Below are 72,089 nucleotides of genomic sequence, written 5' to 3'. Positions count from 1 at the left end.
CTATTCTTATTCTATTAGAAAGACAACATACTCCTTACACTATCAGATCAGAAATTTTTCACTCTATGTTGGCATGTACACATTTTATGACACTTTGGACTTTGGTTTATGCCGACCCGGATACGAGTATGAGGTGTCACATTGACTTTTCAAACTTTGACTCTTGACAAAATTCAACGAAAATTTAAAACTTTCATTAAAGTAAAAGTGGTTTAGTTACATAAACTGACCACGATAACCAAAATCAATCAGAGCATATTTAATTTAACCAATTAGTACATGCCAACTATACTCAAAATAACCAAAAACATTTAAATCCTCTATTTTCTGATCTGAAATTTTGTAAGGGAGGTGTTGACCTGTCTTACTCTTCTTCTCTTCTCTTCTTGCTTATGTACCCTACGTGTGAAACAATCACACGCTAAGTCGAAGACTTAGTGAGGCATAAAAACTTATAATGCACTTTATAACATATATCAATCCATGCATGTTCTGTTCTATCATGTTATACCAAATTACATGATTTCCTCGTATCATATAAAATCATATCAGATTAATTACAATAAATACATACATACACATAACTCATCATTAAAAGTTTATCATGTAATCACATACTTTTATGCTTAACCTTTTCAATCAAACACTATACACACACAACATCATATCATTTCTATAACAATTATCATATCACTAACATATATTTGTTTATATCTCTTGATTAGCCCATGTACATATGTGAGAACTATAGATATATGAGTTTATGGAGGTTGTGCACTAATGCTGTAACCACAGCTCATATAAATGCACCGAAGTGCCACATAGAATTGCACCGTAGTGCCGCGTAGAATTGTACCGTAGTGCCATATAATAATGTCCATAAGGACCACATATCATTCCTTAAGAATCATATACATATACTAGGGATCAAGTATGTGTCTCACCAGACTTCACACATATTCCAAAGAATACATATATGTCCCGAAGGACCACATATCATTCCTTAAGAATCATATACATATACTAGGGATCAAGTATGTGTCTCACCAGACTTCACACATGTTCCAAAGAATACATATATGTCCCGAAGGACCACATAGACCCTCGACTCTTGGCATGCCAACTATACCCCTAGCTCTCATGACACATAACATGGGCATTGTCATTTATATCATTTCATATTCACACATGCATATTAATTATCTTTTATCACATGTCTGATCTCTTATAATCATATAATCACATAGCTCATGTCATTTCTTGTAAAATCATGTATATCATGTAATACATATAACTTATACACTTTCTCATATGTTCACATGGTTCACATCACATGAATCATATCTTTTCATATAGTTTATGCTTTATTCTCTTATATTCCCATACATGTAATACATATCAAGCATGGTTACACAACTCCTTTCGATATAACTTGCATGTACCTATATTCTTTTTCATATACTCACATAGTCATTTAGTATAATATTTCATAACCTCATGAAACAACTCAGATGGATACATACTCAAATACTCGTAGTTACATATCACTTAAATTATTCATATTTACCTAATCCATGGTCATATAGATTTTATCACCAAGTCACTTATCTAATCTCTTATTCTCATATGCTCATATTTATCATATAACACATAAGTTTTATTGCATATTTATATCGCATTCCTACATCACTAATTCATAATATAATTTACATCATATCATCTACCTTATTCTGTATTTCTTAGTATACACTTACATTATCTAACCTACATTATACTTATAAACCTGAATATATTACTTCTATTATTTCTTTTATGTACAATTTAATCTATTTACTTAATTCAATTCCGTACAACTCCTATAATCATTTCATATCACTCCATAGCTTCCATTATACAACTAATGTATCATAATTTTTTTAAGCATAGGAATCTTTCTCCTCTATCTTATCTTATATGCTCATAGTATCACTGAAGTTCAAGTCTCCTAGTTAATATATTATTTATGTAACCTTTGCTTACTTAGTTCATATCCTTTCTCATAAACTCACTTTTACCATATTCTCATATTATTACTTAAATTATCTCATAACATGTATTCACATAGTAATATTTCATTTATATATATGTATATATCAAAGATCTTATCACATAACTTATCTTTTATATTCATATAATTTATTATCATATCATATGGTTTATATCATCATAATATATCACATATTCACATCAACCATATAATACATATATACAATAACATGTCAACACATATAAATCATACACTTATATACTTCTATTTATGAATTCATGCATTTTACTATGGAAATAGACTTGTCGCAAGTCTTATTTCCATTTAACATCATATAATACTAATATGCAATCACCTGGCCTCACTAGTCTATTCCAATCTCTTATCTTCCCTTTTTATCGATCTTACTTGTCAATGATTCTGGAACTCGTTTAGGCTCTGAATCTACATAATTATACATTTTAAGACAATTATTAGATACATACACCTTGTAATTTGATACTAACAACTTAAACGAACTTATTAAACCAATATTTACAATTTTCCTTTAGGGGGAATCGGTTCCCTCCTGTGGGGGTATCGGTTCCCCTTGACATTCTGTAAATTCTGGTTCGTTTAAGGGGGTATCGGTTCCCCTTGAATGGGTACAGATTCCCCTTGCCCAGAAATCACATTTTTGAGCTCAAAATTTACTTCATTTCAGTTTAAACCTTCATATTTTACTTCCTTTAATATTCCTAACTTCCATACACATATTTAAACTCATTTCTATTCCATAATCACTTCTTTAAACCCAAAATTCCATCATTTACATGGCATTCAAGAATCACACTAAATTTTAAATGTGTTCTAATTCCAATTCTAACACTTCATACTTCTTAATTAGATTGATGACAAGTCAAATTCATCCATAAAACTTCAACAACCATACCATATCAAAATTTCATCTTAAAACTCATATTACAAATTCCTTCTTAATTCTTTTATCTTATTGTTTAAATCCCATATAAGCTTTCCTTAAGCTTATTTAATACCCAAAGAATCAAAACTAAGCTTAAATCTCAAGAATTAACCAACTGAAATTAAACTTACCTTTGCCATGTAGCTTACGGGAAGAGAGGAGGAATGAGAAGACCCAGCTCCAGATCTTTCTTTTCTTCTCACCCTTTCCACGTTTTTATCACCTTAAAAGAAAGATAAAAATCTTTCTGGTCAAATGACCATTTTACCCTTAATTTCCTTTAATAATTACTAAATAACCTTCATCATATATTTCCAATAATCATTAAATTATTTCATTCTTCTACGTTAGTCACCAAATTCTGAAACTTTTCAATTTAGTCACTAACCCGGTATTGCGGATGTTACACATAATGTGCGACTGCAGGTTTTTTCAAGCTCTGATGTATCCATGCTCTCATGTGATAGCAATTTGCTCACATACACGTCAAGACTATAACCATTTTGTGGATCCCGTATACTTACTATCTAAAGTTTTTAAGGTATACGAATTTGAGTTTCCCCCCATAGGTAATGACAGAGACCCTGATGAGGTTCAAGAATGATTTCCGATTGTATCAAATCCGAGTTTATTGAGGGAGTGTGGTCGTCTAAAATCCAATCGAATTCATTGCGATATGGATATTCGAGAAAGATCTAGACAAGACAGAAGATGTGGGCATTGTAGAAACCCAGGACACACTAGAAAAACATGTCCACTTCTGTTGCCATCAAGTAACAATTGATAAGGAAATGATGTATTTGTTTATCAAATAATAATTCTTGTACTTTAATTTGTATTTACTTCAAGTTAATGGCATTCGATAATCGCTGATAAAGATTAAAAAATGATACAATAATACGAGATTTGACGTTTGCGTTATATGCGATTATAATAAAAGAGATAATAAGTGACAAACTTAAGAAAGTTATCGAACACAATCATTAAATTTTATCAAACTGATAATAATTTGGTATTTCAAAATAATTTTAAATACAACAAACTTACAATAAGTATTAAATGGTAAATGATAACCAAATTATAATAACTGATATTAAATGATAATAAACAAAATTAACTAAAATACATTAAAAAAAGTCCAACAAATTTAACAAAATAAAGTAAGTATTAAATGAGAAATAATAAAAAATTACAATTAAAAAGTCCAATAAACTAAATACAAATATAATAAAAAATAAAATCTATCGATGCCTGTGACGCGAATGTGTTCCGCAGGGCGGTGGCTGTCAGTCTCGAGGAGGATTTCTTCGTATCACTGGTTGTGACTCCTCGCTGTCATCATCATCACCATCATCGTCGTAGTCATCGTCGTCATCCTGAGTAGGTACATTAGGTTGATGAGGAGCTGATGACAATAAAGCACCTCCATAGAATAAGGACCCTGGAGGTGTATGACTGACTACCCCACCGACTTGCAAAAACTGGGAAAACTCATAAAACCCAAACATCGCTGAGTGTGAAAACTGTACAGGAGGTGTCTGTGCTGCGGCCATGGGTGATGAGGCTGAACCCGCAAAATATCCAGTATATGAACCCTAAGTCGAATCTGTAAACATAGACCCATAATAGCCTCCAGGAGGGGTCATTTGTGACGGTGACGGCGGCAGAGTCATAAAACCAGGTGAAGGCGACGGCGGCGGCATCTGGTAATAGAAAGACGGTGGCGGCATCATATATGGTTGTGGTGGCTGCTGTGAATGTCTTGCTAGTGCAGCTGAGGATGAACCGGAAGTACCTGTTCTCCGTCCACGAGTCGGGGGACGATGGTGTTGTGTCGATGAACGTCTCTGTCGATGTCGCGAATAGGTCTGCCCTCATGCATCCTCGGGAAGCAGAAACGGTTTCCCGTTACTGTTGAACCACTCATAATAACCGTCAGCAGCCATAAAGAGGTCAAGTAAAATCGGCTCTCTACAGGGAAGGCTCCGATGTCGATCCTCCCACAACACGACCCACTCATGATGCCTCACCAGCCAATCTGTATCTGTCTTGCCGCGTCTATCTGTGCTATGCAACTCATCCATATTGCGAGGTGCTTCCGAAATTGGTTGAAAACAACCAAATTGCTGGAGCACGCGATCAGTGGAGTGCCACTCGACGGTCGCATAACAGATCAAGGGGACCATCGCCATCAAAACATCTGATGGTCCTCTCAACTCAGGTGGGATCACCGCCCTCACATCATCGGTAGAATATGACACTCATTCAAACTAAAACAAATATATATAATTTTTATCAAAATAATAATCTAATTATATAACCATAATCTAAAATTGATTTTTAAACATTAAAATTCATACTTGTATGTCAGCCTTCTGATCGATGAGCACCCTAATTTTTTTTAAATCATCAGGTAGCTCCTGATGATTTTTCCTATCAGTAGACCACCTATTCGAGGAAAAAAATTATTATACGTTGTATAAAATGATTAATATACGAAATCAGTTTTACAATTACCTCAATAGTAGTGAAAATACGAATGGGTTCTTGACAACAGGACATAAAAAGTGCAATCAATACCATGCCCAAGACTACAGCAGCAGAAGACATCCGCCGATAGCATTACGCCTGTAGTTAGTGGCTCGACACATCTCTCTGTACATGAAAGCCAAAACTGTCGAGCCCCAACTGAGTGATCCGACTAGATGAAAGTCGCCAAAGTGTCACAACCACATGCAGTGAACTTGGTTCTGCGATTTGTCCGGCATCAACAACCCTCCTATCAGCTGCAGTATGCATGCCGGTGCATACATTTTAACTTCATCCTCATACGCGTCCTTGCTCAAATCACGAAAATTGGCATCTAACCAATTTAACGGTATCCGACCACCGTTAAAATTTTCCGGGACACGTCCTAGTTATCCCGACACAAAACAGTCTAGGAATCATGCGCGATCCCCGATATCACATCTTCATCCACCGGAAGCCCCAGGTGCATAGAAACATCCTCAAGTGTAATCGTGCACTCTCCGCACGGAAAATGGAATATGTGGGTCTCCGGCCTCCACCGCTCTACTAAGGCAGAAATCAGGTCTGGCTCTATCTTACAGTGACCCTAATATCTACCTATGTAATCGAATCCAGCATCTACTAAATACGACAAGACATGGTTATGTATCAATAACTTAAGATTCCTAATAAAATGATCTAATACACGGTCCTTCTCCTAAAATTAAATAATTACAAAAATTAATTCTTAATCTAATAATCATGTATTAAATAAATCAACAAATTATTACTAATAATTTAAATTAAATTAAAACGTTAAAATGTTACCGCATCAGCAAAGTGTCGAGATATATGATTTGCATCCAAGCGAAGTAGACCGTCTGCCATTTTATATTTGCAAAAAAATTAAATAAGTAAAATATTAAATAAATTAAATACTTAAATAAATTAAATACAAAATATTTAAAATATAATAAAATATACCTTATAAGAGATTATAAGAGAATTTGAAAGAATTTGAGAGAATTTGGTGTGATGAAAGTGATTAATGATAGGGGTATTTATAGGGAGGATTGGGGTGTGAAGCGTCGGGGGTATGGGGGTAATTATGGGTATGCCCCGCGCCTTATGTGTAATTATACACCTACCCCGCGCTTTACACACGTGTGCCCATGTCAGCATAAGGCGCGCTTCAGGGGGCACGCCTTACCCCACGTGACGCCAAATCAGCATATAACGCGGTGCATGGGGCGTACTTTACTGCTAAGGGTGTTAGATCGGAAAATATAGTCTGACCGGTGTTAGATTGGTAAATATATCAGTCACCGGTGATTTTTCGGAAAAAACGCTACTAAATTGATATTCATTTTTTTAATAGAAAGGGAAATCAAAATAGACGGCCATAGCCATATCATTCATCAGCAGTGAGTTAACAGCGGGAGGAGAATGGTTGTATCGATTCATTCCAAACGGAAGCGACCAAGCAATCTTTGGCAATGCATCTGTTGTTATATTTCCTTCACGCATAACATGAGCGACTTGAACTCAATCAGATGAGGGACGAAATGTGAGACCCGCTCCATGGCTGCACACCTTGCTTCAGAAGAGTAAAAGCCTCTTTACAGTCGGTTTCCACAACAACATTCCTCAAGCCTAAGTCCCAAACTGCTGTCATACTTTCATGAATGCCCCATAACTCCGCATCCAACACAAAACAACGACCAAGGGCTTTAGAAAAACCCATCAACCAGCTGCCATGTGAGTCACGTATAACCCCTCCACAAGCTGATAAACCAAAGGATGGGTTACGGGCTCCATCCGCATTAATCTTCGCCCAACCATCCAATGGAGGTCTCCAGTAAACATCAGAATGAGGAACTTGTGAAGTTACCTTGTTAGAGTTTTGTTGAGAGGCCGGATGAACAGCTTCAGCACACATCCGATTACCACTATAAAGAACACTCTCATCGTCTATAAAATCTGGCTCAAAGATGAGTTAGTTTCTTGGAGTCCATAGACACCACAGGATCTAACCAAATAGGAGGCCCCAATTATCAATCTTCATAGGGAAATACCTTGGATGGAGAAGATTAGTACGAATCCAAGCTTCCATATCCATGTGTAGAAATTCATCGAACAGTTCTGGCTTAATAAGGGTAGACCATGTAGAGACAGCCACTGCATATCCACACAAAATGTGGGAGATTGACTCCACAGCAGTCCCACAATAACCGCATCCAGCATTATCCGTCATATGGCGACGGACTCTTTCCTCATTTGTCATAAGTCTATTCTTGCATATTAACCATAAACGCATTCTAACTCGAGGGAGACCTCTATAGCGTGAAATGCTTCGCCATAAATCAGAATCCACATCAGTAAAGTCTCCAATTCTTCGATAATATGCACTGGACGTGGTGAACCTTCTCTTCTTGTCCAACTTCCATCCTGGATGATCATCCCCTCCTAATAATGGAGGTTTAATCGCAGCAACAGCTAAAAGAATAGAATCTGGCAGAAAACTTCGAAATTCACTCCACCGCCAATCACCATCAAGGCCAACCATGGAGCTAACCGAAATTATGGGAGCTAAAGGTGGAAATGGTCAAATACAATGATCAATTAAAGGACTCGTGTCACCTACCCAATTATCCTTCCAAAAATAAACTTTTGATCCCGAGCCAAGTGTCCAGACAATACATTGGCGAACTTCAGACCAAACTTCATCGAGTCCCTGCCAAATACGAGAATAGCCATGCCGAAACAAGTGGTCTGGCAGAGCATCAGTCATCCTGTATTTTGCTCGCAGCACCCTCACCCAAAGCTGGTCTTTGTTAGACAGAAGGGGAAAGGCAAGCTTCATAACGAAAGCCTCATTTTGAGGCACCGTTTTTCTTAACCCGAGCGCTCGGTTTGCAGGTTGGCAAACCTGATCCCAACACACAAGGTTCACTCCTCTCTTAGCATCAGTATGGCCCCAAATGAAATTTCTAGTAAGTCTTTCGATTTCCGAGCAGACTCCCTTAGGAAGCTGGTTTGTTTGCATCACATACGAGGGAATGGTATTCAACACTGACTTAGCAAGTGTTACTCGCCCCGCCGGAGATATGATCGTCGCTTTTCACCCCGCAAGTTGGTCACGAACTCTTTGGACAATATAATCATAAGTAGCACGTGTAAAGCGCTTGTGAATGAGCGAAACCCCCAAATACTTAACGAGATCTTCAACTTGTGTAAATTGAAAACCACTGCTGATCTCACTACAAAGACGTTGATCAACATTTCCAGAGTAGCAAATATTCGTTTTTGCATGGCTCATCCGATGGCCAGAACTATAGCAAAAATCTTGGAGCACACGTTGAATCACATTTAACTGTTTCATAGAGGCCTCAGCAAACAAAATTAAATCATCCGCGAAAAATAGATGAGTCAACGGAGGTCCTCCACGAGAGAGGATGATTGGGATCCAATTACCCTCCATAACTTAGTTCTGAATAGCTTGCGCTAAGCGTTCCATGCACAAAACAAAGAGGTAGGGCGACAACGGGTCTCTCTGACGAATACCACGGGAAGGTCTGAACTCCTCCAACAAGCCCCATTCCATTGAACTTAGGTGGAAACTGTCAAAACACAATTCATTATAAGTTGCCGGAGACTATTGGGGCAGCCTATGTCATGAAAGGTATCGTAAATGAACAGCCACTCTAATCGATCATACACCTTTTCCAAATTGATTTTGATAGCCATCCAACCCTTCCTCCCTTTATTTCGACGCATCGAATGAATAACCTCTTGTGCAATAATGATATTGTCAATTATACTTCGGCTTGGAACAAGGCGGATTTGGTTTTTCCGAGATCGACATTAGAAGCAAAGGCTTCAGACGATTGACAATCATCATAGTATCCACCTTATAAGGGACTGTACAAAGGCTGATCAGCCTAAACCGAGATATGGATTCCGGAGCTCCATTATTAGGAACAAGAACAATGTTTTATTCATTTCGGCTGGCAATGAGTTGTTTGCAAAACAATCATGGACTAGGCGACACACCCCACTACCAACTACATCCCAATTTTTTTGAAAAAAATAAGCATGAAATCCATCGATCCCAGGAGCTTTGGCAAGATCCATGCTAAAAACAGTTTGGCGGATCTCCTCATCAGAAACAAAATCGGACAACATAGAGCTAGAGCTGCTCAGTAACCTAGGGAAGCAACCACGAATAGCGTAGGTGGAGGCAAAATCACCATCACTTGCAAACAAATTTTTGAAGAACCCAGTTGCAATTTGGCACAATTCCTCTTGGTCAGAACACCAAGTACCATCTATTCTTTTAAGCCAAAGAATAGTATTTTTTTCCTCGTCGGATTTTAGCAATCGAGTGATAGTATTTCGTGTTGCGGTCCCCATTGATAATCCAATTGCATCGGGATTTTTGCATCCACATGCACTCCTCGTGCTCAAGCTCTAAATTGTTATTCATTTAACACAAAGATGAGAAGTGGTCCCGCTCTCATATTTGACAAACACTTTTTAACCTTTGCCTCCCTTCCATGACAGAGAATCAATAGGCCCCTTGTCCATGGCACCAAAGTTTTCAAAGGTGAAATTAATCAAATCTTTTTTCCTTCTTGAAGATTAAACTTGAGGGCAGTGTTAAATTTAACTTATTTGCCATGCATATTCCTATATTGGACTTAGGACTAAACATTATGTTCTTTTCAGCATCTGATTGTTCATCACTAAAACAAATAGTTCATCACTTTACCGTATCCACGGTTAACAGCCCATCATCGTTCTCCCAAACATGAACAAAGAAAACAAGCTCATCGTTGTTGGATTACAGGAATATTAACAAACTTCATTTTTTTAAAGACAAATCACACTACCAGCACTGCAGATTACAAATATCAACTGCAAAACACAATGAAAGAAAACCAAACTACCTATACAACCAAACATAACCACTGGCCACTCCAAGGACAAAAGGTTAGCCCACAGTCAATAGCACTCTATATCAGACAGTCACATACCGATTCGGCAATTTCTTCCTCTGATTTACGCTTTTTTTCAGATTTCTTCTCAAATCAATATCAGTGAAAATAGGTTCATCGGCAAGTTATATAATCTTATAATCAATCACCAAAGTAGAGGTAATATATATAAAGAAAAATAAAACAAAGGACCCAAGAGACCTATGCAAATTTTGCTCCCACAGCTGCAACTAAAAATTGTTGTCATTGGGTGCTGCGTGTTAACCCACTTCGAGATACATTTCTGCATAAATTTGAGTTGTCAGTTACGTTGAACTAGATAGGATTATAATCTTTTAAAGTTTTAATTAGACAGTTTCCTTTAAAATGATTATGTAACACTGCAGTGAATTATACTCTCTAATTATATTGTTCAGATACTTTCTTCTTAGCCATCTACACCTATAGGTTATTAAGTTCTCAAAGACGCTGACAACAAAACAGAGAAAAAGACAATTTCATCAGCTGACTCCCATGTGAATAAATTCCAGACTTGATTATGGAAATGTGTATTGTCATGAAATCAAGGGAACCGAAAGATGCGCCTAGTTTTAGGTATCAAAAGATTTTGAAGAAGCTTGATAAAGTAATTAGGATGTTCGGCAAGATGACAGTGTATATGATTACTTCAATGCAGTCGTAAGCAAACAACGGAATGAGCACCTGGCTAACAAGGCTAACTCCATTATCTTTAACTAAAACGGGATTCAGACATGGATAATAACTTTGTCTATTAGAAGCCCAAGTCATTTAATCCCATACAAAGTTTGAGTTACCATGACGGTATAAATAAAAACATAAAAAAGAACAAACTTTCAAAACTCAAACCAAAAAGAAAATGCAAACACCATTGCTGCTTACCCTACAAAATAATGGGAAATGCAACAAAAGTGGTAAGAGTTTTGTGATCTGAATTCCATTTGATCCGACCCAAAAGTTCACAGATGCAACTCGCTTGGTGACAAATAAAATAGAGGGAAAATTGTGGATTTGTGGTGGCAGACATCCTTGTGCTGAATCATACACATTGAATCCGTACAGGCTATAATTCTACTATTAGCCGTTGATTAGTACTAAACCTAGTTTGAGTAGAATTTTGCTGGCCTATTTCCTTCCTTTGTAATCAATTACTTTTATAGATTTAAAATTTCTCTCCTTTGCTCGTGGTTTTTACCATTTAGGGTTTTCCACCTCGATCCTTTCTACTGTCATTATCTACCTATCGTATAACAAAAAGTAATATAGAGAATGAAGACATTTAACTCTAAACAAGTACATTAAAAAGGCACCTTCCAGTAAGCAGCTGAGCAGCAGATCCCTTAGAATTAGAGTTACCAAACCGCTTGGCCCTATTCTCGTGTTCTTTCTCCACACGCATGGCAGCAACCTCTTTCTCCATTGCAGCTACTTCTCTTCTCATCTTTTTAGCCTCAACTTCCATTGCCTTTGTCAATGTTTCCACCTTCTTAGAAAGCAACTGAAATACAAGAATTACTTGAGCATATATCCAGAACGATAAATTTAAATGGTATTGTGCTTAAAGAACAAAGCATCAACCTCAATCGCATCATCCTTATCCTTGAGGCTTTGATCTTTCTCCTGACCAGCTTTCCTCAAAGCTATAACTTCTTTCTGCAGCAAATCGTACAATACTCCTGGAACATTATCTTCTGTGTCCACGGGCTGGAAATCAGTGGGTTTTTCATCATTTGGTGCCTCACAGTCCTTGGTTCCATCAAAAGGCTGGTTGAATGAACTATTTGAGACTGATCCGTTTAAAAGCACTTTAGCCCTCTCTAATGATCTCGTGCCTCCGTCAAATGACTTGGATGTTCCTTTAGCATGCTTCAAAACTGTACTAGAAGACAAAGAGGATCTCAATTGAGAGCTTGGTGATTTCTTGGATAAAAACCCATTGGATGTAAGTTTTGAGAAGTTATCAGCTCCACCCAGAGATTGACGCCTAGAAGGCCCGTTCCTCATGCTTCTTACATCAGATGTACTGCGACCAAGACTGCTGGGAGTTCCTCTCAAGCTCTCTTCAAGAACTTTAAGCCGCAATTGATATTTCTCCTGGAAAATCAAAATAAAAGCCCTTATTTCAGAAGCAGCAGCATCAACATAGAGAACAGAATGGTAAGTGTCACGATCATATTATTACTTTCAACTGTGCTTCAGATTTTGCAGTTCGTTCAGTTATAGCAAGCTTGTCGCAAAGTTGCAGCATTTCTCCCTACAAGTAATAAAATCCACAACGAATAGAGTTAAAGTTAAGGACCTATATTTGTATTGAATGGGAGAAACCATCCACAAAAACCTGCAAGATTCTCCGCTCTTCGAGCCATTGTTTTACAGGCATCACTTTGTCATTGGCATCTTTCCACTCATTTGCTACAACTGTGGCCACTCTATTTGCTATTACTTTTGCACGTGCCAACTCTCGGTCAAGAGTTTTTCTTTCCTCCTAAGGAACAAAAACAATCATTTATTCAAGAAGAGTTCCAAGAGTATGTCAAAATATAAGAATATGGAAAACTTGGACACTTAAATGCCAGGCAGATTACATTCATCTCCTGAACTTTCCGCTGGTAATCCCTAACTGCATTTGCAGCAGCAGCACCAGAAAGAACAGCCTCCTCCAGCTCCCTTACTGTTTGTGTAAGCTTTTCAACCTCTGCAACTTTTTGGCGATGCATTTTGTCCAAAATTTTGTTTTCTTCCTACATAGACAAGTCATAAACATGCGACTTTCTCCATTATATAAAATGTAGACTAAGCACAAAATATTTGGCATCACTCTTAAGTCCTAAATTTGATGCACCTGACAAAAGGAAACACCAAGAACAGCTACCATACCTGGCAAATTTCTATCTGCTTCATCAACTCCTGGTTTTTATTTTGTAGATCATCCACCATGGACGCTTTTGCCAATGCAACCTGTACAGTCCTTTCAGCTTCAAGGAAAGCTGCTTCTTTTGATTTAGTTAGCCGATCAAGGGCTTTATTGTCGTCTTGAAGCTTTGCAATCTGCAAGGAACAAACAGAACTAATCAGTGAGAGAATAATTGATCATATAATTTATATAACATTCCCAATTATTTTAGTGAGACAAAAGCAATAGTTCAAAAGTCGCAACAAAACCTCCTGCCGAGCAATCTTCAGCTCAGCCTCCAAGGGTGCAAGAATTGCTTCAATAGGAGGCATATCATCGTCCTTTTGAGCAGCATGAACCCTCCTCAGAGTGGCCTCAGCTGCAAACTGAGCAGCCATCGATGCCTTCTTCTCGTCATTTATTTTCTTGATTTCAAGGTTCTGCAGAACATGTTCGTTAACTAATTACAGCAACACAATATGACGTAATAAGCTTGAAAAAATTTCCCACAGCAATACCTTGCTTTCCAGAAGAGATTCAGTCAACTTAAGCTTCTCTTCCATTCTCGAGAGCTCATCCGTAAGCTATTGTTAAAAAGAAAAACAAAGTCAGTATCCATCTCAATCACAAAATATTACAAGAATGCCAAGTCAGACAATGTTAACCCACATTTCAGATGTGTCCAGCAATGCAAACTGTCATACTTATATGGTATATTCAATTACTACAAAAATGTTGATAAACAAGAGTCTTTGATGAAAAAGCATTGGCAAGTATGTAGAAGAGCAACAAATTATATAATGATGATAAGTTTTCCTGAACAAGACAAGGGACCATACATAATCCATAAATAGTAAGTAAGAAGATAAAGAGGACAATTAATCCACTCAATCATGAGATTCAAATCATTAAACCCCATTACAGAATTAAATATAGGATGTAGAAAATATAAATGGAAGAATGGCATTTCATCTGATAGGCAACTACAAAAAAATGTTCTAGACTACAAATAGGAAAGAAATCCTATGGACAACTTTGACAGTGCCAAACAACATTAACAGACAGGGCCAAAGCAACTTTTTTTTTTTATAAGAATTTCAGGCCTCGTTAAAAACCCCCTTCTTGATTAATGGAGCTTATAAGTAATCTCCTTAATCAGCGGAAGGGGGAAAACAGTGCCTTAGGATTTTATTGAACCATACAATTACATAAGATACAGTCATTAATACACCCCTACAAAACCAAATAAGCTCGAAACAGCATAAAACATCCAAACAAAAAAAACACAGAACCAGCCAATTCCTGATTTAGCTAAGGCATCAGCCTCTAAGTTTGTTGTCCTATTAACCCATCTAACAACACCTTCTAAAACGTTAAGCCTATGAACAATATCTCTAATCAAAAAAGCATAAACATCAGGAACTAAATCCACTTCCTTAATCCAGTCTACAGCCACCTTGTTGTCGCTTTCGATAATGAGACGACCCTTCCTCTCTCGTAAATTCGCATAGAACATTAAACCCTTCTGAATAGCTTTTAATTCCATATAAGTTGGAGGACCCGGACCAACAGATTCCTTGAAAGAACTTACAGTCAAACCCGAGGAGTCCTTTAACACACCACCTATCCCACTCTTCTTCCAATCTCTTGTAGTAGCAGCATCAACATTTAACTTTACAAAACCTTTAGGAGGAGACCAAGGCAATATAGTTACAAGCTGATTTGAGAGAGCACAAATCCCCTAAAGAGGGATCTGAAATCATAGAATCCTTAGGAATAGAAACCTCTTTGTACTTAGCAAAGAACCAAGAAGCTAGTCTAAACTTTACTAAGAAAAAATACTCAGCCAAATCTAACTTCCCCCCTTCAAACACAATATAATTCCTAACTTTCCAAGTAGTCCACAGAACTGCCCTAGGAATAAAAGACCAAATTGTAGAGGTAGACTTCAAATCAGCCCAAGCTAGTAGGAAGTTTTTAGCATTAACATGAAAAACAGACTTAATCTTCCAGAAATTCAGAAATTTGTTCCAAATAGACCACACCACCGAACAAGTGAAAAACAAGTGCGAGGGAGACTCATCCTCCCTCTTGCAAAGAGGGCACATAATGTCTACAATTCCTTGAATTCCCCTTTTAACAAGTTTTGTCCTAACAGCCAGCTTCCCTAACACCACCTGCCACATAAAGGACTCCACTCTAAGTGGAATCTAACCCCTCCAAATAATCTTCTTCTAAAAATATACTTCTTCCGAATCCGAATTGATTGATGAACAAATCTTAGTGCCAGATTTAACAGTGTACACCCCATCTCCAGAACCTTTCCAAATCACCCCATCAGCAAACTCCATAGATAGAGAAACAAAGGAAATAGCATTCATCAAATTCACCCCCTGCTCTACTTCCCAGTCATTTAAATTTCTTCTAAACTGCACATCCCAATTCCATCCCGATGAGCTATAATTCCCAAATTCAAACAGTTTGCCCATTCTATTTGTGGAAATAGAAAATAATCGCGGGAAAATAATTAGAAGAGGATAATCCAAAGCCCAACTATCCTGCCATAACCTAATCACCTTGCCATCTCCAACTCGAAAAGCATTCAAACTTCTAAACTTAGAGCCAATACTGTCTTCTTTAAAGTGATTCTTAACCACCGATCTTCAAATCCAAGATACTCTTTGTGGGACTTTACTGTCAAACATTAACCAAGATGGATCCATATTGTATTTAGAACAAATGAATTCCCTCCAAACAGACCCCCTTTCATTAGCATACCTCCAAGGCCATTTTGCTAAAAGAGCTCTATTCATGAAAATAAGATTTCAAACACCTAAACCCCCCTCGAATTTTGACTTGCTCACAATCAGCCAGTTAACCCAATGTATCTTATTTTTACCTATCCCCCCTCCCCATAAGAAATTCGACATAATGGAGTTAAGAGATTTAAGTATCGAAGCTAGTATCTTAAATAAAGATAAAAAATACGTAGGGAGCGAACATAAAACCGACTTTATTAAAACCAACCTTCCTGCTAATGACAGTGAAGAAGCCTTCCACCCAGCTAATTTATTTGTAAAATTATTCACCACCGGACTCCAAAGTGTTGTAGAGTTTCTACTAGCTCCCAAAGGCAATCCTAAATATTCAGAGGGAAAACAACCCACAGAACATCCGATAGAATTAGCCCACTGATGAACATCTTCTTCATTCAAATTCACACCAAACAGTTTACTTTTCTTCAAGTTGAGCTGTAAACCAGAAACTACTTGAAACACTCTAAGCACCCTCTTAACATTTAAAATCTGCGTCTTAGACGCCTCACAAAATATAATGAGATCATCCGCGAACTGTAGATGAGATAATTTGAAAGCACCCGAATCCCTACCTATAACCAGTCCAGAAAACAGTCCCCGTGCCACAACCTTTAAAATTAGCAAATTGAGAAGTTCTCCAATAAAATTAAACAACAAAGGTGATAGTGAACACCCCTGCCTAAGTCCTTTAGCCATTGGAAATTCCTTAATAGGAACTCCATTCACTAAAACAGAAACTGAGGCAGTGGTTACACATTTTCTGATCCAACCTATCCACCTGGAACCAAATCCCATTTTCTCCATTACTAGAAACAAAATGTCTCAATCAACCGAATCATAAGCTTTCTTGAAATCTGCCTTGAAAACACAACCTTTAAGACCATTTTTCCTCCAGTAATCCACTCCTTCATTCACAATTAAAGAACAGTCCAATATTTGTCTCCCTTGGGTGAAGGCAAATTGTGTTGGGCTAATTAAGTTTGAAATACAACTCCTCGATAGGCACTTAGAGAGGATCTTATATAGTCCACCAACTAAGCTTATAGGCCTATAATCATCAAGATCAACACTGTTAGAGACCTTAAGAATAAGAGTAATAAATGTATGGTTGATGCCATGATCTCAATCTTTCCCCGAATAGAAGTTAGGAAGAACTTCATAATCTCTCCTTTAAGTACATGCCAATATCTCTTGAAAAAACCCAAATTAAAACCATCTGGCCCTGGGCTTTATTGCTATTACAAGACTTTAAAGTATCCCATATTTCCTCAGTAAATTCTTTCTCCAAACTTAACCTCTGCTGACTTGAAATACTGGAAAAATCCAACCCAAAATCTTTCACTTCTAAGGTCGATTTGTCATTAAACGCCTTAAAGAAGTGTTCTTTGACAGTGGCCTTTATAACATTTGGGTCTTGAATAACATTACCCCTGCTACTAATAACATTCAAAGCATTTTGTTTCCTCCTAACTGAAGAACATGTATGGAAGAATCTGGTATTTCTGTCCCCATCTTCTACCCACTTGGATCTAGAATTCTGGAACCAAATCTGCTCCTCTATCTTGTGCAACTTCCATAATTCTGACCTTAAGTCGTTTAACTCAGCTGCTTTCTCATCATGAGTACCATCTTGCTGTTGTTAAACCTCCACTTCTAATTTTTGAATCTTCAATTCTAATTCTGAAATTAAAGCTCCAGGAAACTTATCTCTCTTCCTTGCACAATTTTTAATGGCAGTTTTGGTTTTTTTCAGAATGTTAAAAATTCCAGCATTCCTCTGTAACTCTTTACATTCTTGAATTGAAGAACTGACCAAATCCTCGAATCCAGCCTCATCCATCAAGTAATTAAACAGTTTAAACGGTTTTTTCCCCCAATTTACACCTCCATTCTCAATTGTTACTGCATTATGATCTGACAATGATCTTGACAGCAGGGCCAAAGCAATTTAAGTGCTGAAAAACAAGGAAGTTATGTACAATTTTAAAATCAGATCATATTGGTACTACAAGGCAACCTGAAAATGAAGTTGGATAGCATCACAGAGGATTGATGCTGTTAGATGACACAGCCCATCCATAACTTTCTAAAACTACTGAGCAACAAAAATAATGAAGCTTCCATCCAACATGACTGACAGAACAGTTATGTATCATGTGTTTCACAGCAAATTACATCCCCACAGACCAAGAAACCAACTTTCCAACCATCAGGACCTTGGCATAGATTTGCCATCAGCAACGGAGACACAAGCATGCACAAAAAGTTTACTCATAAAATTTGCAGGATATACTTTTTCTTCAGTAAATAAGAATATGCACTGAAATACAAACAGCCTCATCTTTTATATATTTTTTTCAGTTATTATCATTTCTAAATCATAATTTCAAAATAGATTACTACGTAAATGACCACTTTTATTAAAGTGCTTCCACCAATCAGTTAAAACTAATTTCTTAAATAAAAATAAATAATACCAATAATTTTATTTTTTTTCAAAAAAAAAAAATCAACCTCTTCGACAGCCTTCTCTCTAAGCCTTTCAGACATCCTTAATGCCTTAATTTCCGCTTGTGCTTCTCCCAAATCTCTATCTTTATCTGAAACCCAATCAAATAATAATAATCAAGACTACAATAAATTAATAAATAAATAAAAAGGGTTAATGTTAAGTAAAACGCAACTAATTGAACCGAATCAAGGAGAAAAACAACTAGATCGATCTACATTCCTCACCTCTAACTTCATTCTCCAACCGATTTAGCTCTACTTTCACCGGATCCGACCCGTGAAGCAACGTAATGAACTCATTATCTGCATCGAAGCTAGGTCTAACAGGTCTCCTCCTCGATGAACCTTTCCCTCCGCTCTCCTTAAACGACGCCGACCCCATCGACGGCGGAGGAACTCCCCCCGAGGTCGACGTCACCCTCACCGGCGACTCACTCCTCGCGTTTCTCCCTACCTCCACCTCTTCGCCGGCAATCTCCGACATCTCCGGTTCAAACACTCCCTCTCACCACTCACGCCCAAAATGCAACCAAAACCAAAAAAAAAAAGAAAACTATTTCCAAACAGAGAAGCTTGCTTCACATCTAAAACTTCAAGTGGATCCAAATGCTAGGGTTTCAAATCAGTTGAAATACAGCTGTTATACAGATTCTCAGATATAGAATTGAGAGAGAGAGAGAATGAAGATGACTGAAAATAATGTTTTGCTCCTTTTTTTTATTTCTTTCTCTCTCTAGATTGTGGATTTAAATCTGGTAGCAGTGACTGGCAGAGTGGAGAGAGAGAGAGTAATTAGCAATGGAGTTTTAAATAATTGGATTACATTAATTAATCATGGATTAATTTAATAAGTATGTTTGTGTTGAGATAAAAGGCTTTTACTGTTTTCATCAGACAAAAAGCGGGAAAGCTGGGAAACTGTGTATCATCGGACAGCTAAACTTCAACTTCTAGTCGGCTTTATTGTGGGACAAGTAAAGCAAATGTCAATGTGTCCTTAATTTGTGTATATATATATATATATATATATATTATCTTCATATATGTGGCCAAACATTGCAATGGCAGCAAAGGCCATTTTGTCAATAATTGTAGCTTTAAAGGAAAAATTGGACTCATAACTTAGTTAGATGGAGGGATGTTTACAACTCGAAGTTCATTGTTGTTGGACCTAAGAGAAAACCAGAGTTCAATTGAAGGATAAAATTATATGCAAATAAGATGAATCGAAAAGTATTAATTATTATTATATTTTTTTAAATCTAAATTCTTGTCTAATTTCAATATTTTTTATATATTTTATTGATTGTATAATTTTATACTTGTTAAATTTTTAATACGACTTTTTAACAAATTTGTATCGTTGGTATGAAATTACATGCAAAGACAACAACACTAACTTTATTTGCTTGAAGTTAATTTAATTAACTAATTAATTGAACCACAGCTTTAATTGAAGTTGTATTTTGTCATTTCAACTAAAATCATGATTTTTTTGTTGTCTTTACACTTCCACTACTGTGATGGGCCCTTTTTTAATCCAAATATCCCTACCATTTTCCCTTGATAGTAATCTAATAATATCTATTTAGTGTCTAGATATTGCTATTTATTTGAGTATAATAGTTTTTATTTAATTTAATTTTATAAAATTAAAGTTTCTTTTTTAAAAAATTGAATTTGGGTTGAGCTTTTTAAAGTATAGGATTTGATTAGATACGGATAAAAAATACTTGACCTTATTTGATCCGACAATAATAATATTATTCAATGTTTGATCCATATAAATCCAATATAGAAACGATCATTCAAACCTAATTTATTTTATTCATAAACATCAAAATTTAAATTAATTACATTCATTTTATATATGATTCAATATTAAATATCATCCTAAAGGCTAAACTTCCACGTTAATGCATGGGAAAACTTTATTTCCCAATATAATGATGTAATGCAATTATTTCCCCAAATGGGGCGATTTAAACAGGAAACATGGATCTATTGGCGTCTTTAGTAGAAAACACGGATCTATCGGTGTTTTTAGCAGAATTTGCATGCAAATCGATCTCTAGGCGTCTTCAAAACAATTTGCATTCTAATATGGAGGTCTCGGCATCTTCAAATTCCAACTTGGAGGGCTCGGCGTCTTCAACACAGCTTCCATTCTCATTGGATCTCTCGGCGTCTTCCATTGTGGAGCAAAACGATGAAATGATTTGTAACAATGAGGAAGATCATGAGTGTTAATGATTTTAGTGCAGGTTGGCCCGCACAAAATAAAGAAAAAGTAAAAGAAATTGTAATAATGCATGTGATAATAGACAATCTATCTAAAACATAACACAAAACAACATAAAATAAAGCAAAAGTAAAAGAAAGGGTAATAATGCATGTGATAATGGGCAATTATCCATCGAAAATTGAACACAAAATAGCATAAAACAAAGTAAAAGCAAAAATAAAAACAAAAATATATTTTAGAAAAGTTAATCAATAATGCATCGATAATGGGAACTAATGCAGATAAAATTTTGCATGGGGTAGGGATGTAGCTCACTGCATGCATGTGAAGCAATTATGGTGTCGTAATAATGCACCGAAGATGATTTATAAATAGAGGATAGTGGGAGGGAGAGTGTGAGTTCGGTGAGAAGTTAGAAAATAAGAGAAGAAGAGTTTGCAAGTTCGAGAGTTATTTCGGGAAAAAAGGGGGAAAAAGTTCAAAGAAATGAATAAATAAATCAAATATTTAGTAAGTTTTATGTAATTTTTATAATTGTTCCATTATGTTAATTTTAAATAGAAAATAATTAGATAATTTTTTTGAATTTAAAAAATGAACTATATTTTTTTATTTTGTTAATGAGTAGGCTAGTGGTTAGTGGTTATTAATTATTCATTAATATCTCGGTAGGTTGGTGGTTGCAGGTTAGTAATTATCCATTATAATTATGAATGTAATTTATTATGAATAGCTTTATTTTAACGTGTAGAGAAAATGAGCAATGATTTTTTCATGATTGTCCATTATAATAGACATATAATGAAAAATGAGGTCGGTGTTATTTTTCAGTCTGAAGTACCTATAAATATGATGTTTAAAAGGGATATTACATTTGTAGAGATGAAGTCGAGGATAGAAAGAAAAATCCGTGCTAAAGTTGATGGTTTGAGGTACAAATTTATGGTATGTCATAATCAGGTCAGGTATGCTGCAGTACCAGTTGAAGAAGATGATGATATTATAACTATGGTTGAATTACATGACTCAACAAATATTCCAATTATTGAGTTATTTGTTGAGTTCTGTAATATTTCTAATGTGCCTGAGTCATCGAGAATGTGGTTGGAACTTCATCTCAAATGGGTTTAGAGAGACATTTCGATAACCCGATATATAGGTCGATGAATAGCTTTGTGGCGATGTTGAAAAGTGCAAATGAAGTTGGTGAAACATCTGGAGCCGTACAGTATGACGCTGAAAACTGATGGGAAGAAATACTTGAAGATTCCAGTGAAGATGAAGAAACTGAGGAACCTCATTTGGCTGAGGATGACGTCATGTTCGATAGTGATGAAGCTGATATCAATATTGGTGAGTATCTGACACCGTATCAACCTACCCCTCACATGCAGGAGATTGATTATGAAGCAATGAGGGCACCTGAATTCCCGGAGATGCCACATTTAACTTCAGGCTACATGATTGAATCGTCCGATAACTCTGGTGAATTATCAGTTGGGAAGCAATATAGAGGAAAAAAAAGCTACACTGGCGATTAAAGAGTATTGCATTAGAGGCCATGTAGATTGCAAGGTTGTAGAGTCCAACCAGAAAACGTTGTACGTGTGTTAAATATGGGTATGAGTGTAAGAGGATGATCAGAGTGTCCAAAATACAGAGGCAAGATGCTTTGGTTATCATAAGGTACAATGGTCCACACACATGTTTGCAAAAATCTATCGAACAAGACCACCGACTACTGGACTCCGATGTAATTTGTTAATATGTGAAGGTTTTGGTTGAACAAAATCCAAGGATCCCTTGCTCGGTGTTAGCTACATCTATTCGAGACCAGTTCAGATACAATGTAAAATACAAACCCGTTTGGCATGCGAAGGAGAAGGCAAGAAGATTGATATATGGTGATTGGGATACATCATACAATGAGTTACCTGATTTGTTACGAGCTATGAAACAATTCATACTGGAACCATCGTGAAGTCTCAGACCATGCCTGCATACAACCGAGAAGGCCAACTTGTTATAGGGAAGAGAATATTCCATAGACTCTTTTGGGCATTCAAGTTATGCATAAAAGGTTTTCCATTTTGCAAACGTACGGTCCAAGTAGATGCCACATGGTTATACGGTCAATACATACATATATTATTGATAGCAATTGCGCAAGATGGTCAACGAAATATATTCCCAATTGCATTTGCCATCGTTGAAAAAAAGACGACAGAGGATTGGGACTTCTTTATGACTAATCTATGTAAGTATGTCGTCCGAGAAGAAGGAGTTTCCTTGATATCCGATCGAGGAACAGGCCTTTTGGCAACAATTGAACGACCGGGTAGTCGTTGGACACCTCCGCACGCATATCCCGCATATTGTATCCGTCATATTGGTAAGAATTGTATTGAGAAGTTTCATAACGGCCGTATTCGTAGGGAGATAGTCAGCATGGGTAAGATTTATTTTCAGCATTTGTACCCATTTATGTATTTATTTATAAATTGACTTTAACACGATATTTATTTTGAAACAGGATATGAACTATGCCAACCAAATTTTGACAATAGATTGGAGGATTTGAAGGCTATAGATGAGCGCGTTTGGAAATGGGCATCGAAAATCGATGGTGGTCGGAGATACGGACACATGACTACAAACCTTGTTGAGGCCATTAATTCAGTACTAAAAGGTACACACCATCTCCCAATAGCGAGTGTGGTGAAAGAGACATACTTTAGGTTGGCTAAAGTTTGGTATGATAAAGGGAAAGAGATCGAGTGTCTTATAAATCGAGGTAAAATCTGGGCTCCGATGGTGGTAGAAGCAAGGGAAGCAAATGAGAGTATGGCAACCTCAATGTTTGTTCATGACTTCGATTGAATTGGACATACTTTTGTTGTCATCGCATGCATACGTCGAAATGAAAGAGCAGATCGAGAATCATTTACTGTTAATTTACGACAAATATGGTGTGATTGTGGTCACTTTCAGGCGTGGAGATATCCGTATACTCATACAGTCGCTGCATGTATGCATACTGGAATCAATTCATACGCTTATGTTGATGAGTGCTTTCACCTACAGAGGATATTAAATATATACAACCATGAGTTCAGACCGATCTCAAATGAATCTTATTGGGAGAATCGAAATCATGATGAATGGTTGTCAAATCCACTACTTCGTAGAAGTCTGACAGGTCGACCGGAATCTACTAGTATTCATACCAGTATGGATATCCATATTAGAAAGAAATGCCAACCGAAGAGGTGTGGATTATGTAGAGGTGAAGGTCATTCAAAAAGAAATTGTCCAAACCTTCCACAGTACAGACATCAACAGTAATCTTATTATTTTATAAATTTGTATATTATATTCGATTTAATTACTCGAGTACATATTTAATAATAATTATTTAAATTTAATGATTTAAATTTAATAATTTAATAATATTTACTTAACTTTAATGATTTTACTTTAATGATTTAATAATAATTACTTAACTATAATGATTTAACTTTAATGATATAATAATAATTATTTAACTTTAATGATTTAATAATAATTATTTAACTTTAATGATTTAAATTAAATAATTTAATAATAATTACTTAACTTTAATAATTTAACTTTAATGATTTAATAATAATTACTTGACTTTAATGATGTAACTTTAATGATTTAATAATAATTATTTAACTTTAATGATTTAACTTTAATAATTTAATAATAGTAATTATATTCAATTACTTAAATTTGATACAAATAATTTAAATAAGGATTATAACTCTTGACAGTGTTGGGGTGTTGTTGAGTAATAATGTCAATGCGCACGTCGGTTTCGTTGTGGTCGTTGAACTTGTTCAGGAGTTTGTTCATCATAACCATCCTGTTCATTTATAGAGGGCATGGGTTCCGGTGTTGTAAATATATGTCCACCAACACTATGCTCTCCCATCTAAGGAGTGTAGGGCGTAACACCAGAATCACCAACCACTTGACTAAATGATATTGTGTGATCAAAAGATTCTGGTAGGATATTATTCATTGCCTATTGTTCTGCTACACGATGAGAATAACTCCCACTACCACTCCCACTCCAATGTCTTCTTGGTTTCTCGGGTTTACCACATTTTTTTGTATACTCTATAAATTGCCGTCTTTCTCTGATCGTTGTCAAAAACGACTTTCCATGTTTCCAAAAATAATTCAGGTAATCTGAACTCTTGAAGTCAAAGTCATCCGCTTGTATGGGAGTGAGCGTTGGCAAGTATGAACCCCCGTTGTTCCAATGATTGATATGGTTGGCATGCCTCACCGACCAATCCTCACCGACCCTACCCCGCCCATCTAATTGATGGAGAGCATCATGATTCTCTGGAATTACTGTAATAGGTTGGTGGAAGGCGAACTGCCTCAACACTCTATCGGCAAATTGGAACTCCACAAACATGAAATGGATCAATGGTGTAACAACACACCAATATTGACAACCCTCCCAGACATGTTGTGGTACGCACGACATAATTTCTTGATCATTGTATGACCTCCAAATAAACTATAAAACAAAATTATATAGTTATTATTTAATTAAATAATTATAAAAATCTACAAAATAAATAAACAACAATATTATAATATAAACATAATAAAAAATAAATTCGCTAATTAATTTTATATATACCTCAACTTTGCATTTGATGTCAATCTTAAACCTAAACTCTTTCACGTTATTGTGCGCCAACCCTGTTCTTTCTATTTTATGTCTCTATCTGTATACCAATTAAAATAAAATTCTGTAATTATTTTTCATTTACAAAATATTCTTTGTTTAATTTAAGATAAAATATTTTAAATCAATAAAATTACTTTCCGACAAGAGGAAAGTCAACTGCAGTTCGACTAATTGGTGTTAACCATGGAATTATGTACCACACCCACGATTGTAATAACATCGTGCATCCACCGATTTCAGTCGTATACGCATCATTTACAAGTAATGACGCCTTGCACATCTCGCGATACAAGAACGCCAATATTGATGATCATCAGCTATACTGACGGGTCATAAAGAAGTTCTCCAAAAACGGAAGATATTGTATATGGACAAGATTACTGGATTTATTCGGCATCAAGATTCCGCCGATCAACTGTAATATATATGCTCGAGTTGCATATATAATGTATTGCTCACTACAATCAGAATCGAGCTTAAACTCATTTGCCAACCAGGATAATCTCAGTCGTGACCCTTTTGCTATATCTTTGTCTGGTACCTTCCCAAGGTAACGCTCACATATTGCAAACACGTCAATATCGGTATTTCCCACCACTGCCATTCCATTTGTAGGAACCCTGAGTTGTAAAGCCACATCATCCAAAGTGATCGTATATTCACCACATGGAAGATGAAAAATATGAGTTTATGGTCTCCACCGTTCAATTAATGCACTTATCAAACCGGGGATCAACCGAAATTCTCTTATAAAAGCAATATCATAAAAACCAACTATTTTCAAATTATCAACAATACGTTGATCTGGCATCTCACAGTTGATAAGTCGAGGACGAAGGACTCGTTGTTCGTTATCCTGCAATTTGTTAATCCATGTAATTATAATTAATTCACTGTTCTCAAATAAAAAAAATAAGTCGATCATATTGCCAATTCTCCCAAATGACTCGAAATGTGTCGATCATCTAGCCTCAAAAGAACATTTTCTTATGTCATGATTCAACAAATCTAGACAAAAAAATTAAATATTACTATCAAATATTAAGTTGTTTTATTCAAATAATCAACAACATGTTATATAATTTAATAAAAAATAAAAATAAACTTCAAATAATTAACTATTTGGTTCTCAATATTTTCAAACTTTGCAATATAATCCCTAAATTTATAAATTCTTTCAAATTGAACCAATTATGCATATTAATACTAAATTCCAGCATAGTATACCAACTTTTAATAATTTACATCTTATTCCTTAAATTCCTCAAAGTTTGCAAAACGGTCACTATAACTTGACAATGTTCCAAAATGATCTAAAGCTTATTTCAAATTATGTAACAACATATAAATCATTATTTCAAACTATGTAATGTAATAACATATAATCACAAAATTAATAAATAATGAAATGAAAATTATGAGATCTATATATATGAAACACTAAACCTTTAAAACAATAAGAAAATTATATCTAGGGCTTGAGTTTAAATTACCTCAATTTGTTTGACTACGATGATGATACTCTCGTTCTTTTTGCTTCTAATGATCGATATTCTTCCTCTCACTCTCTTTGCTTGTGTTAATGAAATCTCACAATGAAGAAAGACGCCGAGCCAAACACTCTTATAAAGATGTTTCGAACTCTTGTGCATGTATTATTATGAAGAAGACGCCGAGACATCCCCCTCCCATGTGAAGAAAGCGTCGAGTATTCCACCCTCAATGTGCAGAAGAAGTCGAGTAATCCACCCAAAGTGAAGAAAACGCCGAGACATCCTCTACTTAATCACATGCATGCTGCTAATCCCGACATCCAGGCCCCATGCATCTTTATCTGCTCACCCCGTGAATTCCCTGCTCACCACGTCAATTTCCTGCTCCAGCCCTACATGCACTGCTCACCCCGTGATTTCTCACGTCCAGCCCTACATGTAGAGCTACCACTCCCATCCAGGCCCACATGAAGATGAATAACTCCCAACAGCATGCACTGTAGCTCGGAGGGGAAGTAGAAGACGCCGAGACCTCCATGAATGTTGTTAAAAACGCCTAGACATCCATTTTGCATTTTGAAATCTGCTAAAGACGCCTAGAGATCCATGTTTCATGTGTAAATTGCCCCCATTTGGGAAAATAATAGCATGACTTAATTATTTTGAGAAATAATATATTCCCAATGCATTATCGTGACAGTTTTGCCCATCCTAAACTTATACATTAATATTTTTAATCATTATCTTAATTTTGTGCACTTTTCAAAGGATAAACAGAGAGTATTTTAAAGAGAAAAAAAGTGGAAATAAAAGCTGCAGCGTCAGCTTTATCGAAAACTTTGCTATCCCTTAAAAAAGTGGAAATATTATGTTCAATTAATTTGTTATTATTTTTATATTTAAAAAATGGCGGTCAAAAAGTAATTTAAAATAAATATAATATTATTTTTTAGGTATTAATTTAAAAATTAATTAAAATTAAATATTGGATAATAAAACTATAATTATATTTCAAAAGTGGGTTTTCTACCATAAAAATTAAAATTTTAAACTTTTAAGGTTAGATTTTCGAATATAAATTTCAACTAAATTTTTGGTGTTTGGCAACTCCAAAACAACCATACCTTTGTGCCTATTTGGGAATGCTTCTAGCAATTAAAAAAGTGATTTTCTATTTCATAAGCAATATTAAACATCTAAGAATAAATTTAAAATCATGATTGGAAAAATGATTTTTAACCTAATCTCATAAGTTCAGATTTATAGTTTTGATTTATGAAAAATCACTTTTAAGTGAAATTATTTTCAAATATTATATTTTCAATTTACAATATAATGTTTAAAATCGATATTTTATCTTTTTAAAATTATTTTTAACATCAATCTCAAATAATTAAATTTTAAATATACTTTTTTAAAAATACTTTTAAAAGTATTTTTTACAACACTTACAAAGTAATCTTTTAAAAGTAATGTCAAATTGGAGCGGTTTAAAATTTGAGGATGGTAGAATTCTAAAAAGTAAAAACAAACCGATATTTAAAAATTATTTTATATAATTTTATAATTAAATTTAAATTATAGACTTTTATTTAAACGGTAAACAACAATTTTACTGAGTTGGAACTTGGATCGAATTGCATTTTGTAGTAGTTTCGGCGTTTTAAAGCCCGCCAAAACTAGACCATAGTTGTAATTTAACTTCGTACCCTCCACTGTAGAAAATGTCTCTCTCCGCCGCCTTTAACTCCCTCAAGTCCTCCAATCTCATCTCATGGAAAACGGTGGGTTCCGTCACTCTCCGAACGTCCCAAACATAATCCATATTTTCGTTAACTTCTATTGTGATTACAGACAGGTAAGTTTCAACAAACCCTAGCGGGATGCATCGAACTGGCGGGGAAAACACTTCACACGGGGAAGGTTTCGAAGGTAAAGGTATGCCCGGGGTTCGCCGGCGAAGGAAGGTACTTTGAATTTCAGTCGAAATTGATTCCCGCGTCAATCGATTTTGCTCGAGAATCGCCGTTGTGTACCACTCTTTGCAAAGATGGATACAAGATTCGGACCGTCGAGCATTTGCTTTCGGCTTTGGAAGCTAAAGGCATCGACAATTGTATTATTCAGATTCAAAGTCTCGATTCTGAGGATTCTGAGGTTGAGGTTGGTGCCATTATAGTTTTGTTTGGCTATCAAAATTGATTACTTTTGCTTGAATTTGCAGCTTTATTATTCATTTTTTTTTGTGTGCAAGAAAAGTGAGTTTGCCTATGTCAAAAATTGAAAATTACAAGTTTTTTATATTAAATAATAATAATAATAGAATGCATGATTTTACTTTTACAAGGAACAAATATATTCAAATTGCTGTTACATTTTTTTTTTCATTTGTTCGTTCACTTCAAAACAACTTTTGAGCAAGCTAAAAGCATTCATATCAAAAAAAAAAAAAGCAAGCTAAAAGCAAGAAGCAACAAGCGAACAGCTGAAAATAACCTTTGGAGACCATATTGTTGGTCATACTGTTTAATGTAACATATATTGTTGAAACACTATAATGATTATCATAAATTCTTTTGATGGCGATGACGAGGATTTTAACTAACACAGGTTCCTATTTTTGATGGGTCAGCAAGTGCATGGGTTGAGGCAATTGAACAAGTTGGCCAAAAAGAGGCCTTGGATCGATGTGGCAACAATTTGGAGAAATTGGCGCCTTATTTGAATGAACCATTGCATGTTTTGAGGAATGATTCTTTTATAGTTGGACTCCCTTCTTCAGAGGTTCGCATAACTTGTGGAATCGATTTCCCGAAGGTAAATTCTTTTGGAATTCTTGTTCTTTCTTGCTTTATCTTATTTTCCCCTTTTTTCAGGGGAAAAGAGAACATTATTTCCTTTATTTCTACTTTAGTTTCGGAGTATACTGTCTTAAGATAAGGCACCGACTCCTTTGTGCTTGCCCTTTTGCTAATGAACAAAGAAAAGTTTCTATAGCTGGGAGTTTTTCAAGTTCATCAAGTGCTTTCTATTAAGTTGTTAAAATGAAGTACTATTGTGAAGATTATCAAGTAATTGAGTGCCTAAATTTCTGGCTACAGTTAGAGAAACAATATTGCTTTCAAGCATATATTTGATATCTCCTTGCCCTAATGTGTGATGGTGAAAAAGAAATATTCATCAGCCAGCTGGACCCATCCATGGACCATGGTTGGACATATCTCTGCACAAACCTAAGGTTCTTAGGAGATTTTTCACCTGCTAAGCAAATCAAACCTACCTTTGCACAAATTTGGCTCATTTATTGAAGGAACTTAGAATGAATGGGCCTAAAAGTCTTGTTCAAGAATCATCCATTAAGCTTAATAAATAAACATGAGTTTTCTTGGTGCTTGTATATGAGCTTTTCAACGAGCACACTGGTTCATTTACTGTTATAGACCCATCTAGTAGTTTGGATCAACAGGTTTGCTTGATTGAATTGTTTTTACCTTGATTCTCTGTTTAACCTGTCTTTGTTGGGCATTGACTTTACACATAATTTACTTGGATTGCTTTTGCTTTATGTGGAAAATTGAATTTACATATGATTTGTTATTGGTGCATGCTAAAATACCTTTTTTATGGCTGCAGATGCCTGCAATTGGATGCCAATGGTTTTCTTCATCTTTTTCAGATGACTTCTATGAAAAGCACATAGCTTGTTCTAGAACTTTCTGCATCTATGAGGAGGTTGATTCAAACTTCTTCCAATGTGAATTCTTATTGTCATATTGGTTTATCTTTTCTTATATAATCTAATTCCCCACAAAAGTTTACCTATATTACATGTTGCATATTTTTCTCAATTTTTCCTTGTTTTATCTCTAACATATTTCTCTATCATATATATTTTTATTGCTGAAGTATAAAAATTAGTGTTCAAATTGATGCATTTTAAAATGCCTTCTTTTCAAAATTCCTCATCCCAAATACACCATAAGGGTATCCAAATATGGCCATATTTAAAAAAATGGTACATCAATGTTGTTCTGCTGCTCTCACTGAACAGAAGAAATCTATCTATATTTCTATTGGGTTATAGTTTTATGCAAGTCGTGTCAGGCAGTTGATTTCTCAGCTAGCTATTTCACGTAGAAATAATTGCCATTGTTTCTATGCTTCTGTAGCTAAAATCCATGTAAAATCCATTCAGGTGGAACATATGCGTAGTGCGGGACTCATTAAAGGGGGATCACTAGAAAACGCAATTGTATGCAGGTGAGATCCTAATGCAAAACTTATGTCAAGTTGGCTGATTACCCGGTTCTTGTATGTAGTGTCATTTATTCAAACATAATCGCACAGGTATGAAGACAATTTTTACTACACTTACAGCAAACTTAGAGGCTGATGCCTTAGCTAAGGCTGGAATAGACTGAGTTTTGTGTTGATGTTAGGGGCTGTTATTTTTGGGTTTCAAGTTATTCTGTAAGGGGTCATTCTAGGTGTTGTAATCGTTATGTATCTTTATTGTTATTAATGAAAATTCAAGGCACTCTTTTCCTCCTTCCGCTGATTAAGGAGCTTCTTTACGAGCTCCATTAATCATGAAGGGGGTTTTTAACGAGGCCTTCAACTCTTATAAAAAAAATGAAATATGGATTAAGCTGTAATTTTCATGCTGAGCCTCCTATAGTCTTTGCTAAACAAAGAATGTTTTGACTTGGTAATTTTTATTGAGCTTTCTATTTTGTAATAGTTGCACCTTGTAATTGTGAAAAGCAAGTAGTTTTTGTGGGTGGCCAATTAATTAAATTATTAGCCTATGAAAGAATATAACAGAATGCCGCATGCTGTTAGTTCTAGAATGAGTAAATTAGATTTACGATAAGGAACATGGATGCAATTTGGTTTTTATTTTCCATAAGATCTCTACTCAACCCGAAGCAGACACTTGATTCACTTTTAGGTAAATTTACTAATGAATGGTTTCTTGACAAACATTGTGGCGTCTTAGATATTTTCTGAGGTTTACATTTGAAATCCAAACATTAGCAGGTCTTGTAAAATTGTTCGAACATCAACAAGTCTTTACAAGGCTTGCATGCGGCGGAATAATAGTATCCCAAGATCAGTTGGTTTTCTTTCTGTTGAATGTAATATTTTCTTTTTCTGTAGTGCTACTAAAGGATGGCTGAATCCACCACTTCGTTTCCATGACGAACCTTGTCGCCATAAGATCTTAGATCTTATGGGTGACCTTTCCCTTTTTGCACGACCGGGTAGACAAGGATTTCCTGCAGCACATATAGTATCTTTCAAGGTAAGTATTTTCACTCACTCTTCTCTCGCTTGTGTTCTACTTTCGTTGACCTGTTTATTATGGGTAAATATTCTTCCAAGTAAATTGTGGTTAAAGATCATCTTTTCCATGCACAAAGACAATCTGTTTTCGGTGGTCTATACTTGTAAAATTAATATAATATCAAAGCATTAAGTAAAATTTCGTGGTAAGGCCGGTGGGGGTGCTAAAGGCTAAAATAATATTGGGCTCAGTTAGTTCAGGCATGGAAGTCGGTCAAAGTCAGGACGAGCAATGACCACCCCCTGTTGCCAATCCTACTATCGTTTCATTTTAATGAAGATTGACCATTATCCATCATATATGTGAAGCACTTAGGGTTTCTGGGGAAATAAGCAACTTTGCATCTGTGTCCGAAAGGGTTCTTAATTTTTCTCTCCATTTTCAGGGTGAAAGTCACTATAGGAGATTAATGGTTTGGTTGACCGAGTTGTGCTGAATAACTAGTTAGATGGTTTAGTATACACTAGATAAATGTTGTCAAAGTCCTGAATGGTGATGGTAAATATTATGTGAAATATTTGTTGTAAGCCGGTCTGACTTCTGGCCTCAAGGTTTGCATGCCAGCATGATGAAGTGGATATGGTCATGGTTTGATGTTGGTATTCCGCTTTCATAACTGAAGACATTTAGCTCGAATCCCTTAATGTCTGAACTAAATGTTGAGTTATTTAGAGGGAGATTCAGGATATGTCTTTATAGTATTTATCTTGTGTTCACATCCTCATTAGTTCTTAACCAAAACTAAATTCTACTAAAAATCTTTGGAAGCCAGTGAAATCTTCTTATATAGATGGTATCGGTAAAACTATTCTGTTTTAAGTTATTGTCTGTCATCATCCTGAATCTACACCAATGGTTGTACCTTGGGTGTGGTGATCTTGACATCATCGTCATTAAAAGTTCTGTTCTGAATCTACACGGTACAGGGTGGCCATTCACTTAATGCTAATTTTGTTCGCCGACTATCGGGAATCAACGTTGAAGGAAGTCAGTAGTCTTTCTCTTCAAAATTCCTCTAGCTGCATATCAAAGGTTAGAAATGTCCGGATCAGGGCTCTGCAACACTCGATGTTGATGCCTGGAAATGCCAAGGTAAGGTTAAGAAATGCTGCAGTTTCTTGCAAGTTCGACTAGTCCTTGCTTTGGAAATTTTGGTCTGAAACTAAGCTCCCCCAACCCAAGTTTTGATTCCTTTATTTAAACACGTTTTTTTTGGGGGGAGCTTTTGTGCAGCTACCGACCATTCTTTTCGTAAACAGGCTATTCAAACACTTCAAAACTGTTGGACGAAATTTCCATTATCATTTGGTCTTTTGTTATTATCATTATTCCTTGTCATTGACTTCTAGGTAACGTCAACTTCAAAATTATGCAGCTTCAGTTTCTCGAGTTTATGAATGTGATAAAGCAAATTTAATTAGACATGGATATTAATATATTATAATTTTATACAATATTAAATTGTCATAATATGCAAAATAAAGTATTTCATATTAACTAACAATCAGTTGGTCTAGTGGGATGAGATATTAGATTTTATAAATAAGGTTAAGGGTTTAAATCTTGACGTTTTTGAATGGAGCAAAGTGTGTTTGGAGGGTTGTTCTTCTCTCTACAGTACCTTATCTTGATTAGTCTATCAAAAGATCGAATATCAATAATTAATTCAAAAGAAAATATTTCATGTTAAAAAATATTTTTATACTTTTATTCAATAAATTATCATAAATGAAGTAAAAAATTAGATTGTATATAAATATTTTAAAAACAATATTTATTATTCATTCAATAAAACAGTTTTTTGTTTGTTATTAAATGAAATGGCATTTTTTAGAAGGTAAATTACATTAAATGGTCACTAAACTTTTAAGATGCTTGTATTTTGGTCACCAAACATTTTAAAACTTGCAATATAATTGTCAAACTTTTAGTTTGTTTTCAATAAGGTCATTGACGTTACTTTCTGTTAGTTTCATCTGACGTGGCACACTACTATTATTTTTTAGTTCAATAAAATAATCATTTTAACTCATTTCAACACCCTAAAAAATTTTCTCACTCAAAATTGACTGAAAACTCTAAAAATCTAATTTCTCTCTTATTCTCTTTGTTTGGTAATTTATGTTCATAAACACTTCAATTTACATGTTGAACCTTAAATTTCAGCTTATCAAAATGAACTTGAAACAACAAACATAAGCAACAAAACAAAATTCCTAAATTACTCATTTCTTAGCTCAACATAATCAAGTGCAACAAAATTCTCAAACAAACCACTCAAATCACTCGCTCAAAACTTTTTCCCCTCTTCATGGCTCATATTTCTTAACAAACCAACGATAATAGTATGTGAACGTGGATTCAATGGGGGATCATACCAAATAAAAAATTACAATTTTTTCTAAATACACACTCATAGTTAGCGCACCCAAAGAACCTCATTCCAATATTATTATTCGTCCAAGATGTGTGTAAGGTAGCTAACATTCTACAAAAACATGTTGGGATTACAGTTGGTTTTTCCACTACTAGCTTCGATTGTTGGTCAAACAAAGAGAATAAGAGAAAGGGAAATTTGATTTTTAGGGTTTTCAGTTAATTTTAGGTGAGAATTTTTTTAGGGTGCTGAAATGGGTTAAAAGGATTATCTTAATTAAGATGAAACTAACGAGAGGTAGCGTCAGGGACCTTACTAAAAACAAACTAAAAGTTTGGTGGTTGTATTGCAAGTTTTAAAAGTTGGGTGACCAAAATGCAAGTGCTCTAAAAGTTTGGTAACCATTTATGTAGTTTACTATATTTTTAATTCGTTAAATCAATTTAGTTAATAATTTAAAATTAAAATAAAAGAATTATAATTGACAATGTCTTTATTCTTATCAAATAGTATATATATTTATATAATCACAATACAAATTATAACTATAAATCGTTAGATTTCACCAAAGAAAGTATAGTGGTCATTTTGAGCTGTAATTTATTTGATTATTTATTTTAATTTTCTCCAACGGTGTGTGTATGTATATATATATATATATATATATATATAAATTTGTTAAATATTTAAAAAATGTTTTTAAAACATTAAAAACATATTTATTTGTTGATACAAAAAAATTAGGAAATGAGTGACTTCCCTGCCCATGGCATACCTAAGACCTAATTAAGATTTACATATAAATTTATAAATTAAACCAAAAAATAACGATGGTACGATTCAAACCTAATATTAAAAATTTAAAATTTAAAATTTCAACCACTTTTTTTAATACTCATTTTTGTTTAACATTTAACTTTCACGTATATTTTTTTAGATGATGTCATCTATCCAGTGTAATTTTTAATCTATTTATATTTGTAATATTTTAAAAATTAAATACTAAAATATAAAACGATATGATAATTCGGAAAAAGAAAGAATACAGACCATGAGATTGGAAGAACATGAAAAGTTCTACTGTGACACCATTAATATACAATTAAAAAAATATTATTGATTTTGTTATTATTTAAATAATAGAATCAATAAAAAATTATCTAAAATATTATCATTTTTACTTAAAACATTAACTTTTTTATATTTTCGGTAAATTTTTTAACAATAATAAAAATAATAATATTTATGTTAATTTTTTTATCAATTTTATTATTTAAATAATAACAAAATTAATAACGTCCCGAATAACCTGTTTCAAGTTTCAACGAACAAAAACAAAACAAAAGAACGGTTTTAGCATCTAACACTCAACAGCTAAAGTCCAAAGTCCAAATACTAAACTCGAAGCTCTCTCTTCACCCGCAAACATTACTCTATAGTTTTCCATTTCCATTCAAAATTACCTCTCCCTCTCCCTCTCCCTCTCCCTCTCCCTCTCCCTTTCCCTTTCCCTTTCTCTTTCTCTTTCTCTTTCTCTTTCCCTTTCCCTTTCCTTTCTTTCAACAAAAGAAGAGAAAAAGAAATAGTTAAATTATGTTCAATTTCTCCATCTAAAGACCCCAGAGATTTTCAAAATTAGAGAGAGAAAAAAAGCCATATCGAAATTCCCACATGTCTTCTCCATATTTATCTGGAACGAGTACTACTGCGTCGGCAACTGACCCTCATGCGCCTCTCCTCCGCTCCCGCCAGCCCGATGCACCCGCGGCTCGTCCCGCCACGCTGGCGCTTATGTTGGGGCGGGTCACGGGACGTCGTGGCGCCTCCATATTGGTCAGGGAGACGGCGGAACGTGAGCTGGAGGAGAGGCGAGCGGACTGGGGGTACTCTAAGCCTGTGGTGGCTTTGGATATGTTGTGGAACACGGCGTTCGTGGTGGTGTCGATTGTGATGCTGATCTGTACGATGGATGAGAGGCCTAACACGCCTATTAGACTGTGGATATGTGGGTATGCTTTGCAGTGCTTGGTGCATGTTGTTTTGGTTTGGTTGGAGTACAGGAGAAGGAACACTACAAGAACATCTGCTAGGGATGAGGAGAGAGGAGATACGGCTGCTGCTGGAGATGCTAATGATAGTGAAGATGAATTAGATGAGATTGGTTCAGATCGACCAAGGTCAGTTATTTTACTATAGTTTGACTTAAATTTCATGTGCGTCTTATTCTTTTAAGCTAAAGTCAATCTGGGGTTTTTGTGTGTGTTTAATTTGATGCTTTTGAGTGGTTATTTATTGGTTTAGTTGAATTCGGAAATGGATTCAGGCCTTTCTTTTTAACCAAATTTGTATCGGAGCATGATTTTTATGCTTTTTAAGTAATAGAATATTGGTGAAAGCATTGTTTCTTTTGGTACTAAATTGGACGAGGATTCAAGCTCAATTGGGATTTTATTGGTTTTTGAGCTGAATTAGACGAGGGCGAGTTTGATCTTTATAGTTATTCTCAGGGAATTTGAAGGGTTTTTTGGTTTGGTCATTTGTTCCAGTAATGGTATTTTTTGAGTGTTCGCGGGAAAATAGTTGGTTGGATTACAACTATCCTTTTAGTGTTGCTTTCAAGGTGAGCAGAATTTCCGAAACTTATGGAATATATCTGAGTGGGTCAAATCGGTCCACTTTAGGTACTCGAATACTTCCCGACTCAAATACAAGAACCGTAATCTATTTCCTTTTATGTGAGATGCTGAGCATCAAGAAAATGATTTGCGGCATTCATTTGGGTTAATGATCGAATGGTTGAACATGACTTTTGAAGCAGGTAATGGATTGATGGAAATCAATGACCTATATGTAGAATTCCCTTTCAAGATATGAGTGTCAAGTCCGGATTGTACGAATTGAGTTGATGTGTAACTCGTCATACCAACTGATTTACTGACACTATATAGTAGTGTTTGGTAGTTATTTATTTTGATTATTGTATAATCCAATTGATCGAGATGTAAAAATTGTTACCATGCTGTCATTTGAGTGAAACTTTTCTTGTATTTCCATCTTGATTTTGCATTTCTTATCTGTTCTAGAGACCATGATGTAAGATATTTGAATTATTATTCTCGTACTGAATTGATGGTTAATGGGCAGTGTAACCAAACGATGTGAATCAGTGAATACCATGGCATCATTTATTTGGTGGATAGTGGGCTTCTATTGGGTAGTTTCTGGCGGTGACATCCTTCTGCAAAGTGCTCCACGTTTATACTGGTATGCCTTTAACCAATCTTTTTATTTGACAAGCAACTTATTTGTCAGTTTTGATATATTCATTATCATTAGTAGCATATATCGACTTTGATATGATGGAGACCAGAAATTTATACAAGGAGATTTCAGTGTTCTGAATTCGTTTACCAATTTACTGAAAAAGGCAGCCATTCCAGATTTTCAATATAGTTTCTATGTTTTGGTTTTTCTTGTCTTTTATTATTTGTGACATGTATTGTACTACGGTGTAATCAAGAACGACTTCAGGATCTCTATCTCTGATATATGCAGGTTGGCTGTGGTTTTTCTGGCATTTGACGTGTTATTTGCCATCTTTTGTGTTGTTTTGGCATGTTTGATTGGGATTGCTTTATGTTGCTGCTTGCCATGCATCATTGCAATTCTTTATGCTGTTGTGGGGCAGGTATAAAAACAATACTTAATAGTTACACTGACTCAGAAATTTTAAACAAATTGGTCAGAGCATGATGGCATCTTCATTTCTTTTGCTATTGACTAGGAAGGTGCATCAGAAGCAGATCTTAGTATACTTCCAAAATATAAATATCAGATTATAAACAATGCTGAGAAGTCTTGCGTAGGGGCAGGAAAAATGGTTCCCACAGAAACAAGCAGTGGATATTTGGCAAATGAGCGAATACTCTTACCCGAGGATGCCGTAAGTTACAACTTTATCATGGAATTACTGTATTTTTTCGCAATTATGTTGATCCATCAGAATATTGTTGCCTCATTCCCTTCCTGTCTTGCACATTCAATCTTTAAAGGCTATTCCACAGCAAACAATCGTGCCTCGTAATAATTTGATGAGTGATCAGATGGACTTACTATATTATTGTTTTCTTTTGATGAATAAAAAACCTCTGTCTGAGTTCACATTGAATATTTTACAACCTACGTAATTTTTCAGTCAGATAAAGGTGGTCATTTGTTCGGGTGGTTTAAGTGCCTGCAAAATAGAGAGAGGAGTTCAAGGGTGCTGGAGTTTGGTCTCTGGAAAGAGGATAAAATAACAGAGTAAGGGTAAGAAGTAGAGAAAATAGCCTATCTGGATAGCCCTTTGAGGGCCATTTGTACTAGTCAGATGAGCTTTTAGATTTCGTCGTGTCGAGCTTTGATTCAGGTTTCATAGCAGAATTGTGGATGTCCTTGTTTTGAGGGGTTGAACATCCACTTGGTTGCTGGTGCCATTTGGGTTTGACTATGAGCATCCAATGCGAGTTATGACCTGAAGGTGAAGGGTAGGGTTTTGGTAGGCAGCCATGTGTCCCTCTAGTTGATCAGTCGAGCCAATGAGTCTAATGCAATTGGTCGAGTTTTGTGCTTTTGTTTTGGATTTCCTTGTTGTTGATGTCCATTGTGTCAATACATATTTTAGAAAGAACACTCCTTTGGTTGATTAACGTACTATCATTGTCCATTTTCTATCTCTTTTGTAGGAATGCTGTATATGTCTATGCTCATACGACGACGGGGAGAACCTCCATGCTCTCCCATGCAGCCACCATTTTCATTCAACATGCATCGTGAAGTGGCTGAAGATGAATGCAATTTGCCCTCTCTGCAAGTACAATATTTTGAAGGAAACCGAACAAGTATGAAAGGACAAAACAGATTGTCAGATACTCGATCCCCATATGTCGGAATCCAATCCAGTTGTTTATACTTTCTGCATATGTACAGTAGAAAACCAAAATCATGGAGAGCAGCACCTCTGGTTAATATCTTTAGCCTTTCTTTTCATTTAAGAATGGATTGATTTTCATGCTTCAAATGTTGCGCCTGTTGTTGTACTTTGCTTCATTATTGGTAGAATGAAAATTTAATGGCTTAACTCACACACACACACATATATTCTGTATTGTTCACCTAATACTTTTTTTCATTGTTAATCATGTTATTTTTGGTGAATAGAATCAGTGAATCTTCGACAATGAATTTCACCATATCCAGCTTCTCCTCCTCTAATGCGTCTGGGCAGCTATTAGTTTTTAGGTCTATTCTTAAATAAATCCCTCTACTTTACGAAAATCGAGAATTTTGTACCTCTAATTTGTGAAAAATTGATCTTTGTAACTTATGATCACTGAAAATTTAGTTCAATTAGATAATATTATTAAACCTTATATCATCATATGAATTATCAAAACTCAGTAGTTCAACAAAACTATTAAAAATTATATGGCAGTATTTATATAATTTTTTTTCTTAGTTATCGATAATGTGAACACATCTTGTAGATACAATTGTTTAAATTTAAGACATTAAAGGATAATAATATTCTATTTTACCACTAAGGTCACTTAATAGATTTATTTTAAATATTTTTAGGATCATTATGAATAGAAGAAAGAGTTAACGACCAAATAAAAAAATCCGAATTCAAAGTCAAAGGTTACTTTCATCTAAACTTAATACACTGTGATAAGGAAATTATTATACTTTTCTATTAAAAAGTAAAAATCCTCAAAAACCATCATACATTTATTAAATCCACTTGAATTCCTCATCGAAAACGTTAATAGTGGATTAATCCACCAATTAAGACAAAGTGGATTTAATCAAATCCAAAAATAAGTATTATGGGTAAGAATTAGGTGGAAAAGTACCACTTTTTCTATCATTATGTAATTTCAGTTTTACCATTTTGCCCACACCTTATCAAACTATGAGACGCTTGGATTGCAAACAGTAAAAGCGTTATCGAAAGACTGAAGAGTAATTTCGTCATTTTACTTTAACCACGTCACTTCGGACACCCTTTATCTAAACTAAAAACGACATAATCCAAACTCTCAAAAATTGATTAATTATTTTTTAAAAATCAAATATTAAAAATAATTTCAGAAGAAAAAAAATTGAAAATCCCGTTCTCATTTATTTTCTTTAAAATAACAGAGTATATCTTCGTTGCTGCAAATTTCACCAGATCTGAATTTGCCCTTAATTTCCATTTGTCGATCCAAACAGGAAACCTTCAAGGACGAAAAGAAGTGAAAAAAAGGAAACTCAAAGAGAGCTATGTTCAGATTCGAAGTTGAAAAGATTAGGAAACGGATTTGATTTTATCGAAAGATATTTTTCCTTCTTTCTTTAATTTTCTGCTATGGCTGACGCAATCTCCGTGATTCCCGCGTCAGTTCTCCGTAATCTCTCAGACAAGCTTTACGAGAAGCGCAAAAATGCTGCTCTTGAGGTTTTCTTCCCTTTTCTTGTTGTATTTCAGTGGAATTCAATTTCTAGTCCTCTTTTTTTTTCCTTGCAATGATTGAGTTGCTTAACCTTTTTGTTATGATGACTTCGTAGATTGAAGGAATCGTGAAACAGCTGGCATCGGCGGGAGATCATGATAAGATATCGGCGGTGATCAATCTGTTGGCCAAGGAATTTACCTACTCTTCACAAGCCAATCACCGTAAGGTTGGTGGACGACGAATAGTCTTGCGAATTTTTAAAAAATTTGCTTCTTTTTCAATCCATTTAATTTGAATTTTTGCTTAGTCTTGTTAAATTCCGGTGCTGTGTTTATGTAGGGAGGACTGATTGGTTTAGCTGCTGCCACTGTTGCCTTGAGTTCCGAAGCCGCCCAACATCTTGAGGTAAGCTCTAGTTTGCCTCTAGTAGCTTTCTGCTAACATGTTTGAATCTTTTGGAAACATTTAGAAGAATTTTACCATGGTATTGTTATTCAAGAGCCAAGAATTACCTCTAAAGTCTTTCAAAAGAAGAAAAGAAAAAAAGATTACCTCTCAAGGTTTAAAGACTTATGTCCTTTGATTGTAATATTTTAGGGTTGTAATGCAGGTTCGGTGTTTGTTTGCTAATAAGAAAGCAATTATTATTTATAACCTGAGATGAGTTATGGGTTTTTTTTCATTATCACTTAATAAATTTAGTGATTAATTTGCTCTTGATGCAATCTGCCAGCAAATTGTGTCGTCGGTGCTTAATTCTTTATCCGACCAAGATAGCAGAGTGCGATATTATGCATGTGAAGCTCTATATAACATTGCAAAGGTGAAAGATGATTGGTTTGGCTATGTTTTCTTCTAATTTCATGTTTTCTTTACTAATAGTGGACAGGATATGCCGTCCTTTACAGGTTGTCCGAGGGGATTTTATCATATTCTTTAATCAGATATTTGATGCATTATGCAAGCTATCTGCTGATTCTGATCCCAATGTACAGAGTGCTGCTCACCTTTTAGATAGGCTTGTCAAGGTTAATAATTGCTCTCTCATCTAAATGTTGGCATCTACTTATGTGAAATATGGGAATTTATTGCCCTTCTATTTTTACTGTGAAACAGGACATTGTTACCGAAAGCGACCAGTTTAGGTATGCTGTGTTCCCTTCCAATTTTACCTCACAAATCTTGTTTTATCTAGAGGTCTCATTTGAACTGTCTGGGTTATATCTTTATAATATTATTTGTATGTCTTTCAGTATTGAAGAATTTATACCTTTATTAAGAGAGCGTATGAATGTGCTGAATCCCTATGTCCGCCAGTTTTTGGTTGGATGGATAACTGTACTCGATAGTGTCCCGGATATTGACATGTTGGGTTTCCTCCCTGATTTTCTCGATGGTAATAAAATCTTGTGTCTTTTAAACCAATGTACTACTTCCCTAGGAGAAGTTATTTTAATTAATTAGCTCTTGACAACTTTCAGGTTTGTTTAATATGTTAAGTGATTCTAGTCGTGAAATACGGCAACAAGCTGATTCAGCACTTTCAGAGTTCCTCCAAGAGATTAAAAACTCCCCAGTAAGATTTCTACTAAAATGTTCTTTAACTGTTGTATTAATTCCATGGCCACTTGTCTTGAAGTTTCTTATGCTGAGATTTTCTGTTTTACGCTTTTTTATGGGCATAACATAATTGATTACATCAACCTTTTTACTCAAAAGGCCTATGGATTTATTATATATCATTACAGACTACAAAGTATTTCTCATAAAAAGAAATGTTTTGTTCATTTGTAATTTTCTGACTCGAACAGTGCTACTCTTGAAGTCTGTAGATTATGGCCGCATGACTGAAATATTGGTGCAAAGGGCAGCTTCTCCTGATGAATTCACTCGGTTAACAGCTATCACTTGGGTTAGTAGCATTTGACTTTATGCAGCCATAGATGGGGAACATTTTTATAGCAGAAAAGAGGAAAATAATCTTGATAATTGATTCTTTCTTCTGTTTGTCAACTTATTTGTTCATACTATTTTTTTGCCTTTCTATTCTAAGATCAATTATTCCATTACCTTCACATACATCATAGAATTTTAATTTAATTTTCTCTTTGGACAGATAAACGAGTTTGTAAAACTAGGTGGAGACCAGCTTGTTCCTTACTATGCTGACATACTGGGAGCCATTCTCCCCTGCATATCTGATAAAGAAGAGAAAATTAGAGTGGTAAGCCCATTTCTTTTATAGTATTCCTTAATGAATATTAAATAACTTTTTGCAATGTCTTTTAGAAACTCATTTGAGTTCTTTCCTTTATGTGTTTTATTTTGATGTTTTTATATTAGGTTGCTCGTGAAACCAATGAGGAACTTCGTTCAATCAAGGCTGATCCAGCAGAGGGTTTTGATGTTGGGGCCGTTCTCTCCATTGCAAGGAGGTAAGTTTTTATTACTTGGGAAAAGTGCTTGTTTTGAAATATTACTAGTAGTCTGCACTTCCATCAGCATATATTCCCCTTCTGTATTTTGAAGATATACTGAAAAGTGCTTAAAATGGTGATTTTTTTTTATTTTACTCTTGAAATAACTTCACTGTGTAGTGATTTTGTAGTAATTGCTATTTTCTTTGACTGATCAGGCAATTGGATAGTGAGTGGGAAGCCACTAGAATTGAAGCTTTGCACTGGATATCAACCCTTTTAGACAGACATCGTGCTGAGGTGAGGAAGCGATTATTTGTTATTTTTTATTACATCTGGCTGTGTGTGTTTTCACATACTTTGTTTTGTCAGTGATCTTATTTGCCAAACACTTCTTTGAATTCCAAGTTTGTATTACTGTTTAAGCATTTAAATTCCTTGCAATAAATCTCAAATCTATTAAAATTACACATTGAAGGTGTCTGCTTTTCATGTTGTTGTTACTTTCTATTTATCTTCCTTTTGAACAAGGAGTGTCTATCACTTTATGCATTGGTGCTTAAGATGTTTGTAGTCCTAGTAAAAAACACTGAAGATGGTGGCTGTTAAAATACAGGTAGATGCTAATTGCTAAGTACAAAAGGTTTGAATTAAAGTTCCACACTTCCACTAGCCTTTTTTTCATTAATACAACTTGACTACATAACGGTCCGCAATGAGATATTGCTGGCTGCCAAAGTCAAAGCTTTTGACTTCTTTTGGTACATGGATATGCATAGCATCTAATTGACCTTTCTTTGGACTATTGTTAGCACTTTTCTTAGATGCACATCTGATGTTGCATACCTGAAATCTTTTCATGTATCAAACATACCACATTGCCTGTGTAACAGCATGATAATTTCAACATAAATTGAAACAAAAAGTGTATGACCTCGTGTAAAATTTGTAATTTGCATGTTGTATTTATTTGCAGTTTCTGATTCTAGTGTTTCTCAAATGTGCATGATTTTAATTTTTTCTAACTGAATCAGGTCTTGTGCTTTCTAAATGAAATATTTGACACCCTTTTGAAAGCTCTATCTGACTCTTCTGATGAGGTATATTTCTGCTTCTGCTTGTGTGTTTCATATTTAATGATTACATTAAGAGTTTTTAATTTATTTTTCTTCATTCTTGTTTTGCATATTTGTATTACTATAATTACAACAGGATGTGCCCTCTATGTGTTATGTTGTTTCCTAGATGAAACTGCGATTGAAACTTCCTAGGCCCTAGCTAACTTAGTTGGCCGTATCCTTATAGTCTCTTCAAGAACCTAGAAAGAGTTTTGCCTTTGCTAGAGGTTCTACTCCCCATGTCAGTAGTATTTTGAGGATCAACCCATAGGAAGATTAAATTTCTACAATTTGTACTTCCTAAAAACGAGACTAATTAACTAATTAAAGCTTCAGTTGCCAAAGATAGTTGATCTCCTTATAAGCTCACATGAAAGCAGATTACAGAAATGAATGAAACTAATTTCTACAATTATCTAAACAATTGACTAACGATTAACTAAATTGAATTGTAGACTTAACTCAGAAACTAGAATGGAAGTATGGTTGATTAGTGACTTGGATTTATATCTTAATTGATCAACTTGGGTAATCTTATTGTTTGACAAACTCATTGATGGCTCTCAAATTATAAGGTACCTAGGATTTCTCTCAATAACCTAGGATTTCTCTCAATAACCTAGGCTTCCAACCAGAGCTTGCAGATAGTCTCACTTCCTAATCTGACCCTCCTAGGATAACTGAACCTAAATTTTAACCGAACTCCCTTCCTTGGACCCACTTCTGCATGCATCTTAGTGAATCTTATCTCTCAGTACTAAAATTGAAGAATATCCATTTCTAAATTCTGAAAATCAGCCAACTCCCTGATTTGATGGAAATGTTGCTTGCAAAACTGCAAAATAATTGTACCTTTTCTCTTCAATTTAATTCATTCAAAGGCTCTTTTTCCTACAATGTAGGCTTGGATTAGAAATTTTTATATACTAATATGACCTTAATTCAAAATCTAACAAAATAATATGAACAATGACTTTAAAAATGAAATTTAAACACTATCACAGAAAATTAGCAGAATCAACTAAAATAATCTGGATTTACCTAAGAACAAGCTAATAGGTCAAAAATATCTTGCTTTTGGAGAGTTATCATATATGCCAACTTATTATGCAATTTTGATGTTGCCATCAGGTTGTGCTCCTGGTTCTCGAGATTCATGCGTGCATAGCACAAGATCCCCTACACTTCCGCCAGCTTGTTGTTTTTCTGGTGCATAATTTCCGAGTTGATCATTCTCTGCTGGAGAGGTATAATTCTAGGTCCCTCAAGCACTTTGTTTATTTCTAAATGAAATTTGTTATAAATTTTGATTTTTTTTTTTGTTGAGTTGGGCCCTTATATAGGCTATGTGACCAACTTGTCTTCTAATTTTGTACATGTGTCTCATCGCTTTCTTTTGCAAATTACTCTCCTTATTCTTAGGCGTGGTGCTTTGATAATCCGTAGACTTTGTGTTCTCTTGGATGCTGAACTTGTCTATCGCGAGCTATCCACCATACTAGAGGGAGAAGCAGACCTGGATTTTGCTTGCATTATGGTTCAGGTTCTGTCTTGTATTTAAGGATTTAAATTAATGCGATAATGCTCTTCGTTGAAATATATATATTTTCCTTTGTGTTTCAGGCTTTAAATTTGATTCTACTCACTTCTTCTGAGCTATCAAAGCTACGGGAACTTTTAAAACAGTCACTTGGTAATGCTGCTGGAAAAGATTTATTTGTTTCTTTGTATGCTTCATGGTGCCATTCACCCATGGCGATCATAAGTCTTTGTTTGTTAGCACAGGTAAGAAACTAAACTCTAATGGTTAGCCAATCCCTCTATTTTCATGTTGCTGGCTGCAGTTGGACCATCTGCTTTTGTTGTTAATCTAGTTTATTTTCTTGATAGACATACCAACATGCAAGTTCCGTGATTCAGTCCTTGGTTGAGGAAGATATTAATGCCAAGTTCTTGGTTCAGCTTGATAAAATGATTCGCTTGTTGGAAACTCCTGTCTTCACGTATCTTAGATTGCAGGTGCCTTAATAAATGCTAACTAGGGCCTCACTTGTCCTTTTAATATCTTTAATATGCTTGAGTTGTATGAATTGTAATATTGCATGTGTTCTCTTTATTTATGATTATTTTTCTACTTAGAACTCCCCCCCCCCAAATTGGCACATATCTTGTGCGCTGAAAGTTTGTTTGAATCTTGCTGTTCATTTTACCATGCCAAAATATATTAGATTTTGTGAATTCACTAGTTGTAGTTGCTTTTGTACCTTTATTATAAGTAATTTCCCCCCTATTTTGCGTGTTCATCTTTTAAATTTAGCTGATCCTTTTTTTGTTTACTTCCAGCTTCTTGAAGCAGGAAGATATGCATGGTTGCTGAAAGCGTTGTATGGTCTTTTGATGTTGCTTCCACAGGTATGTCTGTGCTACTTTCTTTTCTTGGTACCCCTGTCCCAACCCTAAAATATGGATGCCATTGCAAACAACTTGACTCATCAAACAGGTCAAATGTTGTCTTATACTCCAGCATCGATGTGGGGATATGGTTGATTGGTTTTAAGGGGACATCTGTAGTGAGTTTCTTAGTGACTGTCACGAACTGACCCTCGCACATGCACATGCATTGTGTGCTAGATTTTCGTTGTTAAATAATATTGACCCTTTGATTTAACTACAGCAAAGTGCTGCATTCAAGATCTTGCGGACTCGTTTGAAAGCTGTGCCTTCATACTCCTTCAATGGTGATCAACTCAAACGAGCATCATCATCAGGCAACTCATACAACCAAATTTTACATTACAGTGGATCCCAAATCACAGAGGATGGTAACATAAGCCAAGATAATGGGAATTTGCATAATGGAATTAACTTTGCTTCAAGGCTGCAACAGTTTCAGCAAATGCAGCAACAACACCGCATGCTTGAAAAATCACAGGCACAAGCACAAGCACGAAAAAGTTCCTCTTCTTTATCAAAGGTATGTGAGCTTCTCATTAGTGCGGATGATTGTATAGTACAGGTTTTCGGTAAGAAGAGTTGGCGTCAAACTCTATAATTATCTTTCTTCATGAAGTGCATCTTTCTGTTTGCACGTCTTCTATGGTTTTCCTATATGAGTATCAATTTGTCATCTCTCCCCTTCTCTATGCAGGAAGGGCCAGAGGCAGAAGAATCCCAGCAACCTTCAACATCAGCCTCAAACATGCCGCCTTCAACATTATCTAAACGAGGTCCGGGGTAGTTGCCAATTTATTCACCGGTGCTTTTTGTGGCCTAAGAATAGTTCAGGGTCATTTTGTAGTATTATCTCGAGATGGCAGAGCTAGAGGTGATACCAAGTATAGCATGTAAAATTGTATATCATGGTAGCTTGCTTCCATTAAACTCATGGAGGCTGGGATGGTGCAAAATTGGGTTCTGGATGTAAGCTTGGAGAGGCTTTTCAGGCTATTCTATTTTTTTCCTTTGTAAACAGGATATAATCATATGGTTCTGTTATTTTTTTTTTAATTTAAATCCCACATGGATTAGAGGGAGAAATGAATTTTTCTTTCCTTTTCCCCTTTGTGTCTACTGTCTAGTAGCAATCTTTATAGAACAAGGGAATTTCTAATTCTAGAGCAATTTGTTTTTGTTGGGATGTTGTACTGGTAGACGTAGCAACTGATAGGGATTGGTATATGCCGAAAAACATTGAAACATACTCAGATTTAAAAGGAATCGGCATCCCGAGAACGGTTATAGTGACAGCCGTACATGAACTCCCTTTTCCCACAACCACACAAGCTATTGATAAAATTGCCCCAGAAATGCAACCGCAATTGCTAATCACAGAGACAACCTGTTTTTGAGCATTTCCTGGTTCACTTGTTACATATTGGCCAGGCAAGTTGAAGAGGGCGAGGAAGGCTATCGGGTGGTGATGGAATTGGTGGTGTTTCGAACAGCTTCTCGAGGGAGTTTCCGAAGTTCCTTGGCAATTATGGACACCCTTATGTTGGTTTTTTGGTTTTGTAAATAAGAAAACCACGTTTCTATACAAGTTTTAGCCTTTATTATGGTTAAAACAAGTTTCTTGATTTACAACGAATCTTATGTCTACTATTAGATCTACCCATGAGTTGTATGATCAGTCTTGTTAAACACGAGTTGGATTTGGATAGAATTTTCAACTTATAAATTGACCCGGTCCGTTTAAAACGTAAATAATTTAAAATATATTTTATTTGAATGTAATTATAATTTTTAAATTTTAATATCTTATTATATTTTAAAAATACGTTGGTCTAGCCAAGCAAAGGCCTAGCTTGGGCCAAGGCCTGAAAATATTTTTGGAACCGGGTTTCAACTCGGCTCATGAATACTTATTTTCAATGGACGTATTATAAATAATTAGGTAAATATTATATATAGATTCGAGTTCCACTGTTTATAGAAATCAGTTATAAGTTAAAATTTAAATTTAAAATTTAAAATCTGTTATATGTGGATCATGCTTATATTTTTTTTTTATAGAAACCATTAATTTTATTAAAAATAAAAAAATATTCAAATTAAAATAATAAACTAAACATATAATATAATAAGAATATTTTCCTAAACACAAGAAAACTAGTTACTTAAGAACACAAGAAAACTAGCCACTTAAGATCACACAATGACCATGTAAGGAAAAGGTTAAAAATCCTAACCAAATAAACTTGAACAAGAGATAAATATTAATATATCTAACTGTATCGGTAAACGAACCAAAAAGATAATAAAGCTATTGAAAGACTATCGATAAACCGTAAATCAGAATCGAGTGATGTGAAAATACTATCCACGAATACAAATCGCATATCCAAATTCAATCCGAGAGTCCGAAACAGGGAATATCATAAATGATAACAAATAAGTGTCATCTTGATCAGACGTGACGATATCAAATCCAGCTATGAAAAAAAGATAAACGAAAACAACAACCAAACAACGAAAACGTGTCATAGAGGCAGAAGAAGACATGCTAAAAAGACAGAAGAAGAAATGCCAAAAAGACAGAATTATTAAGAATAAAAAAAGAAAACATAAAAATAAATTATAAAAAAATAAAAAAAATAATAAATTTGTTATGGAAAAATATGGCAAATTCCATCAGAGAGGTGGGCAAAAACACCCTGGGGTTGTCGACAGGGAAGGCCAAGGAACATAAAGAATCGTGGTGGTGGAACGACGAAGTCCAAACTAAGGTGAAGACAAAGCAAACTTGCTTCAAGGAGTTTCTACAATGCAATGATGACGAAGAAAGGTCGAGAGCTAAACAAAGATACAAGGAGGCAAAGCGGGAAGCCAAGAAAACGGTGGCTAAAGCAAAGGATAAGGCATACGAGGAAATGTACAAGAGATTAGACACCAAGGAAGGACAAAACGGCATCTTCAGGCTTGCAAAATCTAGGGAGAATAGGAAAAAGGATCTAGGTAGCATTAGATTTATTAAGGACAACAATGGTGTTCTTATAGCGAAAGATCATGATATTAAGAGGGTTTGGGGTAATTACTTCTTTGATTTATTTAATGACGGTGCCTCTCCCTGTAGAGAAAGTACCGTTGATGGGTCATCCGACCATCATACATCGGCCAATGACTGCCCTACAAGTAGGATTGGGTTTGAGGAAGTCAAAATGGCTCTTAGAAAGATGGGAAGGGACAAAGCTGTCGGTCCTGATCAAATTCCTATCACTGTGTGGTTGGCCCTAGGAGAAGAGGGAGTTAAGTGGTTGACCAACATCTTTAATATTATTTTAGAGACTGCCAAGATGCCAGAGGAGGGGAGAGAGTCCACGGTGATACCAATCTATAAGAATAAAGGAGATCCCCAACGTTGTGGTAACTACAGAGGTATTAAACTACTCAGCCATACCATGAAGCTATGGGAAAGGGTGATAGAGGCTAGGTTGAGACAAGTTACTAGGGTTTCGGAAAACCAATTTGGCTTTATGCCAGGCAGGTCTACCACGGAGGCGATTCATCTACTTCGACGACTTATGGAGAAATATAGGGAAAAGTCTAGAGATCTTCACATGGCATTCATTGACCTTGAGAAGGCTTATGATAGCGTTCCCCGCGATACGATCTGGAAGACTTTGGAAACGAGACGAATCCCAACTATTTATATCCGGACGATTCGTGATATGTATTGTAGATCTACTACATACGTCAGGACTACAGTTGGCGACACCGAGGCATTCCCGGTGGAAATCGGACTCCACCAGGGGTCGGCTCTTAGCCCTTACATCTTCGCCTTGATTATGGACGACATCTTTTGTGCGACACCAAACGGTGTACCATGGTGTATGCTTTTCGCTGACGACATTGTCCTAGTGGCTGAAACAAAATCTGAGTTGAATAGTAGACTGGCTAACTGGAAGACTGCTTTAGAAGAAAAAGGTCTAAGGATCAATATTGATAAGACAGAGTATTTATGTTCAAACTTCAGTAGGGACCAAAACGAAGACGATGTAGAAGTATGCATAGAAGGACACGTTCTCCCCTCAAAGGATTATTTCAAGTACCTAGGGTCTATGATACATAAAGATGGGGGTGTAGATGATGACGTTACACACCGTATAAAGGCGGGATGGCTAAAGTGGAGGGCCGCTACTGGAGTTTTGTGTGACAAGAAGGTACCTCTAAAACTTAAGGGAAAATTTTATAGAATGGCAATAAGACCAGCACTATTGTATGGATCTGAATGTTGCGCAACCAAGAAGGATCATGTAAAGAGGATAGAGGCCTCAGAAATGAGAATGCTTCGATGGACATGCGGTAGGACTCTGTGGGATATGACAACAAACTCTGCTATTAGGATGTCCTTGGGGGTGGTGCCTGTTTCCGAGAAATTGAGGGAAGGAAGACTACGGTGGTTTGGGCATGTCCTTAGGTGACTACCATCTGATGTGGTCAGGAGGGTAGAGTCGATTACAGTCGACGGTGCCAGAAGGAGAGGACGACCAAGGCGGAAGTGGGAAGACTGCTTGAGATCTGATATGATGGATTTAGCCCTTACCGAGGACATGACCTCTGATAGGAAAGTATGGAGACTTAAGACTAGGATAGTCGAGTAGTGTGGGTCACATCTCTAAGGTGCATCATCTCTGTCTTCTTTTAATGCCTTTGTAGTAATTTACATAACTTCTACTTTTTATCCGTTTCTGTTATTGGTATTTATGAAGGCTTAGAACTGGCCTTGCTATCGTTTGACTTCTGTGTATCTTTCTCTCCACTTTTAAATTTAGTCGGTTCTTATGTTTCTGTCTATATACAAAGATTACTGCCCATTACAGACGCGCATATGATATTAATGATATTAATGACTGCATATGAATACTGTACAACTATGTATTTATGTATTTATTTATACATGCATTGCATTTTATCTATATTTTTAATTTTCTGACTGCCGGAGGTCTTCCACGGAAGCTACTCTCAACCTGGCGTTGGGGGCAGCCTACTACCCTACCTCCCCCTTACCCCATTGCATATGGGAATTGGGTTTTGTTGTTGTTGTTGTATCGACGACCAATTGTAAAAAGCTTCCAGATGGAAGCTACAGTGAGACCACAATGATTTGTTACTCTGACATGTGAGCCATAGGTTTAAAGGTAAAGTTTATGTCAATGAGTGTTTGATAACTGATCCATAGTGGTCGTTCCCGAAAGGGAGATCGAACAAAATGAACCTTTACGCCTCAATCATTAAGATTGGGGTAAGAAAAAATATGAGTGAAAATTTTTATTAGTCATTAAACTTTTAAATCGTTTGCACTTTGATCACTGCAGTTAGCGTTAATTTGACAATGTTTAGGTGTTAAATCTTTTATCACTTGATGAGTTCATTTAGTGTAAATTTTATATCTTCTTAATATGTAAAAATTAAATCGTTTCGGTTCATCTTAAATTATTCAAATTCAATATTTATAACTAAAATATATTTAAACATAATGTAGAAGGATGGGTGTTGATTCTACAATCAGAAGACATGGAATGAGTGGCGTGACCACCAGTGATTATAGATGTGATGAGACACTGTCCAAGAGGACGAAGTTTCTGTTATCCAAAGGAGACCAACACACTGGTTTATGTCGTATGGAAATTGCTGTTTATTTGGCACTTTTTGTGGGTTTTTGTCATCTATGTTGGTATCACCCATATACATTTTATTTATGGTTTCGTGCTGCATTTTAACATGTTTTCGTCTACGGCAAATTTTGGTTTCTTTTTACCTGGTGGTTATATTTGGTGCATCCGTTTTGCTTCTATACCATTATATTACAATTGTGTTTCATCCATCTTTTAATTTTATTCAGATTTATGATCATTGGATGAGTGAAAATAGATAGTTGAGATTGATTCGTTTTTTTCCAGTGAATATCTTCCCATTTTTACGGTTAATCTCAGCCATCTATTTTTACTCATCTAACGATTTTAAATATGTGTAAAACTAAAGAGTTTTACATTGTGTATCATGATCCTATCCCTATATATATATGGGTTAGATCCACTTCCACGATGTAAAGCTCTTTAGTCTTACACAAATTTAGGACAATTGGATGTGAAAATAGATGGTTGAAATTGACTTATTGTTTTTTTTCAGTAAATATCTTCTAATTTCTTACTATTAATCTTAATAATCTATTTTCACTTATCCAATAGTCTCAAATCTGTATAAAACAAAAAGAGTTTTACATTGTGTAACAAGATATTATATATATTCTATGTAGGAACAGTAAAGATATTCCAATCATATAGGTTTAACTTGATCCAATATTATAAAATTGAGTTTTCTTAAATTCGAGTTTAGAACAAATCGGAGAGAACCTAAGTTGGATTGAACCGAATATAAGATAAAAGAATTCAACTCGATCTAGAGAATTACTATAATATTTATCTCTTTATATCTCAATCTACATATCTTACCGAACAAAAATGAAAAATAAATATTCGAATCCAATTGAGTCATAAATGAATTTTGTCTCAAAATTCGAAATGAGTTTGAGACTGTACATCGTGAAACATCGGAAATGGTTAAAATCAATTAAAAGCCTTCAGTTTTTGAATTAAAATCAAAACAATAAAAGAAAACTAACTTGTTCTATTCCATGTCCATCTTTAATTATATATTTTTTTCTATTTAGAATTTTGATATTTAGGTTTGTCATAAATAGGGATGGGCATGATTTGAGTCGGATTGAATTTTAGCCCACCCGAACTCAATCTGAGTATAATATTTTGTCTGTCACTTGATTCGATTTGGGTTTAACAAAGTTTCACTTGATTTAAAATATGATAAAAGCATACATTGGATCCACCGCATATGTATAATTCATATTTTTATTAAGTAAAATAAGGATATATTTGAAAAAATATATAGAAACAGAGATATTATAATAATTATCTTTAAATAAATAGATTAGTTATACTATTATTTCAACTTAAATATTTTTTCTTAAATTTTAATTCAATTTAGACCTACATTTTAAAAATAAAATATGATATTATAATATTAAATCGGATCGAAAGATGATAAATTCGAATGAAACGAGACTCACAAATCGACGAAACTGTGAGACATGGGTATATGTTTACTTTTTACGTTTTGTCTTTGTATTAGAAGGATAAGACGCGATTATATATGGAATATGAGTGTCGTAAATAAAATAATAGTAGAAGTTGAAGAGTTTGAATAATAAATTTAAGATATTTACAATGATCAAAATCATTTATTTTGAAATTGGTATACACGTTTGGAAATGTATGATACATGGGCGATGTGGGTGATTTGCTATAAACCAAACTGTGGTCCATAAACAGAGGGAGTTCATCTCGTTTGAAACAAGAACAGGTTCCTTAAAGTTATTAACAGATGAAAACAGAAACAGAAGAGAGAGAGAGAGAGAGAGAGAGGGTGCTTTCTCCATAATCATACTTCATGATATCTACAATGGATAGACCGAAGTCCCAGATACAGGGGCGGCGTAACTGTGAGAAGAAAAACTCAAAACAAAAGACACAAATCCTAAAAACCTTGGAAGTACACCTTTTCTCTTTCTTTTCTTCTTCAACCTCGGTCCATCAATTCCCAACAGAAATGGGTGTCTCGGCTAAGCCCAAAGGCGAGCGAGACCTTTGCCTTGTGATCTCCCGGAGCACTCGTCTCATATCCGCTTCCAGCAATGATGGGTGCTTGATCTTTTCGAACTCTTTCTTTATTTTCATCACTTGGATATGAACCGGAACACCTTTATTGTATCCATCTTCATCTCTTGTAGCTGCTCGGTTGTTGAAGACGATATTTTCATGGCTGCTGCTGCTCTTGTTTTGATCCATATTTTTCTCTCTCTCGGTCGTGTTGTAAACCTAATTCGCAACCTCTTTGGGCGGATTGCGAGCGGCTTCACGCCAAAGGCCTTGTAAACCTGTATTTTGTTTTGGAGTTTGGAGGGCTTATATATACGGGGTGATATATAATTCTTCAACATCACATGAATTCTTCATGAATACCGAGGAAAAGGAAGCTGGTTGGCCAAAGGCTATGCAAGCCTCTTTATTATTTCAAATAACTTTTGGAAATTTACTTTTAATATATTTACTTCTTTTTATAACATTTAGATTATTTAAATATTTTTTCCTTTTAAATTTAAAAATATTGTATACTTAAACATATTTAATCTCATAAATTATTATACAATATATGAAGAATTCATCTAATAACCTTGGTAATAAAGACAATATTGTTCTTCCTAGAGGATCCAAATTCGAGCAGTTGTGCATGCATGTATATTGTCAATTAGTTAAGAAAATTATGAACAGTTACTTCTAAACATCTCATACTATTAACAATACACATACTCCGTCCCTAGCTCTATACAAATAACTATTTAAATTTGAATATTTTAAGAATAATAACTTTCTATTTTATCACTGAAAATACATAATTAATTATATTCAAATATTAATAATATTAAAATCATTATTATTATGCTAGTAGTGGTTGAGAGAGTATGCAGTAATGTAAAGTAGGCAAGGTTCATAACTTGGCCTATTGACCAATGTTCAATACAGTTAGGTTAATGTATGATCAAACCTTAAGGTGGTTTGCTTGCATAAAAATGCTAAATAATTGAGGGTACTTGCATGTACCAAAAGATTAGGCAAACCATATTTGTCCATTTTCAAGCTAGACACATGTCCTATTATTTCCTACATCTTCAAAATTAAGCTAAAGTCCCATCATTTTCTTATTTGCCCGCCTTAATTCACAAGCTAATGTCTACTTTCATTTTCTAATTATAAATTAAAAGTTGTTATGTAAATTGGGTCCACAATTTCCATCTCAATCATTAAATTAAAATTTGCACAATTTTCCCCACATTCAAAGTCACGACAGTGCTGTCCTATCCTTGGAAGGTGCCTATGCCAAATGATCTTCCACGTGGCGTTCACTCGGTATCTGACGAAAATGACTCCGTGATGGAGTTTTGGAATTCATCTGTCACTTTTTTTCTCAAAATTTAATTTCATATAAAAATCGTTTTAAACTGATTATCAAGTAAGATCGTGGGTTTTAATTTTGATTTTATTTATGTAATGTATTTCTATGTCAGTTTAATTATTTAAATATTTAAATTTTCATGATGTTTTTAGGTTTTGAATTTATATTAATATTTCAATAAAAAAATCAATATTTTATTACGATTTGATAAATTTAATAAAAATATAAATTTAATGTTTTTATGATGTTTTTAGGTTTTGATTGATATCGAACTCAAATTTTAATTTTAACGCCTGCAGCAGCAACCACTTGCTTGAAGCAAGAGGATACCACGTGGCGGTTCAGGATTTGACTCTTCCTTAACTAAAAAGGAAAAAACAAAGCAAATTTCTTTTGGTCGGTACAATCGGAACCTTATTGACTGACATTTGTCACCCAGTTAAACTTCCACATGTTTATTCGTTTTTCTCTCTCATAAAAAGATTATTTCATAAACTCTGCTTCTCACGTCATTTATAGATGACCTAATATGATAAATTCACACAATAATTATTTTCTCATGGTATTTTGTGTAATATTTTAGATATATATTTACAAATATAAAGGCCCCTTTTATTGAATTTATATCGTTAATTTATCGGGCTTATTTAAAACACCCAACTAGGGGTATTCAAATAATCGAACTAATTCGATTAATCGATCGAATCGAATTAGTTCGGTTAATTCGGTTCGGTTACCGAATTAGTTTTGTCAGTTAATGGTTAAGAAAATTTTTAGAATTCGGTTAACGGTTAATTCGGTTCGAATTCGGTTAATTAACCGAATTAACCGAAATTAAATATTAGATATTAAATATATTATATATAACATATGAGCTCAGCCCAAACCATTTAAAACCCAATTAATAATTTAAGATCCAATAACTTTTAAACCTAAATCAATATTAATTAATTAAAAAAAATTATATAAAATTTTTATTTTATAATTATATATTATTTAAATTAAATTAAACTGTTTTTTAATTAAAAAATATTAAATATATTATATATAACATATGTACTAAGCTCAAACTATTTAAAACCCAATTTATAATTTAAGATTCAATAAATTTTAAACCTAAATCAATATTAATTAATTAAAAAATTTATCTGAATTTTTTATTTTATAATTATATAAATTAATTATAAACTTTTCTTGAATTAAAAAACATTTAATTTTTATATAAATTAGAAAATTTAAAAAAAAAAATCGGTTAATTCAAAAATTAACCGAATTAACCGAAATTTATTCGGTTCGGTTAACGGTTAAAGAAAAAAAAGGTTTGGTTAATTCGGTTCGGTTCGGTTTTAACCGAATGAACAGCCCTACACCCAACTCTAAAAGAAAAGTAGACCCGACCCAATGGATAAGGCCCAACCCAATTTAGTTATACCGGGTCCTGCACTCACAAATCACAACAAGAACAAATGAAAAACACCCAAATTTTCGGCCTATCTCCAAGTTATTGAGGAATAAGCAAACTAATATGAATATATGTCAATTCCTTCAAGTTGGATTTATTTGAACTCATTAAGTAATTTTAATTAAAAAAAAGTTGTTTCTCTAAAAGTAATGTATTCGAATAATTGTGTCTACTCGATGTGTGTACGTTGTCAATAACTAAAATATATTATGAATAAATATTATCTTATAATTAGTAATTAGATTATACTAATAAAAAATCTTAATTTATTTATAAGTCATGCTATTATAAATAAAATCAAATCAAATATGCTTATATTTTGATCACTAATGGGAAATATGGTTATTTATCGTTTGACATGAACGTGATCTCTTTCTAGAATGTCAACCGCCCCAATAGGTATTTTTCTTCAACAGAAAAATTAATTAGCCCCTTGGACATATGTGGTGGGCAGAAAATTGGACATTTTCACATCCCCCCCCCCCCTTGGACGGAACGTGAATGATTGGTTCATTTCTAGAAATTTAGAAGAATCTTGTCCACTCACTAAATTCAATTTCCTTTTCAATTTTACACCATAGCAATGTGAAATGAAATGGAGGATTGATTTTTTATACGAGTAAAAGAGAAGTTACAACTATAATTAAACTTATTATATTCATAAAAAATAATTGATTTTTGAATACATGTCATGAGATAAATTACTATATTCATATACATGCTCATAGTTTATTAATAACTTTGGAATTCAATATTTTAATTATAAGTGACAAAATTAATCTAAGGTAAACTATATTCGTGATCACTTAATTATAAAAATTCATATGATCATCGATATTTTAATTTTTTTCAATCATATTGTTAAAATGTTTTTTAAATAAAATATATGTATTAAATCCAAAAAAAACAACTTGTTGCTACAGTTTATACAATAATAAACGAATCAAAAGAAATACTCGATCTCAAACCCCCATGCTATACACATTTGTAGGTTAAGGGTCAGCTTCACTATATTCCTGCCAAAAACACCACCCATGAACAAGAGAATCTCAGTCTCGTCCCTAGATACAATACCAAAACACCTCATATTTCTTTCTTCCCAAATGTAATATTTACAAGCATTCCTATCAGCCTTCAAGAGCAAGGTGACAGGGGATTTACCTCTCAAATCAACTGCTAGTCTGCTATCCAAGTCATTTCCTGGTTCCATTCTCGCGCCAATCTTCGAACACCACGCCAAGCAAGGATCGGGGCCCACACAACCCCTGAGAAGGGGAATGCGAAAAACAAATAGTCCCTTGATTCAACCTCAACCCTGCACAACACACAAATCTCATCCACAACTATCCCTTTACGCAGCAACCTATTCTTAGTTGTCAAACGATCCAAAATGACTATTCACGATACAATCGCAGAACGAGGAGCATGAAACGAAAATCACAACTATTTATGGCAACGCACTTTCTCTCTAGTAACTCTCTGTCTCATACCAAATTTTGCGAGTATGGAGCTGCTTCAAATAAGCCACTGTTGCAAAGACAACCCTCGTTATTGGCCTTAATGATAAAATCTTATGTAAGATCCAACTAAAATTTCTCTCGGATCAAAGCTCCAAATATCCGCATCCTTAATAACATAGGATCGGACCCATGCCACTCACAATGAACCTACATTGTTAAAATATTTAAATGATACTAATCAAATTATTCAATATTAATAATATTTGATGAAAGACATGACATTTAACAAAATCGGTGAAATTGAATAAAATTGGTATAATCATACATTTAGTCATCATTACTTATACATCCTATCAATTCAGACCAATGAATGTAAATTCTATTACCACTAGATCAAATCTCATAATTTTATATGTGTTACAATATATTTTTTATCTATCATATTGTTGTTAATACTAGGAAAAAATGATAAAGAAAACCAAGTCAACTAAAGAATATGGGAGCATCTAAGAAAATCTAATAATTGAATATATTTTATATATTTTTTAAACTATAATTATTGTAATATGACCAAATTATTTCTTTATATATCTCATTTTATAACCTTCGAGTATAAGGATTATGTAGTTATATTAATTTTATTTATTGTCACGACAGATGATTTTAATTAATATTACTTAAGTAATTAAATTATTTAATTGATAAAATTAAAAGATCGATGATCAAATTAACATCCCCTCATAATTAAGTGGTCATAAATGTATTTTATCCATCAACTTATAAGCGTGAGGCTCACTAGTATGTAATCATATACGCATGACCAGCTTTTTTATAGACAAAATTGTTTAATAAAAAATAGTTGGAAACTTGGAACGTTGAGGTAAAGTTCGAGGATTATCTTTATTAGAAATAGAAAGTTTAAGTTTTATCTTGTGCAAATCACATATGGTTAATTAATAATTTAACTAATATATATATATATATATATAATATATATATATATATAATTAGAATATAAAACTTCAAATACATGAAACCTTATTAGGTGTTTGGTTCAAGGATTGTAATCTTACATTCCAAAATTTTTTTATTCCTTTAACCAAACACGGTAATCTTACATTCCTGCTAAACCAACCAAACACAAAATACAACATTCCCAGTAATCCTATTCCCTGATAATCTTTTATTCTCACTGGTAATCTTACATTCCGTGAACCAAACGCACCCTTAGTCTCTTCTAATAATTTAACTAATATATATATATATATATATATATATATATATATATATATATATAATTAGAATATAAAACTTCAAATACATGAAACCTTAGTCTCTTCTAATAATTTAAGAAGGTGTAAGATGAGGCATTAGATCTTTTAAGGTTAGGGATCGAGTCTTGGTGTCTGTGAATAGAACAAATTGAGTTGAGAGAGTCGCCTCGCCCCTATAATACTGATCTGGGTTAATTGATTAATAAATTGGATATCGATGATTATATTAAAAAAATAATTTAAGAAAGTTTTTTTAACACATAAATTGTCATGACATTGGAAATGTTAGATTATTTCCAAACAAATGTACAATCCATATATGAATGCCCATGTGGCTCACATTGACCAAGCAGGCAAAAGATTTGAAGTTGTCCGAATAACAAGATTCATTACTCTCCCAACTCCCGACTGTCTTAACATTTTCTGATTTTTCACTAAAAAATAAAAAATAAAATATAAATGAATTAAATTTTGTTCCTTATGGTTCTTGGGGTTTTTGAAATATTTAGCCTAGAAAACCTCCCAAGTGAAGGAGACAAAGAAGGTGACAGTCACATGGAGTGGTTATATGAAAATAATAATAATTAGCTGCCAAATTATTAATTAATTAAAATAATACTCAAATTTAATACGGTGATAAACAAATTTATATTTTAAATCAGATTTATATATTTAAATTTTACAAAAAAATGTATATTTATTCAATTTGATACCACTCCTAAATGGTACAATTACTGTTTTGGTCCCCTCAATTATAAATAATTAAATTTAAGTTTTTTAACATGAAAAAAATAACCTTTGTCAAAAGAATTATTCTTTTATTTTGGCATTCAATACTAAATTCTTCGCTTTGCCACTATGTGTTTAGCATACAAATATAATTAATTAAATATCTTTATTTATTATAAATTAGCAATTTAATTAGGTAATGACTAAAATATTATTTTTAAGTAATAATTGATATTATTACAAATGTATTCTTTATCTTTTCATACATTTATATATAATCTTTATATAAATCAGCTAAAATTCATAACTCGAGTTTTAAACACGAAACTATTATATTTATAATCAAATCTTTTATCACTTTATATACCATCATTTGTTAAATAATTTTTATAAATATGATTTTTTATCTAATATATATTTTTATCACATTATATTTGTGACAAAATTTACTATAAATAATTCAAATATCACTTTTGGTACACCCAACTTATCCAAAACTATTCTTTTTTATTAATTAACTTATCAAAAACTTTCAAATCCCAAGAACACAAGTTACATTGTATACGACACATTGCAAACATATATTTTATTTCATGCTTTATAAAAGATAATTATCCTTAGTTGCTGAAAGTGACCTTTCGTGATAGGGCTTAGTGTCCTTAACGTTAAACAAAGTCAAAAGAACATCGAATTTCGTAGCATGACACTGTTGAATAAGGGATTAGTGACCACTAATGCAATGTTAAATTTAATAAACATTTTATTTATGACAAATTTTGTTTATTTAATGTAATAACGGGTAACTTAAAAATGCATTAGTACATGCACAGTGTGAGGTTATCAATTATATTTTTTTTCGAGTTAAAATGTAATGATACCATTATATGAACGTGTATTTTTATGGATTTTAGAAGTATCAAGTATAATTTTACCATTTTTAGTATATACATTTTCACGTCGGGCTATTATTCTATATTAAGTAATGAATCATATTCACGTTGAAATTATAGTTATTTTGTAAATGGAGTACGTAAGGATACATGCAATATAGATAGATTTATGTCATGACTATAGTCGTCTCTCTAGAATTTACTTTGTCATAATTTTTATATTTTTAGTTGACATGAAGAAAAATAGTTGAAATAATATAATATGTATTATATTTATTTGTTTATTTATGGATGTATATATGCCACAAAATCGATCACAAACTTTCATATAGAAAAGGTCAAATATGGGCTACTAATATCATGGTATGGACATATGAAGTTTTGCTCAATATTTTTTATGGAAGGTGAAATTAAACTGAAAACAAATTAATAAATAAATTAGAAGGCCGCAGATAATGTTGATTTTCTGACGGTCGAACCCCTTCGGTCCACATTAACGAGGTGTGGAAACAAATTATTTTTTAAAAGTTTGAAAAGCATAAAATAAATAAATAAATGGGTACATAAGCATGTGTTTATTAAAAGTTCATCTCGTCATAATTGTGTTTGTCTGCTATGTAATAATCATAATCTGATGAAGAGCCAGGGTTTTGAGAGGACTATTCTAGGTTTGATCATTGTGTATTCAAACTGATCAAAACAGGAAGAGTTGGGAATGTCTCAGGAAAGGCAGGTTAATATACGGCTAATATACAGTATTACCGGATACATTAAAATGTATTTAATAAATTCGGTTTAGCGGTACCTATTATGTTGACAACTAATAATGTTTTAGGTAGAAAATATGAAAAACTATTAAAAAATTTGGTAACCGGTAAACTTTGGTTATCGGTAAGTATCTATCCTTTTTATAAAAGTGTCCATACTTTTAACATATCAAGTAAATTTTACCGATTTTGTCATAATGAATTTGGTTTTGTCATATTTTTACCTGTTATATTGTAAATTATCTATCCTTTTTATAAAAGTGTCCATACTTATTTCACTATGAAAATATATTTATTATTATCTTTAGTTAATATTGTTAAATTTAAAATCTAAATAATATTTTATAAAATATCAAAACAATCAAATAATTTTTTGTGTAAATGAAATTATTAAATTAATATTGTAGGTGGAAAACATGAAACACTATTAAATAAATTGAAACATAAATTACATAACTTTCAAAAAAGTATATATCATTTTTATAAAAGTGTCCATACTTATTTCACTGTTGAAAACATATTTATTATTATATTTGGTTAATATTGTTAAATTTAAATTCTAAATAATATTTTATAAAATATCAAAACAATCAAATAAAATTTTGTGTAAATTAAATTATTAAATTAATATTTTAGGTGGAAAACATGAAACACTATTAAATAAATTGAAACATAAATTACATAACTTTAAAAGCAGTTTTAAATCCTAAAAGTGTCGATACTTTTAAAAAATATATCGATCCAAACGATATACCAGGTAAAAATATGATAAAACCGGTAACAAAATGATAAAACCGGTAAATTTAAAAGTGTCGATACGTTATATAAGGATCGACACTTTGTGAATTTAAAAGAGAAGCAATTATAGCGCCTATAATGTGTCGATACTTTAAAAAAATATATCGATCCACAACGATATAACAGGTAAAAATATGATAAAACCGGTATCAAAATGATAAAACCGGTAAAATGATAACGGATATATTGAAAGTGTCGATACTTTCGTAAGTACGTGTAATAAATTATCGACACTTTCAAAGAAATAGGTAATTATCCTTTCGAAAGTATCGACACCTGACATAAAAGTATCGACACTTTTGTATTTGTATCGATTAAATATAAATAACATATCCGATGAAAATATAAAGGCCATAGCTAAATATCCTCTGAAAAAAGATAGAACGGACGAGTTTTTGAAATCGAAGAGTAATTGTTGCTGCATTTCAGAAGGCGTTTCTAAAGCGAAGTTTGTTTGTTTGTTGCTGCAGTCGAATCGAAAAGTATGTTGTCGAAACCCTAATTTTTTATTATTACAGTAATCGCGATAGGGTTTTTATGTGTTGTTTGGGGTTTTGGAGTAAGGAAGCATTTGGGACCGATTGCAGGTAGAAATAGATATTCAAGGAAAAATATAAATGTCGATACTTTTATTAAATATTATAGGTAGAAAATGATATTATAGGTTGTATAAATGTGCCGACACATTTTGGTGTGGCCATTCAAATTCTTTTGAAGAAAACCGTTTTACCACAAGAGTAGTTATCTATCTTTGTATATTGAATAAAGTGTATGTAACGAAATAATTTGATTTGCGTAAACTGATATATGAAGGAAAAATGGAGTCAATGGGTTGGAAAATTGTTGGTGGAGCATATGACTTTGAAATTGAGGCCGAGACTCGAAAGCAACCAAATGGTGAATATATGTACTTCTAGTAAGTATCAATGTCCTTTTGTTATTATTGTTGAAATGGTAATTGGATTAAAGTATCGATAAACTTTAAATTGATTACAAATTTTAAATGTTAACAGTATGGCCGAATGCAAAAGGATGAAGGGAGATGGCACACAGAGCGGTTCGGTATGTAAAATGAAATTGACATTGAGTAGTATTAGTATTTAGTGTTAATGTATTGATTAAGAAACGTTTATGTTTAATATTAGGTGAAAAAAGATGTGAGGTCCAAATGGAATTCAATGAGTGATGCTGAAAAGGAACCTTACATCACACAGTCAAGGAATGATAGTAAAGAGTACAAAGAACGGAGGAAAGCACATGAAAATAAGATATTCATTAAACTTGTAAATACGTTGATACAAAATATATAAGAACTATAACATTATATATTGTTAAAAAATGTAGGAAGAGTCGACAAGATGCAGCATTAAAAGGGTGAATTTATTAATTAAACACCTTAAGGAGAAGGATCAGTTGAATGTGCTGGGAGAAATAGGTTTTGGATCGTTGATCGGAGTAAGGGATCGACCTATTCGGAGGGAATTGTGTCGATCCTTGATGGCACAATTTGACGTCAGTCAATGTATGGCTAAGTATGGTGATTATTCATTCCCTCTGGGGGTATCGACTGCTGCAGCCGTATTGGGGGTACAAAACAAAGGCAAAAGTGTTATAGAAGTCTGTAGGAGTAAGAATTGGAAAGCACTTGCCTCCAAATATGGTTTGAATCATAAGGTGACATATGCTGAAGTTGAAGAGGATATCAAAAGTGGATCTTACTGGGGGGATGAGCTGAAGGCCCGAGTTCTATTGTACCTTGTCGGGATATTTCTTTGTCCAACGGGTGATACGTCAACGAACAAGGAATATATGAAGCTCATTTGCGATGAAGGCTTGAAGGGTGAATTCAATTGGGCTGAATATATCCATTCGAGATTGATTGAATCAATAATCACCTTTAAAAAGGGCAGCCAGAGATACCTCAAAGGATGCATATCAATCTTAGAGGTAAATGAGTTGAATCACTTTTTTGTGTTTTTATATAAAAATATAAATTTTATTATAAATGCAGGTTGCACTGTTCGATTTTTGGTCGGGCTGTGAGGCAGTGCCGGCTTATGAAAGAACCGGAGTGGCACGCATCCGTGCATGGGGGAAGGAAGAGGTGGTTAGAGTGATGGTGAAGTTGAAGTTGGATAGAGGGAAGAAGCAAGAAATGGTAATAAATGTAATTAAATAATATTAAGAATATAATCAATGTCTTAATATTGTAATTTAATTTTGAAGGTTATTGGCAAGGATGTAGAGGAGGCAGAGGAGAAGAAATGAGGGATGGTTGTATTGGGGGATGACGGTGAGTGGGACGACGGTGAAGCAAAACAGAGTAACTTCGACATTTTGATGTCTGAATTGGCTGATATCAAAAAAATCCAATTTGAAATCATGCAAAGACAATCAAGAGTCGAAGAGAAACTTGATCAAGTCGTAGATAAACTCGAGAGAGTCGAAGATACACTCGAGAGGCATAAGGGGGTAGTGGAAGGAAAAATAGATGGAGTGGTGAAAGAAGTAGAGGTGTTGAGGGGTGAAGTGGTGAAAGAAGTTGGGGTGTTAAGGGGTGATATTAAGATGGTGACGGGAGAAAAATTTGAGGGAGTGGTGAAGGAGGTTGTGGATTTGAGGAGTGAACTTACGGGGGTGAAGGGGGTGGTTGATAAATACTCGGATGAAGGAGCTTAATTGAAGGGTGAAATAAAAGAGATGAAGAGCTATGTAGAAAAAAGTACGATGAACTGAAAAAATATGAAGAAGAAAAGAGGGAGGAGGAAGAAGAAGAGATGGAAGAAATGAGGAGGAAGGAAGTCGATGTCATTTATACACCGGAGAGTGTTATAGCAGCAGTTTTGGATTCGGAATGTCCTGCACCCCAGAAGAAGAAGCAGAAGGTAAGTTTAATAAAAGAATACTTAATTTGATTTTTATTATGTTGTTGTGACAAAAATTTGTATGCAAAATTGTAGGTTGAAAAAGCGGATATTCCAAGCGGAATTGATGACATCGAAGCTGCAATTTGTGATTATTTATGGAATAGCGAGTTAGAATCGGGGTAAGTGAAATATATTGTTTTGTGAGTGATATTTAAATATTTCATGACAACATATTAATCCTAATGATTCATACAGATATTCTGTAATCTCAATGGAAATCAATTCGCTACTGTATACGACGTTGCAACGTTGAAGCCTACGGAATGGGTTGGCGGTGTGGTAAGTAGAAAGTAGAAAATGTTAAAACTTATTGAATATGTTCTGATTGTGTAATTAATTTTGTTAGGTTATCGATTTGCTCGCCTGGACCATATGCTACGATTCTCAAAAGTCACTCCGGAGGATTGGCTACCTTCCATACCTCTTAGTGGTGAGTTAAATTAATAAATATTGAAAAGTAGTGTTATAGACGGTAAATTAATAATGTTTGTTGTGTAATTACAGCAACAGGCGTTGGAAGCCAACAACAAAGAAAGTGTTGAGAGTATTTCTACCTTCTGGGGTGTCATATTGGATAACTATGTGAAATTCACCGACTGTGAGAAGGTAAGACACCATACCAATTGCAAATGATGTTTTCGGATATAGAGTGTTGAATTTTGTCAAATTGGGTGTGAAATTTGTTGCAGATCATGATCACAATAAACTACCATAATTCACATTGGTATCTGTTGGTGTTGGATATGGTAGATCATGTTGTAACAATATATGATAGTATGTTTACAACTGAAGCAGCTAAACAGAGAGTGAAGGATGCTAAGAGATTGGTATGTATGTTAGTTTGTTATGAAAGGACGTTATGTAAATTATAATGCATAATTTTTTTGGTGCATAACTTCTTCTATTTTAATGCAGATTAAAATATTAGATTCTTATAATAAGAAACGCATTTGGGTTGAGTCCTGTGGATCTCTAGGAAAGTATCCCTTGAAAAATTTCAAATTTGTAGAGCATAAGAAGAATAAGCAATTGAATGGGTATGAGATGTTATCACAAATAGAAAGCTTAATTTATGCAGTATTCATCATAATTGACATGTGTGGTTTTCAAATTTTGTAACAGATATGATTGCGGCATGTATGTGATGATGTGGATGGAATCGATCGGTTCTACATGGGCAACTGGTGATTTTGTAAGTGGATAGAAAAAATCGTTTGTGGTAAAATTGTTAAAAGTCGTAGATTGAATGCTGTAGTTGACAATACTTAACGTTCTGACAATTTGAATATAGGTTATTGGAGACTGGGATCGATCGCGAGTATTAAACGATCTCGTAAGCCACAATCAAAATGAACGAAGACAGGAGATAACAAAAGCTGCAATATTACATAAGAATAACAAAAGGATGCAATGATGTAAATGTAGGGTTAATTTTGTATAAGATTTATAATTTTGTATACGATTTATATTTTTGTATATGAATATAATTATGAATGAGATGAGAAAAGTTAGCAGTATGTTGTTGTACATGTTTCTTATACACATTAAGGGTCATGTTGATACTTGGAAGTAAAAGGCAAATTTACAATATGGCCAACAGGGTGCACCCATAAAGTGTCGATCCATATATAAAAAGTGTCGATCCCAAAATCATCGAACCCAAAAGTATAATGTAATATGTAATTTTTCAATCTAACCGGTACAATTATACCGGTTTTATGAGAGAATATGTCTAAATAATGTGTCGACACTAATATAGTTTGTGTCGATATTTTTTTTTCCAGAATGAATGGAAAACAGGGTGCACCCATAAAGTGTCGATCCATATATAAAAAGTGTCGATCCCAAAATCATCGAACCCAAAAGTATAATGTAATATGTAATTTTTCAATCTAACCGGTACAATTATACCGATTTTATGAGAGAATATGTATAAATAATGTGTCGACACTAATATAGTTTGTGTCGATATTTTTTTTCCAGAATGAATGGAAAACAGGGTGCACCCATAAAGTGTCGATCCATATATAAAAAGTGTCGATCCCAAAATCATCGAACCCAAAAGTATAATGTAATATGTAATTTTTCAATCTAACCGCTACAATTATACCGGTTTTATGAGAGAATATGTATAAATAATGTGTCGACACTAATAGTTTGTGTCGATATTTTTTTCCAGAATGAATGGAAAACAGGGTGCACCCATAAAGTGTCGATCCATATATAAAAAGTGTCGATCCCAAAATCATCGAACCCAAAAGTATAATGTAATATGTAATTTTTCAATCTAACCGGTACAATTATACCGGTTTTATGAGAGAATATGTATAAATAATGTGTCGACACTAATATAGTTTGTGTCGATATTTTTTTTCCAGAATGAATGGAAAACAGGGTGCACCCATAAAGTGTCGATCCATATATAAAAAGTGTCAATCCCAAAATCATCGAACCCAAAAGTATAATGTAATATGTAATTTTTCAATCTAACCGGTACAATTATACCGGTTTTATGAGAGAATATGTCTAAATAATGTGTCGACACTAATATAGTTTGTGTCGATACTAATTTAAATATCAAGTGTTTTCCACCGTTTACGATATATAGTACTCTTAATCGAGAAACCCTAAACATAAAGGCAAGCAGACAGATCTTCCTCTTTCTTCTACCGTTATCATAAGTGACGATCAGATATTCAGGTAAATTTATCGATATTTTATGGGTTTGATTGATTTCTATATTGGAGTTTTTATCCTGAATGTGTTTGTGTTCCATTGTAATAGGGGTAGCATCCAACCAAAATGGCTCCAAAACGTCAGCGTCAGAAGCGAGGTCTTTCTCAAAGCTCTTCTCAACCCAGTTCTTCTCAACCACCTCCTTCTGTAACAAACGATTCTTCTGAGGAAATCAGGTCCTTCGAAACTCTGAACTTTAGATCCGACATGGAGAAACAAAGATGGCAGACGAGTTTTAAAGTAAGGAAGATTCGTCCCGAACGTGTCATTGACCTGGATTTCTTGTTTGATGATAAATATGCATTTAGTTTTAAATCCACATTTACATCTTGGGGTTGGCTTGAATTCCTTGGTGTAGAACCAAGATATTATCCCAACCTAGTTAGAGTCTTCTACAACAATGCTTCCTTACAGCACGAGCCTAATAAGACTAATATAATAGGAATTAATACACATGTCATGGGGAAGGATATGTATATATCTCCAGAAACTATTGCGGAGGGTTTAGGTGTAGCGAATACAGGGGATTCAGATGAAAATGGTGTAGATTGGTCTACAATTAAACGGGTTACTAGAAATAGCCCAATTCACCTCGATGTAAAGTCGAGAGTGTTTCACAAAATGCTCACATGGTATATCCGGCCTAGTGGGGGAAAACATTCAACGCTTCGAGACAGCGATTATTGGTGGATAGTAAAGTATAAATCCAAAACGGCTCCAAACATTGCAAAACTCATATTTAATACAATTGTATATATGGTCACAAAGGGAGCAACAATTTCAACTACACTACCATATGGATGTGTCATCACCCATCTGTTGAAGAAGAAGGAAGTTGATTTTTCGCATGACGCCCCTGTTCGATTAACCCGCAAGATTGACATGGTATTTATTAAAAAAGCGGGATATGATTTTGTTGAAAAACTCGATTGGAAGCGTGTCAAGGAGGTCGGATTAGATCAAGAGAGGGAGGAAATGGATCCCGTTGGCCATGAAGAAGAGCAACCAAGTGGAGACGCAATGATGGAAGAAGCTCCAGTTGCAGAGGATGTCACAATTAAGACCGTGATGGAATACATGGTCAATTTTCGGGAGCATATTGATTCCCTTGTGAGTGGAATGCGATCCGATATTTCATCATTGCAACGTGAAGTCTCCATGTTGCGTAACGAATTACGTCAACGACATCAAACGAGTTAGGTAATTCATTATCTATGTTTCTTAACATTTACACGTTCTGAACTTTATTTTATTTTCTTTTAACAGATGTGGACAACCAAGCGGTCTCAGAAGATGAAGCTGACGATGAAGATGACGATGATGATGACGATGATGATGATGATGATGAAGATGATGATCCAAACAAGTATATCGTGTCTGCAACGCCGCCTTCAAGAAAACTTTTAATTTTTGATCTCAATGGTGTCCTTGCCTACATCCCAAGACTGCCGACAGGTTTTAATTCTATTCTTTGTATCCATTATTTTAACATATAAGCGTAGAACTTTAATCTCATTTTCTTCATGTTGTAGATGTTGTCCTAAGAAGAGGATTATTTGAATTTATGCAATTTTGTGTCGACAATTTTGTTGTTGCCCTTTGGTCTTCAAAGATGAGGTTAGAACATGTTTGAGGCAATTGAATTACTGTAGTCAAAATCGTTAATATACATTTGAATGTTAACATTCAAACTTGATTACAATCTCAGGCATAACGTCGACCGTGTACTTGAGAAACTACCTGTATTTTCCGAGCATTTTCTATTCGTGTGGGTAAGATGAATGTCATTACAGTTTGCTGACTTTTCGTTGTCTATGATTCCTACATATTTATGTTCGAGTGTTTGTGAACAGGATCAAAAAAAATGCAAAACATACGATTCTGTTACCTACTGTAAAGATCTCAATGATGTTTGGAACGCGTGTCCAGATTTTAACGAGCTAAATACACTTTTGGTCGATGATTCAGCGGAAAAAATGATTTATAATCCGGTAAGTTGCATTTATGCAATATGTTTTTCCAGTTGAACAGGTGTTCAGACATTGATTATTTTAACAACTTATGTGTTTATATAGAAATACAATTACATATGTCCACATACCTTTGACGCTGCTTCTCATTCGAACGACAAAGCTCTAGGTATGACACAAATTTATTCATGCTTATGCGAATTTAATTTATTGTTAGTAAAATTGCACCTCATTAGTTTGATAATTGAAATTATTTATGTATGTCCTCAGAAAAGGCGGAAACATACGAGAGTATTTGGAAAATTTGTTGAAGGCCTCTAATGTTCCGGACTTCGTTAGAAACAACCCTTTTTCATCGGATTAATTTTGTTTGTCGGTACATTATTTGAACATTCTTGTGTATTTATATTTTGGTGTGATTATATTGTGTATATACATTTGAGTGTCTATACTTTTTTAATATATTGTAAAGTATCTATCCTTTTTATAAAAGTGTCTATACTTTTTCCACTGTGGAAAACATTAATTTAAGGTTATCTTTTGAGTGAGTTTTAAGATATTAATTTAGTAATTATAGGCGTCTAATGATTTATTTTACGTTACGGTATA

At 34.3% G+C, this 72,089-nt stretch overlaps 4 protein-coding genes across 5 annotated transcripts; 3 read left to right on the top strand and 1 right to left on the bottom strand.

Annotated features, from left to right (window-relative positions):
* Positions 1–10,336: 10,336 nt before the first annotated feature.
* On the bottom strand, positions 10,337–19,524 carry LOC120134704 (microtubule-associated protein 70-2-like). Its single transcript, XM_039151144.1, has 11 exons — positions 18,956–19,524; positions 18,734–18,819; positions 13,922–13,987; positions 13,673–13,843; positions 13,388–13,558; positions 13,096–13,251; positions 12,849–12,995; positions 12,693–12,764; positions 12,089–12,604; positions 11,821–12,008; positions 10,337–10,775 (listed from the first exon to the last, which is right to left on the bottom strand). The coding sequence occupies exons 1-11, from the start codon at positions 19,212–19,214 to the stop codon at positions 10,736–10,738; spliced, it is 1,872 nt and encodes a 623-aa protein (XP_039007075.1). The 5' UTR covers positions 19,215–19,524; the 3' UTR covers positions 10,337–10,735.
* A 9,383-nt stretch (positions 19,525–28,907) lies between these two features.
* On the top strand, positions 28,908–33,762 carry LOC120134127 (probable UDP-3-O-acyl-N-acetylglucosamine deacetylase 1, mitochondrial). Its single transcript, XM_039150602.1, has 7 exons — positions 28,908–28,987; positions 29,058–29,366; positions 29,814–30,020; positions 30,837–30,935; positions 31,399–31,463; positions 32,364–32,508; positions 33,477–33,762. The coding sequence occupies exons 1-7, from the start codon at positions 28,928–28,930 to the stop codon at positions 33,543–33,545; spliced, it is 954 nt and encodes a 317-aa protein (XP_039006533.1). The 5' UTR covers positions 28,908–28,927; the 3' UTR covers positions 33,546–33,762.
* A 2,745-nt stretch (positions 33,763–36,507) lies between these two features.
* On the top strand, positions 36,508–39,977 carry LOC120134125 (E3 ubiquitin protein ligase RIE1-like). The gene is made up of 5 exons (XM_039150601.1): positions 36,508–37,104; positions 38,072–38,191; positions 38,483–38,615; positions 38,712–38,870; positions 39,652–39,977. Exons 1-5 carry the CDS (start codon positions 36,599–36,601, stop codon positions 39,811–39,813), a joined length of 1,080 nt encoding a protein of 359 aa, XP_039006532.1. The 5' UTR covers positions 36,508–36,598; the 3' UTR covers positions 39,814–39,977.
* A 1,161-nt stretch (positions 39,978–41,138) lies between these two features.
* Positions 41,139–48,503, top strand: LOC120134124 (protein VAC14 homolog). Of its 2 annotated transcripts, XM_039150599.1 has the most exons (20): positions 41,141–41,408; positions 41,519–41,632; positions 41,746–41,811; positions 42,140–42,229; positions 42,315–42,434; positions 42,523–42,551; positions 42,660–42,802; positions 42,888–42,982; positions 43,232–43,318; positions 43,523–43,630; positions 43,750–43,841; positions 44,042–44,123; positions 44,858–44,923; positions 46,073–46,188; positions 46,364–46,484; positions 46,565–46,726; positions 46,832–46,960; positions 47,285–47,353; positions 47,616–47,915; positions 48,090–48,503. In XM_039150599.1, the coding sequence occupies exons 1-20, from the start codon at positions 41,319–41,321 to the stop codon at positions 48,177–48,179; spliced, it is 2,169 nt and encodes a 722-aa protein (XP_039006530.1). In that variant the 5' UTR covers positions 41,141–41,318; the 3' UTR covers positions 48,180–48,503. The 2 variants fall into 2 exon arrangements, with proteins under 2 accessions (XP_039006531.1, XP_039006530.1); XM_039150600.1 differs by lacking the exon at positions 48,090–48,503 and having other exon boundaries at positions 41,139–41,408; positions 47,285–47,441; positions 47,616–47,755.
* Positions 48,504–72,089: the final 23,586 nt, after the last annotated feature.

This window comes from Hibiscus syriacus, unplaced genomic scaffold (genome assembly GCF_006381635.1).
Source record: "Hibiscus syriacus cultivar Baekdansim isolate YM2019G1 unplaced genomic scaffold, ASM638163v2 tig00110597_pilon, whole genome shotgun sequence".
NCBI classification, from domain to species: domain Eukaryota; kingdom Viridiplantae; phylum Streptophyta; class Magnoliopsida; order Malvales; family Malvaceae; genus Hibiscus; species Hibiscus syriacus.
Note: the sequence above shows the minus strand (reverse complement) of the source record. Positions and strands in the feature narration are given on the sequence as shown.

Excerpts from the sequence above, each read along its gene's own strand:
- LOC120134704 (XM_039151144.1), bottom strand. The coding sequence starts at position 19,214 with ATGTCGGAGATTGCCGGCGAAGAGGTGGAGGTAGGGAGAAACGCGAGG. Across the intron at positions 13,988-18,733 it reads GAGAGAAGGCTGTCGAAGAG|CTTACGGATGAGCTCTCGAG; the intron begins GTTGATTTTTTT and ends TTTTAACAATAG. Across the intron at positions 12,765-12,848 it reads AAGAGCGGAGAATCTTGCAG|GGAGAAATGCTGCAACTTTG; the intron begins GTTTTTGTGGAT and ends TATTACTTGTAG.
- LOC120134127 (XM_039150602.1), top strand. The coding sequence starts at position 28,928 with ATGTCTCTCTCCGCCGCCTTTAACTCCCTCAAGTCCTCCAATCTCATC. Across the intron at positions 28,988-29,057 it reads ATCTCATCTCATGGAAAACG|ACAGGTAAGTTTCAACAAAC; the intron begins GTGGGTTCCGTC and ends TTGTGATTACAG. Across the intron at positions 32,509-33,476 it reads CACATATAGTATCTTTCAAG|GGTGGCCATTCACTTAATGC; the intron begins GTAAGTATTTTC and ends TACACGGTACAG.
- LOC120134125 (XM_039150601.1), top strand. The coding sequence starts at position 36,599 with ATGTCTTCTCCATATTTATCTGGAACGAGTACTACTGCGTCGGCAACT. Across the intron at positions 38,192-38,482 it reads AGTGCTCCACGTTTATACTG|GTTGGCTGTGGTTTTTCTGG; the intron begins GTATGCCTTTAA and ends TGATATATGCAG. Across the intron at positions 38,616-38,711 it reads TTTATGCTGTTGTGGGGCAG|GAAGGTGCATCAGAAGCAGA; the intron begins GTATAAAAACAA and ends GCTATTGACTAG.
- LOC120134124 (XM_039150599.1), top strand. The coding sequence starts at position 41,319 with ATGGCTGACGCAATCTCCGTGATTCCCGCGTCAGTTCTCCGTAATCTC. Across the intron at positions 41,633-41,745 it reads CACAAGCCAATCACCGTAAG|GGAGGACTGATTGGTTTAGC; the intron begins GTTGGTGGACGA and ends GTGTTTATGTAG. Across the intron at positions 46,189-46,363 it reads GATCATTCTCTGCTGGAGAG|GCGTGGTGCTTTGATAATCC; the intron begins GTATAATTCTAG and ends CCTTATTCTTAG.